Source organism: Bos indicus, chromosome 8, assembly GCF_029378745.1.
Source record: "Bos indicus isolate NIAB-ARS_2022 breed Sahiwal x Tharparkar chromosome 8, NIAB-ARS_B.indTharparkar_mat_pri_1.0, whole genome shotgun sequence".
Taxonomy (NCBI): Eukaryota; Metazoa; Chordata; class Mammalia; order Artiodactyla; family Bovidae; genus Bos; species Bos indicus.
This window is the reverse complement of record NC_091767.1, coordinates 73,365,462-73,437,550: the sequence shown is the minus strand read 5'-3', so window position 1 is coordinate 73,437,550 and position 72,089 is coordinate 73,365,462. Positions and strand designations below refer to the sequence as shown.

General features: G+C 43.8%; 1 long non-coding RNA gene and 1 other non-coding gene across 2 annotated transcripts; both read right to left on the bottom strand.

Moving 5' to 3' along the window:
• Positions 1–40,440: 40,440 nt before the first annotated feature.
• Positions 40,441–45,314, bottom strand: LOC139184592 (uncharacterized). Its single transcript, XR_011568132.1, has 3 exons — positions 44,581–45,314; positions 41,072–41,232; positions 40,441–40,992 (listed from the first exon to the last, which is right to left on the bottom strand). It is a non-coding gene; the product is annotated as an uncharacterized lncRNA (long non-coding RNA).
• A 24-nt stretch (positions 45,315–45,338) lies between these two features.
• Positions 45,339–45,410, bottom strand: TRNAW-CCA (transfer RNA tryptophan (anticodon CCA)). Its single transcript has one exon. It is a non-coding gene; the product is annotated as a tRNA-Trp (tRNA).
• Positions 45,411–72,089: the final 26,679 nt, after the last annotated feature.

The following is a 72,089-nucleotide window of genomic DNA, read 5'->3' as shown; positions in this document are numbered from 1 at the left end:
AAAGCACACAGTGCTTGGGTCAATCCTCGGTGTGACTTTTGACATGTCACTTGCTCTAGGTGAATTGCTTAGGATACCCTGGGGGCTTTTAGTTTGTCTGAGAAAAGAGTGTAAACATGCCTTTGCAGGACTTCAGTGGGCGCTGAGGGAACGAAATCCTGTCTGCCGTGCGTCCTGATTTGCTAGGAAAAGGCACTGCAGACGCCGGAGTTATGGGTGGGAACATGCTGTTCCTGGGGCAGCCTCCTTTAGAGACGAGCAGCCCTTGTTCTAGGGTTTCTCTCCAGCTGACTCATCCTGTGACCTTGAGAAAGCTCCCAGTGTCTCTGCACCTTTGTTTTGCACTGGCTGGAAAGCAGGGCTAATAATACTTTCTACCTTGTTCATAAAAGAGAGGAAATTAACAGACAAGCCCTCACACTACATTCCTGTGGAGTTGGGGCTTGAGTCCTAGCACCTGCTTGAGTCAGATGAGGGGACTAAAGCGTTGCTCTTAGACGAAGAGATCGGAAAAAAACAACCCTGGAAAAAGAGAACACCTTTTAGCCAAAATGTGCTTCTCTAGGGAAAATGAGTGGTTTTTGCTTTTTAAGATTTTTTTTTTCTCAAAAGAAGTTTTTATTGAATGTTACAATATTGCTCTGTTTTATGTTTTAGGTTTTTGTCCTGGAGGCATGTGGGATCATAGCTCCCTGACCAGGCATCTAACAAAGATAATCATATTGTTTCCATTTTATGGAAGGTGAAGTCTTAATCACAGGACTGCCAGGGAAGTCCCGCGTGTTTCTTAGCCTCACTTTTTCGAAAATGTTCGTCTGGTGCCTTTGTTAAAACGCTTTGCGTCTCCTGAAATGTCCTCCCCCGTGTCTTTTTGTGAAATGTTTCTTGTCATTCAGGGTCCTGTCAAAATGCCATGTTTCTGTGAAGCTTGCCTCTATTCTTTAACTAAATGCCATTTCTCTCTTCTCTGGGCTCTTTGAACACTGTCTGTCCTCTCTTAATCTCATATTCTGCCAAGAATTATAGTGATTTTTGAAATACAAATCCTATTCTCCTATTAGATGATAAATATATTGAAGGTAAAAATAGTATCTATTTCTATAACTTGGTGAGGTATTGACACAGCGTCCTACACATGAAAGTCTGAAAGTGAAAGTCGCTCAGTCGTGTCTGACTCTTTGTGACCCCATGGACTATACAGTCCATGGAATTCTCCAGGCCAGAATACTGGAGTGGGTAGTCTTTCCGTTCTCCAGGGGATCTTCCCAACCCAGGGATCGAACACAGGTCTCCCACATTGCAGGCGGATTCTTTACCAGCTGAGCCATAAGGGAAACCCAAGAATACTGGAGCGGCTAGCCTATCCCTTCTCCAGCAGATCTTCCTGACCCAGGAATCGAAGCAGGGTCTCCAACATTGCAGGTGGAGTCTTTACCAACTGAGCTATCAGGGAAGCCCCATTCCTGCACATAGTAGTTGCCTAATAATCAATTCCTGAACAAATAAATGAATGGATGTAATATTCACAGAGGAAAAATATTAATTAGTAGCCAAAGTTTGGTGAAAAAAAAAAAGTCTGGTGAAGACTGACACCACCAAATGTACTGAAGCGTTTCTGCTCATCAGTGTCCACCTGGTAAGTTCCTGCTCACTGATGGACCCACCAATGCATTGATCCCTTGAAAAACACATTATCTGAGCATCTCCTTTTGAAGGATGCTATGCAAAGTCCTTCAGGAAAGAACATTCCAGGTTCCAAGTCTGTGAAGTGAGCCTTTGCTGCTCTCATCCTGGTCATCCCAGGCTTGGGTTTCTGGGCAGAATTAAGGATTTGTGCATGGGCTGATACACCTGGGTTCTGGTCTTGCTTCTGATCCTTGCTAACTTATCACCTTGAGTCAATGGCTTTACAAATCTGTTTCATATCATGTTCAAAGTTAAATTGATAAAGAAGATAACACCATAGCGCTGGTTTACCTGACTCCTAGAAATATGGAGGCAAAGTGCAATAATGAAGTGAAAACATTTTGTCTTCTCTGAGAGCATTTGAAAGACACACACACACATATATATATTTGGGCTTCTCAAGTGGTGCAGGTGGTAAAAAAATCTACCTGCCAGTGCAGGAGACATAAGAGATGCAGGTTTGATCCTGGGTTGGGAAGATCCTCTGGAGAAGGAAATGGCAACCCACTCCAGTATTCTTGCCTGGAGAATCCCATGGACAGAAGAGCCTGGCGGGCTACAGTCCATGGAGTCACAAAAAGTCAGACACGACTGCAACAACTTGACACACACACATTTTTGTACATATATATTTTTAAATTAAAGGAATGCAATGCATCACGTATATCCAACAAATTACAAAACATGCCCTTAGGTACCTTAGAAAAGCTGAATAGTTTCAATTTATGACACACACTTCGGATACAATGCCTCACAATTATTGATTTTTATAGCAAAAGCTGAAAAACATCGAAAAAACAGAATTCTAAGTTTCATTGTAAAACACACACTATTCATTACATTCTATGACACAGCATGTTTTGGTCATTGTCATTGTACATACACAACATTGCATAGTTGTAATCCATGTGTTGATTCTAGCTGGGGTTCTAGTCTTATTTTTAGGATTATTTTGAATAGCCCTTTCCCTATTTATAATTTTAATGGGAATATTATTCATCTAACTACTTACCTGTCTAGCTAATCCCAGAATTTAACTATTTCCTAATTGTTGGTCATTTGAGTAATTTTCAATTCTTATTATTACACATGGTCTATTTTTAATCGCATCGAGATTCCTAGCCGTCACCTAACACGTTCTTGGCTTGGCTCCCTCTACTGTCAGTTGATATATACCCAAGAAATGCCAGCTCATTTTATTATTAGCCTGAGCAAAACAGAATTAGGAAGGAACTACAAATGTTTTATTTTTAAAATCAGATTGTGCTTTTCCAAGATGGTTTGGGAATGATCTTCTTAAGGAGAACAGAGCTCTGGACCATTGCACCACAGCTTTAATCTCATAAAGAAGAGGCGTGACCACCAGGGACTTTATATGCTTATCAAATATTTATTGGGAACCTCCAAGACGCCAATTTCAGGTTGGGGAAGAAAGGCATAATCCTTACCTTCAGTGAGCGTCCATGTTAGTAAAGGATCAAGACCAGTGGGACTTTCCTGGCACTCCAGTGGTTAAGATTCCCAGCTACTTTAGAAAACAGGAAAACAGTTTCACAGTTTCTTAAGAAGTTAAACATAAAGGTAACCATTTGACTCAGCTATTTCTCTCATATCTAGCCAAGAGAAACAAAAGGATACATCCATACAAAGACCAGTATGTGAATGTTCGCAGCAGCATCATTCCTAATGACCCAAGGTAGAAATTACCCAAGGCCTATCACCTTATGAACAGCTAAACAAAATAAAATATTATTTCAGCCTTAAAAGAGGGATGACATTCTGATACCTGCTACGACATGGGTGAAGCTTGAACACATTGTTAAGTGAAAGTAGTCAGTCCTAAAGGACCACATCTTGTATGATTTTATTTATACAAAATGTCAAAACAACAGACAAATTCATAGAGGCAGAAAGTGGACTGTTGATTTCCAAGTCTTGAGGAAAAATGGGAAGTGATTGCCAATGGGTACGGAGTTGCTTTTTAAATATATATTTAATTACTTATTTGGCTGCATTGGGTCTGAGTTGTGGCACTCAGGATATTTATTGCAGTATTTCAACTCTTAGTAAAAGCATGTGGAACCTAGTTCCCTGACCAGCAATTGAACCTGGGCCCCTTGCATTGGGCGCTCAGAGTCTTAGACACTGGACCATGAGGGAAGTCCCTTGAATTTCTTCATGGGTGATGACACTGTTCTAAGATGGATCATATTGATGGTTATACAACTCTGTTAATATACTAAAACCTTGGATCTGTGTCCTTTAAATGGGTATGAGATGTGAATTATATCTCAATGAAGCTGTTAAAAAAAATACTGGGAGCAGGCAATAGGAAGATCATTTGGTTTTAAGAAGAATGCCATGGTTAGATTTACTGTTTGGGTGGGGAGCGGTGGGGAGAGGGGGTGGTTTGCCGGGGGGCCTGCTGCACCACTTGCAGAATCTTAGTTCCCTGACCAGAGGTCAAACCTGGGCCCCTGGAGGGAAAGCACCAAGTCTTAATGACTGGACTGTCAGGGAATTCCCTAGACTTCCTCTTTAGAACTTTTTCTCTGCAATCAATGCACAGGATGGTTAGGACAGGGCAAGGGAAAAAATGTGAGGTTGGTTAGTGGGTGAGTGTAGCAGTGGGAGAGACATAGAGTAGGCAAGGCAGAATGGACATGTCTGAGACATTAAGGAATAAAACTGACATGATCTGGTGAGTGTCAGATGTGGGGAATGGGAAGTTAGGGATCTCACGCCAGTTACTGACTCAGGCCCTTGGGAAGCAGGAAAGGCTATTCACACAGATGGGAAAGTGGCAGGTATTTGCAGGGAAGTGGAGTTCAGTTCTGGGTGGGGTGAGCTGGGGCATCCAAAGGCACTGGTTACGATTCTGGAGCCCAGAGGAGAGAGCTAGTGAAGAGATGATGCACAACATGTCATCTTACTCTCTTACCACCTTATGAGGGAGCTTAAGCCTCTGGATAAGAAAATAGCTATGGATACTGTAGCAGGCAGGCTTCTCTGGTGGTTCAGTTGGTGGCAGGAGATGCAGGTTCGATCCCTGGGTCGGCAAGATTCCCTGGAGAAGGAAATGGCAATTCACTCCAGTATCCTTGCCTGGGAAATCCCACAGACAGAGGAACCTGGTGGGCTACAGTCTGTGGGGTTGCAAGAGTCAGACATGACTTAGCAACTAAACCACCCAATCACCTCCACTACAGCGGGCAAAATATACATAATTGGCTCTCACCCTCCTTCCATCAAACTCTAACATGAGACATAGCAATGCTTTTGACTCAGGGCACAGGTTCAGCTTCTCCTATTGATTTACTGTAGCCAGCATTTGAATAGCTTCAAGGACTATTATTTTTAAATTTTTATTTTCATTTTTTTAAACTTTTAATTTTATATTGCAATGTGACATTGTACAGAAGACAGGGATCAAGACCATCCCCATGGAAAAGAAATGCAAAAAAGCAAAATGGCTGTCTGGGGAGGCCTTACAAATAGCTGTGAAAAGAAGAGAAGTGAAAAGCAAAGGAGAAAAGGAAAGATAAAAACATCTGAATGCACAGTTCCAAAGAATAGCAAGAAGAGATAAGAAAGCCTTCTTCAGCGATCAATGCAAATAAATAGAGGAAAACAACAGAATGGGAAAGACTAGAGATCTCTTCCAGAGAAGGCAATGGCACCCCACTCCAGTACTCTTGCCTGGAAAATCCCATGGATAGAGGACCGTGGTAGGCTGTAGTCCATGGGGTTGCTAAGAGTCAAACACGACTGAGCAAATTCCCTTTCACTTTTCACTTTCATGCATTGGAGAAGGAAATGGCAACCCACTCCAGTGTTCTTGCCTGGAGAATCCCAGGGACAGGGGAGCCTGGTGGGCTTCCGTTTATGGGGTCGCACAGAGTCGGACACAACTGAAGCGACTTGGCAGCAGCAGCACCAGAGATCTCTTCAAGAAAATCAGAGATACCAAAGGAACATTTCATGCAAAGATGGGCTCGATAAAGGACAGAAATGGTATGGACCTAACAGAAGCAGAAGATATTAAGAAGAGGTGGCAAGAATACACAGAAGAACTGTACAAAAAAGATCTTCACAACCCAGATAATCATGATGGTGTGATCACTGACCTAGAGCCAGACATCCTGGAATGTGAAGTCAAGTGGGCCTTAGAAAGCATCACTACAAATAAAGCTAGTGGAGGTGATAGAATTCCAGTTGAGCTATTCCAAATCCTGAAAGATGATGCTACACTCAATATGCCAGCAAATTTGGAAAACTCAGCAGTGGCCACAGGACTGGAAAAGGTCAGTTTTCATTCTAATCCCAAAGAAAGGCAATGTCAAAGAATGCTCAAACTACCGCACAATTGCACTCATCTCACACGCTAGTAAAGTAATGCTCAAAATTCTCCAGGCAGGCTTCAGCAATACGTGAACCGTGAACTTCCTGATGTTCAAGCTGGTTTTAGAAAAGGCAGAGGAACCAGAGATCAAATTGCCAACATCCGCTGGATCATGGAAAAAGCAAGAGAGATCCAGAAAAACATCTATTTCTGCTTTATTGACTATGCCAAAGCCTTTGACTGTGTGGATCACAATAAACCGTGGAAAATTCTGAAAGAGATGGGAATACCAGACCACCTGACCTGCCTCTTGAGAAATTTGTATGCAGGTCAGGAAGCAACAGTTAGAACTGGACATGGAACAACAGACTGGTTCCAAATAGGAAAAGGAGTTCGTCAAGACTGTATATTGTCACCCTGCTTATTTAACTTATATGCAGAGTACATCATGAGAAACGCTGGACTGGAAGATACACAAGCTGGAATCAAGATTGCCAGGAGAAATATCAATAACCTCAGATATGCAGATGACACCACCCTATGGCAGAAAGTGAAGAGGAACTAAAAAGCCTCTTGATGAAAGTGAAAGTGGAGAGTGAAAAAGTTGGCTTAAAGCTCAACATTCAGAAAACTAAGATCATGGCATCTGGTCCCATCACTTCATGGGAAATAGGTGGGGAAACGGTGGAAACAGTGTCAGACTTTATTTTTTGGGGCTCCAAAATCACTGCAGATGGTGACTGCAGCCATGAAATTAAAAGACGCTTACTCCTTGGAAGGAAAGTTATGACCAACCTAGATAGCATATTCAAAAGCAGAGATTACTTTGCCAACAAAGGTCCGTCTAGTCAAGGCTATGGTTTTTCCTGTGGTCATGTATGGATGTGAGAGTTGGACTGTGAAGGAGGCTGAGCGCCGAAGAATTGATGCTTTTGAACTGTGGTGTTGGAGGACTCTTGAGAGTCCCTTGGACTGCAAGAAGATCCAAGTCCATTCTGAAGGAGATCAGTCCTGGGATTTCTTTGGAAGGAATGATGCTAAAGCTGAAACTCCATTACTTTGGCCACCTCTTGCGAAGAGTTGACTCATTGGAAAAGACTCTGATGCTGGGAGGGATTGGGGGCAGGAGGAGAAGGGGACAACAGAGGATGAGATGGCTGGATGGCATCACTGACTCAATGGATGTGAGTCTGAGTGAACTCCGGGAGTTGGTGTTGGACAGGGAGGCCTGGTGTGCTTCGATTCATGGGGTCACAAAGAGTCGGACACGACTGAGCGACTGATCTGATCTGATCTGCAATGTATAGCTTTATTGATTACGCTCAAAGCCTTTGACTGTGTAGATCACAACAAACTGTGGAAAATTCTTCAAAAGATGGAAATACCAGACCACCTTACCTGCCTCCTGAGAAATCTGTATGCAGGTCAAGAAGCAACAGTTAGAACCAGACATGGAACAATGGACTGGTTCCAAATTGGGAAAGGAGTATGTCAAGGCTGTATATTGTCACCCTGCTTATTTAACTTATATGCAGAGTACATCATGTGAAATGCCAGGCTGGATGAAGCACAAGGTGGAATGAAGATTGCTGGGAGAAATATCAATAACCTCAGATATGCAGATGACACCACCCTTATGGCAAAAAGTGAAGAGGAACTAGAGCCTTTTGATGAAAGTGAAAAGAAGAGAGTGAAAAAGCTGGCTTAAAACTGAACTTTCAAAAAACTAAGATCATGGCATCCAGTTCTATCACTTTATGGCAAATAGATGGAGAAACAATGGAAAGAGTGAGAAACTTTCTTTTCTTGGACTCAAAAATCACTGCAGATGGTGACTGCTGCCATGAAATTAAAAGATGCTTGCTCCTTGGAAGAAAAGCTATGACTAATCTAGACAGCATATTAAAAAGCAGAGACCTTACTTTGCTGACAAAGGTCCATCTAGTCAAAGCTACAGATTTTCCAGTAGTCATGTATGGATATGAGAGTTGGACTATGAAGAAAGCTGAGCGCCGAAGAATTGATGCTTTTGAACTGTGGTGTTGGAGAAGACTCTTGAGAGTCCCTTGGACTGCAAGGAGATCCAACCAGTCCATTCTAAAGGAGATCAATCCTGGGTGTTCTTTGGAAGGACTGATGAAGCTGAAGCTCCAATAGTTTGGCCACCTGATGTGAAGAATTAACTCATTCTTGACCCTGATGCTGGGAAAGATTAAAGTCAGGAGGAGAAGGGGACGACAGGATGAGATGGTAGGATGGCATCACTGACTCAATGGACATGAATTTGAGCAAGCTTTGGGAGTTGGTGATGGACAGGGAAGCCTGGTGTGCTGCAGTCCATGAAGCTGCAAAGAGTTGGACACGACTGAGCGACTGAACTGAAGTGAACTGTAGTTCAGTAATGACGTTGTGTTAGTTTCAAGTGTACAGCAAAGTGATTCAGTTATACTGGTACATGTATCTATTCTTTTTCAAATTCTTTTCCCATTTAGGTTGTTAGATAATATTGAGCAGAGTTCGCTGTGCTATACAGTAGAGGACCGTACTTTTTATGGCAGAAATTAGGACCTGTGTTCTGCCAGGGCTTGAAAGTGAAAGTGGTATTCGCTGGGTCGTGTCCAACTTTGTGCGACCCCATTATCTGTAGCCTGCCAGGCTCCTCTGTCCATGGGATTCTCCAAGCAAGAATACTGGAGTGAATTGTCATGCCCTCCTATAGGGGATCTTCCCAACCCAGGGATTGAACCCTGGTCTCCTGCATTGCTGGCAGATTCTTTACCATCTGAACCACCAGAGATTATGCCCAGGCTTGAATAAGGCCACAATTAAAAGAAATATTTGAATCTGAAACTCATTTAGAATGTAGGCTGTTTAACAAAAACAAACAAACAAAAATAGTAAAACAAACAAACAAACAAAAAATAGAATGTAGGCTGTTTGTTTAACCATGACGTGTATCCCTCTAGATAGTACATCCCAGGAGGTAGCCTGGTCTAGTGAACAGGGTGGTCTTCACTGCTTCCTTCTAGTGTATTCTTAGCAAGTTCCCTGATTCTCAGATGTCTCATCTGAAAAAATGAGAATAACTGTATTTCCCATGTGGTAGGACTAAATATAAAAATTTTGCAAAGTTGGCACAGGGTAAGATCTCAATAAATAGCAGTTTATTATTATTACTATGATTTTCTTCCTTACATTTTTAAAAGGGGGATTGATAAAGTGCGGTAAAGGAAATGTTCGGAGTGTCTGGGTTTTGTGCTCTCTTGTAGTTCCTAGATGTGTTCTAACTACCAAAATCCATCCTGCCTCTTGGTGACTGTTATTTTAAACTAAGGATATTTTAAGTTTGTTCTCTTCATAAGTGGCAGGATTTTATAAACTGACAGCTCTTTGATCTAATTTGCTGACAGCTTATGCAAGAAATAAATATTTTATTGAAATGCAAAAGCTAGTCAGTGTTTTGCCTCTCTTTCTCCCCACCCTTCTTCCCCTGCTGTATTTGGGCATGGCGGTGGCTGGCTTCCCAGGTAGCTCGATGGTAAAGAATCCGCCTTCCAATGCAGGAGATGTAAGAGATGGGGGTTCAATCCCTGGGTCAGGAAATGGCAATCCACTCCAGTATTCTTACATGGGAAATCCCGTGGACAGAGGAGCCTGGTGGACTATAGTCCATGGGGTCAAAAAAAGTCAGGCATAACCTAGTGACTAAACAAGAGAGTGAATTTTTGTCTCTGACTCAGACCCACATGGTCTGTGTACTGCTTGACTTTGGTCCCCATGCTCTCTTCCACCTGTTTCTACACTGTCAGCAACTTTGTTTCTTTATAGTGAATCTTGATCTCCTGTATCCTTTTGTTCTCTGGAGTGCCCATCACTATTTGGGGTTTCCAAATGGCCCAAGAGGGCAGACTGAGACCCTTGTGGATAATCGTAAGGGCATAGGAAACAACTAGGGTTTCCTCCAGCCCAAGGCAGGGAGACAGGCATGTGGGAGAGGGCTGTGGGGGACCTGGCTGGCTTGGTGGTTTTGCCTTTGTCCTTTCTCCAAAAGATGCTCCTGGGAGCCAACCAGAGAGCTTTCTGTGTTCATTTTGCATCCTGAGAGCAAATACATCACTTTGGCAAGGGAGCATCAGACCTATAGTAATAACACAGTTCTCTGGCATTAAAGTGCAAAAACATTTTCCATGGCAGCTTAAAATTAATCGCCATCACTTGGTGCTGTAGATCCCTCTCCTTTATGCAGTGCCAGCTGTGGGACAACTGTTAAGGCAGCCACATGGCTTCCAAGAGCAAGAAGTCTGCGGAGACAATCAGCAAAGGCACTTTCCCCTTTTGTTCTGGAGAGGATGTGCTTTCTTGCTAACAGGCTGGAAGATGGGGCTGGTAATTGATCACAAAGAACAAACCGCAACAGACTCTTCTGGGTGGGATTATAAATGCATCTAGATCCCTTAGTGACATTGATAAACCACTGGAAACGCCTATTGTGCAACTGACTGTTCCAGAAAGTTCCTGTGGTCTTTGAACTCACATCAAGGGAAAAGAAAGGCGCTTCAGCACCTCACTTGCTTTATCTCGCTGATGGAAATGAATAATCAAACACATGTTACCCAGACAATCTCACAGTAGAGTTGTCTGGCAAATATTTATTGGTTTACTTTATTATTTAAAAATTTCGGGAATTTCCTGGCAGTCCAGTGGTTAGGACTTGGCGCTTTCACTGCTGGAGCCCAGGTTCAATCCCTGGTCGGGGAGGTAAGATCCTTCAAGCCACATGTCACAGCCAAAACAAACAAACAAACAAACAAACAAATTTCTAAACTTAGTTCCTGCTCATGGTAAAAGTTTAAATTGTTTTGGAAGTTACCAGTAAGCAAGGAAATTCTTCCTCTTTCTTCTGATTCTTTGGCCCCACTCTGTAGAAGTTACCACTAAAAAGAGTTTCTTGTATATCCTTCAAGAAATTGTTCTTGCACATGCAAGCTCATACACTTGTGTATGTGTGTTTGTATCTTTTTTTTTTAAATTTAACAATGTGTATTAGATACCCTTTCACAACAGTACCTAGAGGTCCACTTCACAGTTATTAACGTTACAAAATGTTTCTTGGTGTGCATGCATTTATTTATCTAACTGAACCTCTAATTTTGGATATTTGAGGTATCTCTTGTTTGCTTTTTTTCTTTTAGTTTGCAACTATGAACAATACCACAAACCACATTTTCTTGGACTTCTCTGTTTGTACTTGTGCAACATATCCGTAAGATAAATTCCTAGAAGTGAAATATTCAGGTCAAAGGGTATGTGTAATTTATTTGCAAAAGATTGTGAAATTGTCCTTCAGATAGATAGTAAATATACACTGAAAGTGTTCCCCATGTCAAGCAATGAGCTGGATGCTAAGGACAAAATGTCATGGTCTTTTCCTTAAGAGTGTTATGGTAGAGACACAGCCAGGTGGCTCAGTAGTAAAGAATCTGCCTGCGTAGCAGGAGATGTGGATTCAATTCCTGGTTCCCCAGGAAGAGTCCCTGGAGAAGGAAATGGCAAACAACTCCAGTATTTTTGCTGGGAAAGTCCCATGGATAGAAGACCCTTGCAGGCTACAGTCCCTGGATTCGCAAGAGAGTCCGACACAACTGAGTGACCAAACAACATGGTAAGCGTTATAATAAGGGTTTGTAACACTTGTTATACTTCACTGTGTTAGCTACTAGTTTTATTCCCTCACTGTGATTTCTTTAAAGATTTTTGGGGTGTTTTTCATTCCCAAGTAATTTTTTAGACTATAATATATTTCCAAGGCTAAAAACAAAAGTTGAGCTTTTGGGCTTGGTGGTGACAGCATGAGGCAGTCCAATCAATATCTGAGAAGCTTCCAGGGACTTCCCTGGTGGTCTAGTGGCTAAGACTTCACCCTCCCAATGCAAGGGGCCCTGTGTTCAATCACTGGTCAGGGAACTAGATCCCATATGCCACAACTAAGACTCAGTGCAGCCAAATAAAGGAATATTAAAAAAATACATTTGAGAAGCTTCCAGGTCCAAATGCTCCTGTGCCTGTTATGTCATTTAAGCTTTGTAAAGTTACAATTTCTCCACTGATCTCCAGTAGCATATTGGGTACCTACAGACCCGGGGAGTTCCTCTTTCAGTATCCTATCATTTTGCCTTTTCATACTGTTCATGGGGTTCTCAAGGCAAGAATACTGAAGTGGTTTGCCATTCCCTTCTCCAGTGGACCACATTCTGTCAGACCTCTCCACCATAACCCGCCCGTCCTGGGTGGCCTCACACAGCATGGCTTAGTTTCACTGAGTTAGATCAGGCTGTGGTCTATGTGATCAGATTGGCTAGTTTCCTGTAATTACGGTTTCAGTGTCTGCCCTCTGATGCCCGCTCGCAACACCTACTGTCTTACTCGAGTTTCTCTTACCTTGGACGTGGGGTCTCTCTTACCTTGGACGTGGGGTCTCTCTTCATGGCTGCTCCAGCAAAGTGCAGCCATTGCTCCTTACCTTGGATGAGGTCGCCCCTCCTGACCCTGAACATGGAGTAGCTCCTCCGCCCTTCTGCACCCATGCAGCCACCACTGCTTGGACGTGGGGTTGCTCCTCTCGGCCACCTCCCCTGACCTTGGGCGTGTGGTCAACGCCGGTCTGGAAGAAGCACAAGCTGGAATCAAGATTGCCAGGAGAAATATCAATAACCTCAGATATGCAGATGACACCACTCTATGGCAGAAAGTAAAGCGGAACTAAAAAGCCTCTTGATGAAAGTGAAAGTGGAGAGTGAAAAAGTTGGCTTAGAGCTCAACATTCAGAAAACGAAGATCATGGCATCTGGTCCCATCACTTCATGGGAAATAGATGGGGACACAGTGGAAACAGTGTCAGACTTTATTTTTTAGGGCTCCAAAATCACTGCAGATGGTGATTGAAGCCATGAAATTAAAAGACGCTTACTCTTTGGAACGAAAGTTATGACCAACCTAGATAGTATATTCAAAAGCAGAGACATTACTTTGCCAACAAAGGTTTGTCTAGTCAAAGCTATGGTTTTTCCAGTGGTCATGTATGGATGTGAGAGTTGGACTGTGAAGAGAGCTGAGCGCCGAAGAATTGCTGCTTTTGAAATGTGGTGTTGGAGAAGACTCTGGAGAGTCCCTCGGACTGCAATGAGATCCAACCAGTCTACCCCGAAGGAGATTGGTCCTGGGTGTTCATTGAAAGGACTGATGCTAAGGCTGAAACTCCAACACTTTGGCTACCTCATGAGAAAACTTGACTCATTTGAAAAAACCCTGATGCTGGGATGGATTGGGGGCAGGAGGAGAAGGGGATGACAGAGGATGAGATGGCTGGATGGCATCGCCGACTCGATGGACATGAGTTTGAGTGAACTCCGGGAGTTGGTGATGGACAGGGAGGCCTGGCGTGCTGCGATTCATGGGGTTGCAAAGAGTCGGACACGACTGACTAAACTAAACTGAAAGTTACAATTATTCTGATTTTACTGATGAGGAAACTGAGTATGAAGTACGTTTAGGAATTTGCCCCATTAAAGAATGGTGTCCTTTGGGTTTAAACTTGAGCCTCTTCAATGGCGAACCCAGGGCCCTTTCTCCTGAGCAGTTCGGCTATGCCACAGTGAGTCACACTGTCCCCAAAGATTCTGAATCACAGACTCCACAGTGATCTGAAGTTTCCCAGGCAGAGGCACAGTGCCAGGAATGAAGAAAAACAAGTAAGAGGGATACCCATGACTTGGTTTTGAAAAAAATCACTGCTTCATGGGGAGAAAGGTCTCTATCTAAATATATATGACATGAAAAACATTGACATTCTTCCAGACCAACACTGTAGCCTGAGAAGAGTATGATTTCTCAAGTTAAGAAGATTGGTTGGTTTGAGAGGAGTAGAGGGAAGGGGAATTGGATGAAAGTGGTCAAAAGGTACGAACTTCCTGTTAGAAGATAAAGAAGTCCTAGAGATGTCACGTAGAATATGTTGAATGTAATTAACACCACTGTATGTTACATATGGAAGTTGTTAAAAGAACTCTTAAATCTTGAGTTATTATCACAACATATTTTTTCCCCTTTGTTTTGTATTTGGATGAGATGATAGATGTTCATTGATCTTACTGTGCTCATGATTTTATGATGTTTGTAAATCAAATCATTATGCTGCCTACCTTAAACTTATACAGGGCTGTATGTCAATTATATCTCAATAATATTGGGGGAAAGAAAGAAGATTGGTTGATTTGAAGAATGCAAAGGCAGTTCAGGAGGACAGGGGAGGCTGGAACTGATGGGACAGTGTGGCCAAGACCTGAGGAGGGCCAGGGTGGGTTGGTTTGAAGGATGCAAAGGTGGTTCGGGAGGACAGGGGAGGCTGGAACTGCTGGGACAGCGTGGGCAAGGCCTGAGGAGGGCCAGCGTGGTTAGGTGGCTGGATCTTTGTTTGTTTGTTGTTGTTGTTTAGTTGTTAAGTTGTGTCCCACTCTTTGTTACTTCATGGAGTATAGTCCACCAGGCTCCTTTGTCCTTGGGGATTCTCCAGGCAAGAATACTGGAGTGGGCTGCCATGCCCTCCTCCAGGGGATCTTTCCAACCCAAGGATAGAACCCATGTCTCCTGTGTCTCCTGAATTGGCATGCAGATTTTTAACCACTGAGTGGTTCTTGATGTACCTGGGGGTTTAAGGCAGCAGGGAAGTTAATTGAGGCATATTGTGGAGATCTTCCTCGCTAACTATAAAAGTTTTTTAAACAAACCAAAACAAAAATGACACGAGCTAATCTGTATTGTAGACAAATGAAAGTCAACAGTATGCAAGAAAAATTAGAATGAGGAACTCTGGGAGGCAGGGAAATCAATGAGGGGACCATTGTGAAAGTCCACTGATGGTTTGGACTGGGGAGATGGCCATGGAAACTGGATGGGCGGCGATGTTGTAGGGATGTTGCAGAGTTGGGTTTGACATCATCAGATCTAACAAGTTTGCTGAAGGATGAAAAGTGAAAGTTACTCAGTCCTGTCCGACTCTTTGCGACTATACAGTCCATGGAATTCTCCAGGCCAGAATACTGGAATGGGTAGCCTTTCCTTGTCCAGGGAGGTCTTACCAACCCAGGGATCGAATCTAGGTCTCCCGCATTGCAGGAGGATTCTTTACCAGCTGAACCACAAGGGAAGCCCTTGCTGAAGGATGGAGGGAGAAAATTAGAGCTGTCTAGCCCAAGGTGAGTGATTACGCTCTTAATGGAAAAAGGGGAGCACATGAGGCAGAGCATTTGGTGGGTACAGATCAGGAGTTCAGCTTTGATACGTGGAGTCTGATACCAGGCTGAACATTCCTGTGAGAGACTGGGAGAAGTATCAGAGCCACAGTTGTAGACTGAAGAGTTGTAGTTAAAGCTAAGGGAGGTTGTTTGGAAGAGAAGGACCAACATGACCTAAATTTAAGGCATTATTAGGGAAAGAAACTAGGGAAGAAAACTGAGAAATAGGGAGGTAAATAGGAGAAATAGGATGCAGGCAGTATGGAACGTAAATGAAGAGTTTTAAGAAGGGATGGTATGATTTCCCTGGTGGTCCAGTGGTTGAGTCTCTGTACTTCCATTGCAGAGGGCATGGGTTTGATCCTTGGTTGAGAAAGTTCCACATGCTTTGAAACGTGGCCAAAATAGAAAGAGAGAAAGAAAAATAGAAGGGATGGTGAATTATTTGTAAATTGCAGAATATTTGAGATGCAATGAGTTGAATGTCATTAATTAACATGTTGAGTGTCATGATTAGGAAATTTTTGAGATAATAGGTCTATAAACAGTAGTTGAAAGTATTCCTAAAAGGAGGTAACCAGGTTATAAACCAGTAAGTCAAGTATAATTGAGGGGAGAGTGTTGGGCCCTGGACTTCAAGTGGGTTATGATCATTCTGGATGGACAGGGCTTTCCATAAGAAAGTGAACCTACCACCATGCTAGGGGCCTTCCTAGGTGGCTCTAGTGGTAAAGAACCTGCCTACCAATGCAGGAGACATAAGAGATGTGAGTTCAGTCCTGGGTTGGTTGATCCCCTAGAGGAGGGCATGACAACCCACTCCAGTATTCTTGCTTGGAGAATTTTATGGACAGAGGGGCCTGGTGGGCTACAGTCCATGGGGTTGCAAAGAGTCGGATATGGCTGAAGCGATTTAGCATGCATGCACACACCATGCTAGGGTACACGGTGAGAATGCCAGGTAAAAAATAACTGTCGTAGACAGGGACTTCCCTGGTGGTCCAGTGGCTAAAATTCCACGCTCCCAAAACAGGAGGCCCTGGTTCAATCCTTGATCAGGGAACTAGATCCCACTAAGAGTTCACATGCCACAACTAAAAACCACACATGCTGCAACTAAGAGCTGGGACAGACAAATAGATAAATAAATAAAATAAACATTAAAAAAAAAAGAGTAGAGAGACAACAGAAAAAGCAGGAAATTTGCAGAAATTGGACCAAGGATGTGGGAAAGATAAGGTTGATTAAGAAATTGCCCTCTGTCACAGGTCTGCTCCTGTTGGTGGTGTTGGAATGACCATGGTATTCTTGTGATCCAGTTAAAGGGAAATTGATTTTCAGGTTTAATGGGATCAACCTAGGTTTAGTGGGATATATTTATTTGGCTCACAGTTACTTTCATGTCTACTGAAGTTCCTGATGGTCATCCAGGTATGGTCACATGGAGGTGTGTGGACAGACTTGCGACACAAGTGGGTCTCACCACACCCAGCCCCAAAGCAGGAGGAGGGTGGAAGAGAAACAAGTCTTGAAATGTAGGGTTAAGTCTGGAAAATTCTTCTAAATTCTATCACTTGTATGAAAGAAATGTCATAAAAGACTTTTAAAATTCAATAACAGATTAAGAAACTGGAATGATCAATGATGAAAAAAAATTTTCAAAAACTGATGTTAGGAAAAAAACAGGGGTTTATCTTTCTAGTCTCTCTATAAATTATATTACAAAATCACTGTCAGGTAAAGGTGTGACCAAAGATAATGAAGTAAAAAAATGTAGGGAAAACGTGTTATAGGTAGCAAATTGTTAAAAATACTGTATTACCTTTTCTGGATTTTGGGGGTTTACTTTCCTAGGGGTATCAGCTTTAAAAGATTGCTATTTGTTGTGACTTTTCTTATTTGGATTAAATGTTCATTTTCATACCTAATTTAAATTCTATACTTCTTCTCTATCACATGCATAAATATGTGAGGTTCTGAATGCCCTAAATTATATAAGCTTGAGACTCCATAAAACCCGGTTCTGCCCCTCTTAGATCCTTACATCTTTATGGTAGCAGGGATATTATTGGTTGTGAAAGAACCTTTGTGTGTCTAAACAAAGAAGAAAATCTGGATATTCAAATATGTGGGCTGTATTCTACTGTAACCTCTTTACTCAATACCACAGAGATGCAGATCTATGACTCATCCTGCATAGTAATGAAACATGAGTGAGAATGAATTCCAAATGCTTTAATAGGCAATTTCTTTTTGGAGCAAAGGTACACTTTGCATAAGTGTACAATAAATATTTGCTGATTTGAGCAAAAAAGATGTGTAAATACTTAGTCCCTACTGAAAAAGATAGGAAATTCTTTCATTGAATGGAGGTCAGTAGCTAGTGGATATAATCATTATGGTTCCAAGAGAAGCTCTTCCTTCTCATCGCCCAGCCCCTCTATTCTAATAGCCGGTACCTACTCTAGGGCAGTGGTTCCCAACTTTTTTGGCACCAGGGACTGTGTTCATGGAAGACAATTTTTCCACAGATTGCAGTGGGGGGCGGTGGGGATGGTTTCGGGATGATTCAAGCTCATTATATTAATTGTGCACTTTACTTCTCTTATTATTACATCAGTTCCACCTTAGATCATCCCAGAGACTGGTGACCCCTGCTCTAGGTTAAAAAGTCAATCCAGACAATGAGACAGAAAAGATGACAACATGCATTCATTCGTCCAACTTCCAAGGAATATCTACTGAAGCTAGCATGACCTGGGTCAGCGACTTGGGTGCGCGAACATGATCAACTCTTTTCTATTTTGCCAATTAAGCATTCAAGATCCCACATGCCCAACTTAGCAGGAAATACACCTCCCTCTGGAGGCATCTCTGATTTGTCTGAGAGCATCAGATACCCATTTAGCCCCAAATGCTAGGCTAGTCCTGGTTCTGTCAGGCAGAGAGAACGGCCAATCCTGCTTCCTCCATAGGCTCACTCTTGTTCTAAAAATCGGTCCCATTCACAACTATGGATGCTCTTACATTATGTTGATGCTGTGTTGCTTCTTGAAGCTCCTCATTAGTGGTGGTGGTGCCTCAACATTGGACTCTAACTTTAGAGCTCTTTTAATTCATACCTACATTGTCAGGTACGAATTCAGTTCAGTTCCAATATAGTTGTATCCAACTCTTTGTGACCCCATGGACTGCAGTACGCCAGGCTTCCTTGTTCCTCACCAACTCCCTCACCAACTTGCTCAAACTCATGTCCACTGAGTCGGTGATGCCATCCTACCATCTCATCCTCTATTGTTCCCTTCTCCTCCTGCCTTCAGTCTTTCCCAGCATCAGGGTCTTTTCCAATGAGTCAATTCTTCACATCAGGTGGTCAAACTACTGGAGCTTCAGCTTCAGCATCAGTCTTTCCAATGAATATTCAGGACTGAATCCCTTTAGGATTGACTAGTTTGATCTCCTTGTAGCCCAAGGGACTCTCAGGAATCTTCGTCAACACCACTGTTCAAAAGCATCAATCCTCCAGCACTCACCTTTCTTTATAGTCCAACTCTCACATCCATACATAACTACTGGAAAAACCATAGCTTTGACTAGACTGACTTTTGTCAGCAAAGTAAGGTCTCTGCTTTTTAATATGCTGTCTAGATTGGTCATAGCTTTTCTTCCAAGGAGCAAGCATCTTTTAATTTCAGGCTGCAGTCACCATCTGCAGTAACTTTGGAGCCCAAGAAAAGAAAGTTTCTCACTGTTTCCATTGTTTCCCCATCTATTTGCCACGGAGTGATAGGTCTGGATGCCATAATCTTAGTTCTTTGAAAGTTCAGTTTTAAGCCAGCTTTTTCACTCTCGTCTTTCACTTTCATCAAGAGGCTTTTTAGTTCCTCTTCGCTTTCTGCCATAAGGGTGGTGTTATTTGCATATCTGAGGTTATTGATATTTCTCCCAGCAATCTTCATTCCAGCTTGTGCTTCATCCAGCCTGGTATTTCACATGATGTACTCTGCATATAAGTTAAATAAGCAGGGTGACAATATACAGCCTTGACATACTCCTTTCCCAATTTGGAACCAGTCCATTGTTCCATGTCTGGTTCTAACTGTTGCTTCTTGACCTGCATACAGATTTCTCAGGAGGCAGATCAGGTGCTCCGGTATTCCCATCTCTTGAAGAATTTTACACAGTTTGTTGTGATCCACACAGTCAAAGGCTTTAGCTTAGTCAATGAAACAGAGATAGATGTTTTTCTGGAATTCTCTTGCTTTTTCTATGACCCAACAGATGTTGGCAATTTGATCTCTGGTTCCTCTGCCTTTTCTAAATCCAGCTTGAATATCTGGAAGTTCATGGTTCACATACTGTTGAAGCCTCACTTAGAGAATTTTGAGCATTACTTTGCTAGTGTGTGAGATGAGTGCAATTGTGCAGTAGTTTGAACATTCTTTGGCATTACCTTTCTTTGGGATTGGAATGAAAACTGACCCTTTCCAGTCCTGTGGCCACTGCTGAGTTTTCCAAATTTGCTGATATATTGAGTGCAGCACTTTCACAGCATCATCTTTTAGAATTTGAAATAGCTCAACTGGAATTGTTCCTAGTGATGCTTCCTAAGGCCCACTTGACTTCGCACTCCAGGAGGTCTGGCTCTAGGTGAGTGATCACAGCATCGTGGTTATCTGGGTCATGAAGATCTTTTTTGTATAGTTCTTCTATGTATTCTTGCCGCCTCTTTTTAGTATCTTTTGCTTCTGTTAGGTCCATACCATTTCTGTCCTTTATCGTGCCCATCTTTACATGAAATGTTCCCTTGGTATCTCTAATTTTCTTGAAGAGGTCTCTAGTCTTTCCCATTCTGTTGTTTTCCTCTATTTCTTTGCACTGATCACTGAGGAAGGCTTTCTTATCTCTCCTTGCTATTCTTTGGAACTCTGCATTCAGATGGATATATCTTTCCTTTTCTCTTTTGCCTTTTGCCTCTCCTCTTTTCTGAGCTATTTGTAAGGCCACCTCAGACAATGATTTTGCCTTTTTGCATTTCTTTTTCTTGGGGATGGTTTTGATCACTACCTCCTGTACAATGTCACAAACCTCCATCTATAGTTCTTCAGACACTCTATCAGATATAATCCCTTGAATCTATTTGAAACTTTCACTATATAATCCGTAAGTGATTTGATTTAAGCCATACCTGAAAGGTCTAGTGGTTTTTCCTATTTTCTTCAATTTAAGTCTGAATTTTGCAATTAAGAGTTTATTATCTGAGCCACCGTCAGCTCCCAGTCTTGCTGACTGTATAGAGCTTCTACAAAGCTCTATACAAAAAGCTGCAAAGAATATAATCAGTCTGATTTTGGTATTGACCATCTGGTGAGGCCCATGTGTAGAGTCATCTCTTGTGTTGTTGGAAGAAGGTGTTTGCTATGACCAGTACAATCTCTTGGCAAAACTCTGTTAGCCTTTGCCCTGCTTCATTTTGTACTCCAAGGCCAAACTTGCCTGTTACTCCAGGTATCTCTTGACTTTCTAATTTTGCATTCCAGTCCCCCATGATGAAAAGGACATCTTTCTTGGTGTTAGTTCTAGAAGGTCTTGTAGGTCATCATAGAACTGTTTAACTTCAGCCAAAGCAATCTTGAGAAAGAAGAATGGAACTGGAGGAATCAACCTTCCTGACTTCAGGCTCTACTACAAAGCCATGGTCATCAAGACAGTATGGTACTGGCATAAAGACAGAAATATAGATCAATGGAACAAAATAGGAAGCGCAGAGATAAATCCACACACCTATGGACACCTTATCTTTGACAAAGGAGGCAAGAATATACAATGGAGAAAAGACAATCTCTTTAACAAGTGGTGCTGGGAAAACTGGTCAACCACTTGTAAAAGAATGAAACTAGAACACTTTCTAACACATACACAAAAATAAACTCAAAATGGATTAAAGATCTAAATGTAAGACCAGAAACTATAAAACTCCTAGAGGAGAACATAGGCAAAACACTCTCCGACATAAATCACAGCAGGATCCTCTATGACCCACCTCCCAGAATATTGGAAATAAAAGCAAAAATAAACAAATGGGACCTAATTAAAATTAAAAGCTTCTGCACAACAAAGGAAACTATAAGCAAGGTGAAAAGACAGCCTTCAGAATGGGAGAAAATAATAGCAAATGAAGCAACTGACAAAGAATTAATCTCAAAAATATACAAGCAACTCCTGCAGCTCAATTCCAGAAAAATAAGTGACCCAATGAAAAAATGGGCCAAAGAACTAAACAGACATTTCTCCAAAGACATGCAGATGGCTAACAAACACATGAAAAGATGCTCAACATCACTCATTATCAGAGAAATGCAAATCAAAACCACAATGAGGTACCATTTCATGCCAGTCAGAATGGCTGCTATCCAAAAGTCTACAAGCAATAAATGCGGGTGCGGAGAAAAGGGAACCCTCTTACACTGTTGGTGGGAATGCAAACTAGTTCAGCCACTATGGAGAAAAGTGTGGAGATTCCTTAAAAAACTGGAAATAGAACTGCCATACGACCCAGCAATCTCACTGCTGGGCATACACACCAAGGAAACCAGAAGGGAAAGAGACACATGTACCCCAATGTTCATCGCAGCACTGTTTATAATAGCCAGGACATGGAAGCAACCTAGATGTCCATCAGCAGATGAATGGATAAGAAAGCTGTGGCACATATACACAATGGAGTATTACTCAGCCATTAAAAAGAATACATTTGAATCAGTTCTAATGAGGTGGATGAAACTGGAGCCTATTATACAGAGTGAAGTAAGCCAGAAAGAAAAATACCAATACAGTATACTAATGCATATATATGGAATTTAGAAAGATGGTAATGATAACCCTGTGTATGAGACAGCAAAAGAGACACAGATGTGTACAACAGTCTTTTGGACTCTGTGGGAGAGGGTGAGGGTGGGATGATTTGGGAGAATGGCATTGAAACATGTATAATATCGTATGTGAAATGAATTGCCAGTCCAGGTTCAATGCATGATACAGGAAGCTTGGGGCTGGTGCACTGGGATGACCCAGAGGGATGGTATGGGGAGGGAGGTGGGAGGGGGTTCAGGATGGGGAGCATGTGTACACCCGTGGTGGATTCATGTTGATGTATGGCAAAACCAATACAATATTATAAAGTAAAAAGATAAAATAAAAAATAAAAGGAAAAAAAAAAAAGAACTGTTCAACTTTAGCTTCTTCAGCATTAGTGGTTGGGACATAGACAGATTACTGTGATATTGAATGGTTGCCTTGAAAACAAACAGAGATCGTTCTGTCATTTTTGAGATTGCACCCAAGTACTGCAATTTCAGACTCTTGCTGACTATGAGGGTTACTCCATTTCTTCTAAGGGATTCTTGCCCACAGTAGCAGATATAATGGTCTCTGATTTAAATTCGCCCATTCGGGTCCATTTTAGTTCACTGATTCCTAAAATGTCAGTGTTCATTCTTGTCATATCCTGTTTGACAACTTCCAGTTTACCTTGATTCATGGACCTAACATTCCAGGTTCCTGTGCAATATTGTTCTTAAAGCATTGGACTTTACTTTTATCACCAGTCCCATCCACAACTGGGCATTGTTTTCACTTTGGCTCAGCCTCTTCATTCTTTCTGGAGCTATTAATTACCACCCTCCAAACAAGAACAGTTGAGCTATTTCAAATCCTGAAAGATGATGCTGTGAAAGTGCTGCACTTAATATGCCAGCAAATTTGGAAAACTCAGCAGTGGCCACAGGACTGGAAAAAGGCAGTTTTCATTCCAATCCCAAAGAAAGGCAATGTCAAAGAATGCTCGGACTACCGCACAATTGCGCTCATCTCACACGCTAGTAAAGTAATGCTCAAAATTCTTCAAGCCAGGCTTCAGCAATATGTGAACCGTGAACTTCCTGATGTTCAAGCTAGTTTTAGAAAAGGCAGAGGAACCAGAGATCAAATTGCCAACACCCGCTGGATCATGGAAAAAGCAAGAGAGTTCCAGAAAAACATCTATTTCTGCTTTATTGACTATGCCAAAGCCTTTGACTGTGTGGATCACAATAAACCGTGGAAAATTCTGAAAGAGATGGGAATACCAGACCACCTGACCTGTCTCTTGAGAAATCTGTATGCAGGTCAGGAAGCAACAGTTAGAACTGGACATGGAACAACAGACTGGTTCCAAATAGGAAAAGGAGTACATCGAGGCTGTATATCGTCACCCTGCTTATTTAACTTATATGCAGAGTACATCATGAGAAACGCTGGACTGGAATATACACAAGCTGGAATCAAGATTGCTGGGAGAAATATCAATAACCTCAGATATGCAGATGACACCACCCTTATGGCAGAAAGTGAAGAGGAACTAAAAAGCCTCTTGATGAAAGTGAAAGTGGAGAGTGAAAAAGTTGGCTTAAAGCTCAACATTCAGAAAACGAAGATCATGGCATCCGGTCCCATCACTTGATGGGAAATAGATGGGGAAACAGTGGAAACAGTGTCAGACTTTATTTTTCTGGGCTCCAAAATCACTGCAGATGCTGATTGCAGCCACAAAATTCAAAGATGCTTACTCCTTGGAAGGAAAGTTATGACCAACCTAGATAGCATATTCAAAAGCAGAGACATTACTTTGCCAACAAAGGTCCGTCTAGTTAAGGCTATGGTTTTTCCTGTGGTCATGTATGGATGTGAGAGCTGGACTGTGAAGAAGGCTGAGTGCCGAAGAATTGATGCTTTTGAACTGTGGTGTTGGAGAAGTCTCTTGAGAGTCCCTTGGACTGCAAGAAGATCCAACCAGTCCATTCTGAAGGAGATCAGCCCTGGGATTTCTTTGGAGGAAATGATGCTGAAGCTGAAACTCCAGTACTTTGGCCACCTCATGCGAAGAGTTGACTCTTTGGAAAAGACTCTGATGCTGGGAGGGATTGGGGACAGGAGGAGAAGGGGACGACAGAGGATGAGATGGCTGGATGGCATCACTGACTCGATGGACGTGAGTCTGAGTGAACGCCGGGAGTTGGTGATGGACAGGGAGGCCTGGCGTGCTGCGATTCATGGGGTTGCAGAGAGTCGGACACGACTGAGTGACTGAACTGAACTGAAACAAGAACAACCACCAAACAGCTCTGCAGACTGAGGGGGTAGTCAGTAGAACTCAGTCCATGAGTTGACAGCCCAAAACATGGATAAAAATGTGAAGTTCTGAATTCCCAGGCACCCCAGGCATCTACAATACCTCGGGCACCAGAGTCAAGGATCAGGACACAATCTGGCTTTCACGGAGTGCATAGCCTACAAATAAATGCTGCAATGAAACGTAATGCATGCATATGCAGCTTGCAAACTGTTCATTGGCTGCTGGGGGACCATAAGGGAGGGGTGCTTGAACCAACCTGGTGAAGCAACCATCTAATTGACAGACTCTGTACTGAGTTCAGAATCCTTCCTCCCCTCCAGGGTTGGTCCATTACCTTCAGGCAAAAGGGCACCCCCACTCAGTTCTTGGAGGCTTCTTAGCAGATCTTCGTGATAGTGATAGAAGGGTCCCCCACAGGGCTGGGAGGAGGTTGAGGCAAATTTCAACAGTTCACCAAAAGCTTCAGAAATTGAGATTCATATATTTTTTTAATAAAAAAAAATTTATTTTTGGCTGCAGGATCTTAGTTTTCTGACCAGTAATTGAACCCTCATCCCCTACCATGGAAGCATGGAGTCTTAACCACTGGACTGCCAGGGAAATCTCTGAGATTCATATTTTTTAAAAAAATAATGGCAAATTATGGTCCATAGGTCAGCTGCCTGGTTTTATAAAGTTTTATTGGAAACAACATCAGGATTCGGGTAAGGTGAGTAAGGCAGTGTCGTGAAAGTAAAGGTTTGAATCTTTACTTAAAATTGTGTTGACTTGCCTGGTCATCCTTTGGTTAAGATGCCAAGCTTCCACTGCAGGGAGCACAGGTTTGATCCCTGGTCCGGGGACTAAGATCCCACATGCTTCGAGGTACAACTAAAAAAAAAAATGTTATTTTTTGTTCATCACTTTTTTGGTATTGTTTTTGTCTGTTTAACATATTGTATTAAAACACTGGAGCTTCCTTGATGGCTCAGATAAATAAAGAATCCGCCTGCAATTTGGGAGACTTGGGTTCGATCCCTGGGTTGGGAAGATCCTCTGGAGGAGGGCATGGCAACCCACTCCAGTATTCTTGCCTGGAGAATCCCCATGGACAGAGGAGCCTGGGGGTTACAGTCCATGGGGTCACATGATTTCTTGGTGCCCATGTAAATTCTGTGCCCAAGGAGAGTGATCTTGGACTTCCCAGCCTCTGGAACTGTGAGAAATAGATATTTACTATTTAAGTCATCCACCCTATGATATTTTTTGTTGTAGCAGCCTATATTGACCAAGACAGCTATTAGCTGAGGGTGAAGGGAGATGTGAAGTTACACAGTTGTTTTTGTGGGGAGAAGGATCAATAATCTCATCAGAAAAGCATAGTAGCCTTGTTGAGTGGGCCTTGAATGCCAATCTGATGTTGATGATGAAGAATTTAAAGGTAATCAATCTGTCAAGTGGTGTGGTCTTCTTCTCCCACCATGCCTGAGGCACCAGTATAAGTTGAAACTAAGCAAATTGCTTAGTTTGGGGTCATCTAGGTTGGGGTGTCACAGAAGAGGAATGATGCTAAGTTAGAGAATTTGAGAGAGAATGAATGTCATGCTGAATCACGGTGCCTGAGCAGGGCACCCCCTTCACGCTGTACTGCATAGCCTGATATTCTGAACAGGAGATTGGAGGCCAGTTTAATCACAGCCTGGTGTGGGCATTCTTTTTGCAAATTTAAGGTCTGAAAAGGGAAAGGATGGAATAAAAAGGCTCTTCTGGCAATGAAAACATTTAATAAAGATTTTTCTCCCTTTTTGAGCTTTTCGAGGATGTTTCTATTCATATTTGGAATAAAAAGAAAATGATCCCATTTCTCATAAGCTTGTCACTGTTTATGTCTTTCTTAAAAGAGCTTGGAATATTTCCCAAAGATGATATTGTACATCTTTATCTATCAATGAGTGAGGAATGTGAATTTATAAATTTAAAGTGGGGGAAATCGAGCAGTGAGTTAACTTGCTTGATGTTACTAAGCCAAGAAGTTAGAGAGATGGGAAAAGAACCCAGATATTCAGCTTTCTAGTTTCTATTTACCAGCTCATGTTTCCATGGAGAAAAATTCAGAGTGCCAATCAAACAGATGCTGAGCCCACATTCTATTCCTAAAGATACATGTGGACCCTGTTCATCAAGGTTTGCAAAGCTTTCAGAGAGCTAGGAATGATTTTGGTGGGGGCGTGAGAGACAAGATAATTTTAATTCAGTTTTAGAAAGCATCATCCCACCTTGTTAGAAGCTGAATTCAGTGTCAGTTTGGTGTCTGCTCTTCAGCCCAATTCTCCAGGCAATCTGCTTTTAACCACTGTGTCCTCTCCTTTCCATTAGGCAAATTCTACCTGCTCCTCCTTCAAGAAATGCTCTTCCAAAAGGTTCCCCTGAAACTTAGCTACAGTGTTCTCTCCTTAAAAGTATTACCTTAATTGCCCTCTGTGCTTATTACAAAGGGCAAACATTCACATTCCTTTTGGGTGTGGTTGGAGGGTGAGATCCACTCAAAGGGTATGCTGAGAAATGTCTAACAACCAGTACTGATTTTTTTTTTTTTTAAACCCTGATTTGGACTTTATTGGTGGTCTAGTAGTTAGGAATCTGCATGCTGGTGTGAGGGACACAGGTTCACACCCTGGTCTGGGAATTAAGATCCTACATGCTGGCTGAGCAGCTGCTAAGCCTGAGGGGCAACTAAACCCATGTGCCACAACTACTGCGCCTGTGCACCCTAGAATTTGAGCTCTGCAACAAGAGAAGTCACCATAATGAGAAAGCAGCCCCGGCTTGCCACAACAGCAGCAAAGACCATGCGCAGCCAAAGATAAATAAATAAAATTAAAAAAATTTTTTTTAAATAAATAAAGCCCTGATTTGTAAGCCTTTGCCAACTTCTGTGGTGTAAATATGCTTATCATGGCCGATTGCAAGATACCAACATGACAACACCAAACTGGGAAAGAACATGCTTTATTGGCTCTAGTGAGCTGGTACTGGTTGGCTCCAGCATATCAGTGGTGTATTAGAGATACATTTTGTGCCACTTTAGATTTTCTTGGCTTCTCTCATCTCTTGCGGAGAAGGCAATGGCACCCCACTCCAGTACTCTTGCCTGGAAAATCCCATGGATGGAGGAGCCTGGAAGGCTGCAGTCCTTGGGGTCGCTGACTTCACTTTCACTTTTCACTTTCATGCATTGGAGAAGGCAATGGCAACCCACTCCAGTGTTCTTGCCTGGAGAATCCCAGGGACGGGGGAGCCTTGTTGACTGCCGTCTCTGGGGTCGCACAGAGTCAGACACGACTGAAGTAACTTAGCAGCAGCAGCAGCTCATCTCTTGAACTCACAGCTGCTTTCTTCATCTCAGCTGCTCCACTGACCCAATGTGGGCTGCATGGTTTTAATCAGCTGAGGTTGACAAGATGCCTAATCAAGTCAGGTACCCTATTTGAAACTGATATTTATAGTCTGGGCTTCCTAGGGGATGCTAGTGGTAAAGAATCTGCTTGCCAACGCAGGAGAAGCAAGAGATGCATTTTCGATCCCTGGGTCAGGAAGGTCCCCTGGAGAAGGACATGGCAATTCACTTCAGTATTCTTGCCTGGAGAATCCCATGGACAGAGGAGCCCAGTGGGGTACAGTCCATGGGGTTGCAAAAAGTTAGACATGACTGAACACACACACACATACATTCGTAGTTGATGCCTCATTCTGAACTCCCTTGTTCCACAGTTGTTCCACAACACTTAAAACTTTCTGATTTATATCATATAATTCACTCATTCAATTTATTGTTTTTTCTCTGTCTCTCTCAAATAGAATGCCCCCAGAAAGATAGGATTTTTTTTCTATTTTCTTTATAATGTACCCCAAAACCTTTGAATGGTGCTTTGAACAGAGGTAGGTGGCAACCCACTCCAGTGATCTTGCCTGGAGAATCCCAGGGATGGGAGAGCCTGGTGGGCTGTCGTCTATGGGGTCGAACAGAGTCGGACACGACGGAAGCGACTTAGCAGCAGCAGCAGCAGGGCTCAATACATACTTGTTGAATGAAAGAATGAATGACAAGCAGTGGATTATACCCTCTTACTCCCCACCAGGAACCTAGGATGATACAGATAACGCGGACCAAATAAATTCTTGTTGGTCAGTTGACTTCCGAGAAGTTGGAGAGAGAGTCCTTGATGATTAAAGTGGAAACAGACAGTTTCCATTAGACCCTGAGATTATTCTCTGTTAGCAAATGCACAATTCTTCAGCAGGGGAAAGCCAGTGCCTTCTCAGTATTAGAGAACTTGGCACACAGTTCTTATTCACAGTGTGATTAAAGCATTATGGGAACCCCCCCAGGAATGGGAGAAAGAATTCATTAAGGTCTCATCAATTTAAATTTGTTTTCAGGAAGCAAAAATCAATCTGTCATTCTTAAAACTCACTTGGGCTTGCACACTGAATGGTTCCATCCTGCAGAATCTGCCTGCCGCTGAACTGATTAGATCTAGTAATTGGGCATGCTGGATTTGGTTCACACAACCCCAGCAGAGTATCTGAGGCCATGCCAGGCTTGGAGCAGGAGGGCTGTATTTCTCCAGACAAGAGGCATAGATGATGAAGGATAACCTTGAATGGATAAATCATTTTGGTTTTTAGGTTTTTATACATAGTTATTTATTTATTAGTGGCACATGGGCTTAGTTGCTTTGTGGCACATGGGATCTTAGTTCCCCAACCAGGGACTGAATCCACGTCCCTTGCATTGCAAGGCGGATTCTTAACCACTGGATCATCAGGGTTGCTGCTGCTGCTAAGTCGCTTCAGTCGTGTCCGACTCTGTGCGACCCCATAGACGGGCAGCCCACCAGGCTCCCCCGCCCCTGGGATTCTCCAGACAAGAACACTGGAGTGAGTTGCCATTTCCTTCTCCAGTGCATGAAAGTGAAAAGTGAAAGGGAAGTTGCTCGTCGTGTCTGTCTCTTAGCGACCCCATGGACTGCAGCCCACCAGACTCCGTCCATGGGATTTTCCAGGCAAGAGTACTGGAGTGGGGTGCCATTGCCTTCTCCAGGACCATCAGAGTAGTTTCTTTCATTTATTTTTAAAGATTATCATCTCTAGGGTTTTTGTTTTTGTTTGGGGCGGGGGATGGGGGGCCTGAGCTGCGGCACTGAATATGGGATACAGTTCCCTGACCAGGGATGGAACCAGCGCCCTTGCAGCAAAAGCATGGAGTCTTAACCACTAGACCACCAGAGAAGTTGTGATCTCACTTAAAAAAATTTGTTTTCAATGTTAATTTTTTTTTGAGTAATGAATAATTATCAAAGATTATAATTGTACTATATTGAGAAGTATAGAACAAAATACGATGATTGGAGGACAAGTGCTCTACCATATTGTGTCAGCCTCTGCCACACAGCAACATGAATTGGCCATAGGTATACATATGTCCCCTCCCTCCTGAACTGCCCCCTCCATCTCCCACTCCATTATTTATCTATTTTTATTTCTATTTTTGGCTGTGCTGGGTCTTTGTTGCTTCAAGGGCTTCCCCCCTGTTTCAGTGAGCCGGGGGCCACTCTCTACTTGCATTGCATGAGCTTCTCTTGTCGTGGAGCATGGGCTCTAGGGTGCTCAGCCTTCCGTAGTCATGTCAAGTTGGCTCAGCAGCCATGGCTCCTAGGCTCCAGAGCACAGTCTCAGTAGTTGAGGAGCAATATGCCCAGCTGCCCGAGGCATGTGAGATCTTATCCCCAGACCAGAGATTGAACCTGTGTCTTCCGGCATGGGCAGAGGAACTTCTCCACCACTGAGCCACCAGGGAAGCCTCCAATTCCATTTTTTTTTTAAATGAGGAAACTGATACCCAAGATTGCACAGCTAGTCAATGGCAGAAAGGACATACACTCAAGTCTTCCAACTTCCCACCTGTACTGTCCAATGCATTGCACAGATGCTGTCAGGGAGAGGTTGGAAAAGGGCCACCCACATTGTGGTAAGAGTCATCAACAGTGTCACAGGCCATTCAGGGTGAAGGACAGCTGTTCGTTTGTTGCTCAAAAATGCATTCAACCATTATGTGGTGATCTGTGTGGGCTAAAGGTGGGGAGAAAATAAACAGGCAATTCTAACAGTAGGATCATTGTAACATGAAGAGACTATGGTTCTGAGAGAGCAAATTGGAGCAAATACCTAATCTAGCTTGGGGACAGTTGGATACACTTCCTGGAGGAGGTGTGATCCAAGTTAAGAACTAAAGGACAAGTGTGAGAGGATTGGCCAGGTGAGATGGTTTTAGAGGAATGTACAGGACACAGAGGCTAGAGAAAGCAGAGAAACTAAAAGTCACCAAGCTTGGGAATTGACTCTGTTCATACCCTAAATGACTTTGTAATCTAATTAAGAGTGTTGGACTTTAGCCTGAGGGCAATGCAAAGCCCTCAGGGAAATTACCTGATTGGACGTGCATCTTGGACTGATGGCTCTGGCTGCAGTGTGGAGAATGGATTGGCTAGGGGCAGGGCCAGAGGCCAGAAGACTAGGTGGGGAGGCTTTGCAGTCATCTGGGGAAGAGACACTGATGGGATGGGACAGGGTGGAAGAAGTGCACTGATTAGAGAGCAGTTAGTGAGTAATATGGTGCAACAGATAGAACTTGGTGATTGCTTGGATGGAGGAGAGAGAAATGGAGATTAAGGCCTATTAACCGAAGGAGGAAATGCTAGAGGAGGGGCAGGCTTGTCAGAGTGAGACTGTAAGGGCGGGAGAGAGACATTCAGCTGCTGCTGCTAAGTCGCTTCAGTCATGTCCGACTCTGTGTGACCCCATAGACAGCAGCCCACCAGGTTCCCCCATCCCTGGGATTCTCCAGGCAAGGACACTGGAGTGGGTTGCCATTTCCTTCTCCAATGCATGAAAGTGAAAAGTGAAAGTGAAGTCGCTCAGTCATGTCCAACTCTTCGAGAACCCATGGACTGCAGCCCACCAGGCTCCTCTGTCCATGGGATTTTCCAGGTAAGAGTACTGGAGTGGGGTGCCATCGCCTGTAATAATACCAGGCAGTCTTTCTTTAGCACTTCTGTGAGCCACAGGCTGTACCTGTATTGTCTCATTTAATCGTCACAGTAATAACTCCTATTTTTTTAATTAAAAAAATTAAAATTATTTTCTCTTAATATATATTTATTATTTTGTCAGGGCATAGATACTTAAGTTGGTTGGTCCTAATTTAAAAGAAAAAAATTTTATTGACATATAGTTGATTTACAATGTTTTGTTAGTTTCAGGTACACAGTAAAAAATATATATATTATTTTTTTACACTTTGGTCTATTATAGGTTATTACAACATATTGAGTGCAGTTTCTTGTGCTGTACAGTAGGTCCTTGTGGCGTGTGGGATCTTATTTCTCTGACTAGGGATTGAACACAGGCCCCCTGCAGAGTCTTAACCATGAGACTATGAGGGAAGTCCCAATAACTCCCATTTCTGAGCCCTGGTACCATACACCAGGCACCATGCCAAGGGCTTTGCATGAACTGACTTACTCACAGTTACCTTAACAGTTGGGTTGTTATTATCCCCCCACTTTACCCCTGAGGAGACTGACTTACAGAGAGATTAAATAATATACCCAAATCCCACAGTTCAGCAGCAGCATAGTTAACACTAGAACTATGGCAGAGCCCTTGTTTTGATTCACTGACTAGACTGCCTCCATGTTAAAGATTCAGGACCTACGAGGTCCTAAGACAGTGTGTCTAAGATCGAAGTTCAGGTGAGAAATAGGAGCTGGAAATACAAACACTGATGTCTCAGCTTAGGGATGATATTTAAAGCCACAAAGGTGACTAAGCCATGCAGACTAAGAAAAAAAGAGGGCTGTGGGCAGAACTCTGAGGAAGCCCAAACAGCCACAGACTGGTGGACCAAGAGTCTGGCTGCAGCAGGGCTGGACGTGGAAAGCTGAGGGGAGACTTCTTACGTGTGAGTGGCCTCTGGTGTCCATGCTGGGAGGACCTTGAGGAAGATGAGGAGATGACCAGCAGCGTGGAGGCGACCTTGGCAAGAGGGGAGTCAGCGGTGCTGAGAGGGCTCCGGAAGTGAAGGGGAGTGAGGAGGGGAGGGCAGAGACCTCTGTCACTGGTTCTAGAACTCTCAGTATGAAGAGTGGCAGCTTGTTCACCTGAGGAGGATGTGGGCTGGAAGGGGTGGCTTTTTCTGGGAGAGGAGATTTGAGCCTGTGGGAAAGCTGGTGGGAAGGAGTTAAAGGGAAGCCGAAGACAGGGAAGAAAGATGCTTGAGAGGTGGGCAGGTCTGATCCAGGGTTCAAGTCCTTTTTAATTTTTTATAAAAAGTTTAAGATTTTTAAAAATGTGGACATTTTAAAAGTCTTCATTGAATTTGTTACAATATTGCTTTTGTTTTGGTTTCTGGGCTGACCACCATATGGGATCTTAGCTCTGACCAGGGATCACCTGCTTTGGAAGGTGAAGTCTTCCACTGGACCACTGGATCACCAGGGAAAGTCAGGTCCTTTTTGAAAAGACATATTCCTTGAGTGTCTACTCCATGGAGAGTTGTGTGTGTGTTTAGTCACTCAGTCATGTCCGACTCTTTGTGACCCCATGGACTGTAGCCTGTCAGTCTCCTCTCTCCATGGGATTCACCAGGCCAGAATACTGGAGTGGGTTGCCATTTCCTTCTCCAGGGGATCTTCCCAACCCAGGGATTGAATCCAGGTCTCCTGCGTTGCAGGTGGATTCTTTAATGTCTGAGCCACCAGGGAAGCCCCCATGGAGGGCTGGGTCTTGGATAACATACCTCTTCACTTCTTCCACTGTGACTGCGTGGGGAGGTTTCAGATGAATGGGGAGGAGGATGAAGGCACCATGCAAGGCGTGGGAAGGGAGGAACTGAGAATGACTGATCCCTAGTGTTGAAGGAGGTGTGAGGGACCCGGATAAGGGTTGAAACAGCCTCTGTGGTGACTGGAAAGCAGAAGGAACGCTGGATGTGCCGAGGGGCCATGTCAGAACACCAGGTTGCTCCTGTTTGGTGGTAATCGTCAGCAGCACTCGGCTGCCTGAGTGATGGTCAGGTGGATGGTTGCTGCTGCTAAGTTGCTTCAGTCGTGTCCGACTCTGTGCAACACCATAGACGGCAGCCCACCAGGCTCCCCCGTCCTTGGGATTCTCCAGGCAAGAACACTGGAGTGAGTTGCCATTTCCTTCTCCAATGCATGAAAGTGAAAAGGGAAAGTGAAGCTGGTCAGTCGTGTCCGACTCTTAGCGACCCCAGGGACTGCAGCCTACCAGGCTCCTCCATCCATGGGATTTTCCAGGCAAGAGTAGTCATGTCCGACTCTTTGCAACCCCATGGACTATAGCCCACCAGGCTCCTCCATCCATGGAATTTTCTAGGCAAGAGCACTGGAGTGGGTTGCCATTTCCTTCTCCAGGGGATCTTCCCAACCCAGGGATCGAACCCGGGTCTCCCGCATTGTGGGCAGAGGCTTTACTGTCTGAACCACCAGGGAATCCTTTCCTTGAGCATGGACTGGACCTAATGTTTCTCTTCTAACAGATAGAAAAAAAGCAGAAGATACTAAATTGCAAAAGGTGCTGTATCTTTCTTGTGTTTTGCCCTCTCTTGGCAAGCTTGCTTTGTGCAACTGAGTTGCCATGTCTTAAGGACACTCAAGAATCCTACTGAAAAACAAAAACAAAAAGAGGGACTTCCCTTGGAGGTCTGGTGGTTAACACTCGGAGCTTCCACTGCAGGGTTGTGGGTTCCATCCCTGGTTGGAGAACTAAGATCCCACATGCCGCTTGGCAGACCAAAATATTTTAAAAAAGGAAAAAGAATAAAGAATTCCCATGGAGAGGGCCATGTGGTTAGGAACAGAGGTCCCTGCCAACCACCCACATGAATGAGCCTGCCTGGTAAGGAAGTGATTTACCTAGGAGGTAGATGCCTCCACTTCTGCTGAGCACCTTGGCTGTAGCCTCCAGAGAGACTTTAAGCCAGGACCACCCCGCTAAGCTGCTCCTGGGTTCCTGACTCTTAGAAACTGGTACAGTAATAAATTTGTGTTGTTTTAAGCTACTCACTTTCGGGTAATTGGTTTTGCTGCCATAGATATAGTCACTCACAACTAGGAGGATAATAAGGATAATAGTATGCTTGCGTGTCAGACTTCAGAGATGGCACAGTTGGGGGTTCATGGCAATGGATATCTGAGGGGATGAGAAGGGTGGACACTGAGGCTGAGAATTCCAAGAAACTGAGGTGTTGGCCAGGTTATCTAATTAGGCACTGAAATTATCCAAATAAAGGCTGAACTCAATTTAAAGACAAGGACTATGGGACTAACCTGGTGTGTCTAGTGGTTAAGACGTCATGCTTCCACTGCAGGGAGCACAGGTTCGATCCCTGGTCGGGGAACTAAGGTCCCACATGCTGTGGGGTATGTTCCCCCCCCAAAAAAAACAAGAGAGAGAGAGACGGAGAGAAAGAAAAATTAATAAAAAATAACCATGTAGCACCGGATAGCTCTTGAACGAGCAAGGGATGAGGGAAGTTGTTGTCAGTGAGTGGGGGCAGATGGCATGAGCAGGAATCTTTACACAAAAGTGGGGGATTCATGATCTGAAAGCAACACAAGCTAGTGAGGAGAATTCTAGACTTTCTCTGGATTTCAGGTCCTCGTGGTGTACAGTGTGAGCCCTGCACTTAGGAAAGATTCAGAGATAGCTAGGTGATATTGGGTTGGCCAAAAAGTTCATTTGAGTTTTCTGTAAGCTCTTATGGAAAGCCCTGATGAACTTTTTAGCCAACCCAATACCTAAAGCCAAGAAGAATTGGGGATCAACTCAAGCAAGAAGCTAAGGGATAAATGTAGGAAAGTATGTTAACCATGGCGTGTGGATGCTGAGAGGTACAGTAAATGCTTTGGAAAGAAAGGGAGTAGAGGGGTGTGTGCTAGCATGAGTGTGTGCATGCATGCTGGAGGACCGGGGAGGAAGTGTGGTGAATTAAACCTGAAGCACACGGAGGAGGATTCAGGCAAGGTTAACTGCCTGGCTCATGAGTTTTCCAGGCTGTCCCTCTAGAGCTTGTCACAGCACTAATTCAATTTATCACTAGTTCATGCCTATCATATGCACGTAGCTGCAGTCTCACAAACACAGAGACTCTGTATGTTAAACATGGCATTTGGGTCACACTCATTGAAGACCCTAAGATTATTTTCTGAGTTAAAATTAAGCTTGAAGTTTCTTTATTTTTCACACATAAAATATTGTTCCTGCAAAAGTGCAATTGATTCCTCATGTTGTTGGAAAGAATATAGCTAGAAAACAGATCTCTAAAGACAATGCTCCAATTTTGTACAGATAGATAATAAACATTTGTGGCTGTGTGGTTGGGTTTTTTTTTGGTTGGAGAGGTTATTGTATTTCTTTTTGTAAAAGTTTTTTAAAAATGCACTTTCTATTCCTGAAGATTTCCTATAGAAAATAATTCAGTGGGACTTATTTAGGTTTTGTAAAACAAGTGAAAGCTGCCTAAATATATGCTGATGTAACAGGAAAGTTCTTCTAAGTTGGAATTATAAAGATGGTAATTTAAAATCCTACAAAGAATGGTTATATCCTTACAATATATGAAAATGGATATTATTTTAAGGGTAGGAAAATACATAAACTTACAGAAGTTTCTCTAGGCCCCAGATGACAGTTCTGAAAATGAATAAAAGAAGATAGGAGATAAGGAAGGGAGGTTACTTGGTGTTCACTTAACATGTGAAAACAGCTAGAACTAAAGAATCCATTGAGCGTTTTCTGAAACCAGAACAATGTAGCATTCTAGATGCTATGACATCATTTTTTAAAAATAGCTGCTTTCACCAACAGATAGCAGTTTATAATGAAAACGTTTTTTCATTTCTTTGGGGAAGAGGGAGGGGAAATCTGGGAGAAAGGGTGACTAGTGATGAAGTGAGATAAATGTCCTAATTGTCCCCAGTCTCCACGTAAATAGAAATGTAACTGGCACCAAGCTCAAGGTCACGTGCACATTCTCTCATGAAAATATTAAGCAAAGAGACCGTTCGATTGTTTGCTGTTAGGACTGGTAAGTCATTAACATGGTGAATTTTATTATCAGCCTGCTTCTAACAGATTAGAAGCAGTGAACGAAAAAGAAGACAAAAATCTCCCTGAATGCTTCCATGATGACTTTGATAAAAGGTGGTAAAGATGTGTCTCCAGAGGCATCCTGGGGCCAGGGCTGCGATGCTGAGCATGTGCAGATGGGTGGTACTCACCCAGGACTGGCCTGAACCTGGTAGGTTGACCGTGGCTCCGCTTCCAGAGTCCCTCTGCACCCCACACAGTCTTCTGTCCCTCGGGATATAAAACTTCATTGCTTTCAGTCACAGAGAAATCTTGTTGCCCATGGTGTGCTGGGAAAGTTGGCTCTTGAGAAAGTTTCAGCAGCATAAATGGAAGATTTTCAAGTTTCCCAAAGGGAAATGAGTTGGGAAGAGTTGTGTACAATGGCCTCTTGGGAGCCAGACTGTGGACAGGCTCCAGGACACGCCACCTGCTGCGCCCACTCCACCCCCAGATACCCCTTCCTGCCAGATGCAGCTCTGAGTCCATGATCAGGGTCTTATTTATAAGACTAGAACTCCCTTCAAAATATAAGTCTCTCTGAAAAAGCTGGGAGTATGTTCTCCTCTTCTTCCTCCCCTTCTTCCTTCTCCTTCTTCCCCTCTTCTTCTTTCCCCTTCTATTCCTCTTTCTTCTCTTTCAGAAACTTTCCACAACAACCCTCCTGCACATTGTACCAGATCCTAGGATACAAAGACTAACCAGGATTCACCAGTGACAGTAGGAACCTGTGGTTTAGCTGATGGAGAGTGATGGAAGAAAGCTTTCAACCTTTACCTCTTCAGTGATAGAAGGTGGCACAGGGCACAGTTGGACGCAGAGGACAGTGGTTGATTCTATGCAATACAGGAGTGAATATATAAGGAAAGGCCCGGGAAGATGCTGGCATTGGACTGCAGTCATCAGAATTGTCCACGTTTGAATCTGTGTTTAAGATTGAATTCAGGTCAAGTAAAGGCCAAACAGGTTTCCCCGGTGGCGCAAGTGGTAAAGAATCTGCCTGCAATGCAGGAGACACAGGTTTGATCCCTGGTCTGGAGAGATTTCACCAGCCAAGGAGCAACTAAGCCCGTGCACAGCAACTGTTGAGCCTGTGCTCTAGAGCCCACGTGCTACAGTGACTGAAACCCACACATCAGGAGCCTGTGCTCTGCAACAAGAGAAGCCACCATAATGAGAAGCCTGAGCACCACAACTGGAGAGTAGACCCTGCTCACCACAGCTAGAAAAAAGCCCTTGCAGCAACGAAGACCAGCACAGCCAAAAATAAATACATATAAAGAAAGCAGATGTTTAAAAAATAAATAAATAAAATCTGTAAAATGAAAACGCAGGTACTGTGTTTAGTAGAAGAAACTCCTGAATCAGTGGACTTGTGCAGTTCAGACCTGTGTTGTTCAATGCTCTCTGGACTGCCTCAACTAATGTCACAGTATAGGACATAACTGAACATCTTTGGGGAGTTCAGTCAGGGAAAGTGAGTAGCCTAAACCATCACCTGTGCCCTCCACAAGCCAGGGGCTTGGATATCAGTCGTGTATCGGCAGAGTGGTCACATGTTCTGTGTGCGGCCTGTGTCAGGCAGGCCATGCCAGCTTGGTGAGAGATCATTGGCTATATGTGTAATTGTAAATGCACCATGAAGAAATTTTCTGTAACCAATTCCAGTCATAATTGGATTAGATACTTATTTAGTGCATATTTCAATAAAGTCACAATGTTAACTTCCCGTTCAAAGGGACAAAATTGCTTTGTAGCCTTCAAATGACACTACATTAAACTGGCAGTGAAAGTGGCCCACTGGCAACTTTTGAGTGTGAAGCCATGGAGTCAGATTCTCTTGAAACAAAGCTTGGAAATTATTAATGCCATTTCATGCAACCTATTACACAAATAGATGTTCTCTGCCTCACCAAAGACAAAATACAGAATATTTGAAATACAGAGCAGGACCTGAGGCTACGGGGCCTTAATATTAACAAGTGTGAGTTAATCTTGTAAAACACGATCTAGCATATTAAAATGATGGTGTTAATTTAAGTACTAAAACCTAGACAGCATATTAAAAAGCAGAGACATCACTTTGCAGACCAAGGTCTGTACAGTCAAAACTATGGTTTTTCCAGTAGGCATGTATGGATGTGAGAGTTTGACCCCAAAGAAGGCTGAGCGCCAAAGACTTGATGCATTTTGAATTATGGTGCTGGAGAAGACTCTCGAGAGTCCCTTGGACAACAAGGAGATCAAACCAGTCAATCCTAAAGGAAATTAGTCCTGAATATTCATTGCAAGGACTGTTGCTCTAACTGAAGCTCCAATACTTTGGCAACCTGATTCGAAGAGCTGACTCATTAGAAAAGACCCTGATTCTGAGAAAGATGGAAGGCAGGAGGAAAATGGGAACAGAGGATGAGATGGTTGGATGGCATTACCTACTCAATGGGCATGAACTTGGGCAAACTCTGGGAGATGGTGAAGGACAGGGAAGACTGTTGTGTTGCAGTCCATGGGGTTGCAGAGTCAGACATGACTGAGCCACTGAATACATTGGTTTTGTATTTTGGTTTGGACTCAATGTATACATTTGCCTTGGCTATATAATAGTATGAGGCATAAAACATTTATTTCCCTTAGTTTAATATTGCAAATTCCAACTTCTATCTCACCCTTTATATAAAGGTTTTGTTTTTTTTTTAATTTGAAGTCAGCTGTTTTTTAAGTCTTTATTGAATTTGTTACAACTTTGCTTTTGTTTTATGCTTTGGTTTTTTTGGCCTTGAGGCAATGTTGGATCTTAGCTTCTCAACCAGGAGTTGAACCCACATATCCTTCACTGGAAGGCAAAATCTTAACCAATGGATCACCAGGGAAATCCCATATTTCTGGTTTTTACAGTTTTTCTGATTCCTGAAAACTGAGGTTTTAACAGTTAAGATGACTTGTGGGCATCCAGGTTCACTTCTTTGTGAATGTTTTCTCCTTCCCTAGTGCTTATCTGCTATCCCCAGAGGCAGTGGCTTTCAGTTTCCCGTAGTGATTGTTTAGATAAAGCACTTAGAAATGCCTCTAGGCTGCAAGCAGCAGAGAACCCAACTCCCAGGTACCAGGGAGTGTGGGAAGGCAAGTGTTTTTAGTTGAGGGTGATGTTAAAAAAGTGAAAATGGAAGTGATAGTCACTCAGTCCTGTCCAGCTGTTTGTGACCCCATGGACTGTAGCCCGCCAGGCTCCTCTGTCCATGGGATTTTCCAGGCAAGAATATAGGAGTGGGTTGCCATTCCCTTCTCCAGGGGATCTTCCTGACCCAGGGATCAAACCTGAGTTTCCTGCATTGCAGGCAGATTCTTTACTGTTTGAGACACCAGTGAAGCTCCAGGGGAATGTGGACATAGAGGAAAGCCCACATGAGGACATAGTGGGAAGGCAGCTTTCCGGAAGCCAAGGAGAGCCAACCCTGCCAGCACCTTGATCATGAACTTCCAGCCTCCAGAACTGTGAGAATATAGCTCTCTGCTGTTCAGCCCACTGAGTCTATGGTATTTTGTTACAGCAGCCAAAGTAGACTAACCCTGAGCCCTGGGCCCCTGAGTAAGTAGGGGCTGGTTAGACCACTGGGTTGCTGGAGGGCATTGTAAACAGAGGGAAAAAATAAATAAATAGAGGAAAGAGCACCTGGTTGAATCCTCATAGCAACAGATAAAAGTTTCATAATCTAATCTACAATAATGATTAGAAGTGTGGGCCCTGGAGTCAAAACGGTGGGACTCAATCTTGGGAAAGGTACTTGACTCGGTTTTCTTTTTTAAAAATATAGTTTTATTTATTTATTTATGGCTGTGCTGGGTCTTCGTTGCTGCAAGCAGGCTTTTCTCTAGTCGCAGCGAGCAGGGCGGTTACTCTGTAGTTGCAGTGCTCAGGCTTCTCATTTCAATGGCTTTTCTCGTGGTAGGGCGGTTACTCTCTGGTTGCAGTGCTCAGGCTTCTCATCTCAGTGGCTTTTCTTGTGGCACACAGGCTCTAGCGCCTGCGGGCTCAGCAGTTGTGGCTTGCTGGCTCCAGAGCTCAGGCTCAGTAGCCGTAGCACACTGGCTTAGCTGTCCCATGGCATGTGGGATCTTCCTGGACCAGGGATTGAACCCGTGTCTCCTGCATTAGCAGGTGGATTCTTTACCACTGAGCCCCCAGAAAGCCCACGTGACTGTTTTCAAATCTATCAAGTGCAGTTAATAGTAGATTCCATGGTAGGGTTGTTGGAGGGAGGGTTCAAGTGCTTCACTGTAAAGTATGTGACTGGCACATAGTGCTGGAATTGCTAAAAATAAAAATGTTAGAAGTTGCTTCTTATCTGAGAATAACTCATAGCCTCAAAGTTTTGTTGGAATGTTACCTACAGTGGCAAGTCTTCTCTGGTTCCACTCCAACCTGCGTAAAATCATTTTTTTCCCCCTTATTGGGAAGTAAGACCATCTGTTTCTCAAATCTGTATTTTCCGTGTCGTGTTACTGAGGGTTTGGATTCTGTCCTAACATCTTCTGCTATAGGCCATGGAAACCTATCATTTGAAAAACAGAAGTAAAATTAGGCTTTTGGGGAGTGAGGACTGGCTGTTGTTATTCAGTCGCTCAGTCGTGTCTGACTCTTTATGATCTGATGGACTGCAACATGCCAGGCTTCCCTGACTGTCACTATCTCCCAGAGTTTCCTCGAACTCATGTCCATTGAGTTGGTGATGCCATCCAACCGTCTCATGCATAGAACCCATGATAGTTTGCGGGAGCTGGACAAGAAAAGGGGACTCTAGCTCTGAGCAGGAGTTGGATCCCCTCTTCCTGAGCTCTCATGGTCTAGGAAGTGCCAGGGACCTGGAAAGGAGCCACTCTGGGGATACCACTAACTTTCAAGAGCAGGAGGGCACTTGGAGAAGGTACCGCCCTGTGACACCAGGAGATTCAGAAGCTGATAGATGAACAGAAATCCAACAGGAAGGTGGTGCTGATGGGTGGTGATCCAGGCTGGAGTGCTTTCACGTCTCCAAATCAGGGACTCCAGGGACTGGATAGCACGCTATACATTCACCATACCACTGTACGTATTAAATCGCTTCAGAGGTGTCTGACTCTGAGATCCCATGCACTTTAGCCTGCCAGGCCCATCTGACCATGGGATTCTCCAGGCAAAAATACTGGAGTGGGTTGCCATTTCCTTCTCCAGGGCATCTTCCTGACCCAGGGATTGGGATGCCACCCACAGTCATTCTCATTCAGGCATTCAAAGATACATTAGGAAGGAGGATGTTATTCATCAGAATTTTTTTTTACATCTGTCTTTTACATCTATGCTCAGCAAGGTAATGAATAAATCATGGGCTTTCATTCATTCTTTCAACATGAATTTGTGGAGCAGGATCCCAAGTATTCACTGTCTAAGGGTCAGCAGGTCCATCTCTGTGCATTTCAGTTTACACATGTATCAACAGAGGACAATAATACCTATTACCAGGTTGACATAAAGTTAAAAGAGGGTGAGGACATGAAAACTTGGCACAAACTAATGTCACTTAACATGCTCCCCCACCCCCCAATCAGCGCTGTGACAGTTGATTATTTTACTTCTCTGTTGCATTGCTGGGGAGGCAATGGGGGAGCTTCTCAAATGTTGATACCACAACTTGGTTCATTCAGTTACTGTGAAACAGGAAGAGGAAGACTTCCCTGGGTGGGGTCTTTTCCAGGCCTGGCACATTATCAGTTGCTCTGGTCTCTGGAATGAATGTGACATTTTAATAATGCAGGAAAGGTTAGATACATCCTAGAACTTTTTTAGTTCTGGCCATGGTCTCTTGCTGTACATTGAGAAAAGAAAGTTCCCAGCAAAATAGGATTATGTTGTTTTGACATAAATTATCTTATCAGTTAGGATTAGGTTCACTTGCATAAAGTAGAAAGACTCCTCACCCCCCTCCTCTAATTTAGTCTTCAATAAGATAACATTTCTTTTTCATGTAAAAGAATAGAGTTAGGCATTCTAGGACTTCTGGGACAGCTTCACAAAACCATCAGAGACCCATGCCCCTTCCATCTCTACCTGTAGGGTGGCCTCTTGCTCTACAGTGGCTGCTAATGCTCCAGTCATCACATCCATATTTCAGGCAGCAAGATGGAAGAATAGGGAGAAGATAAGAACATCCTCTCCCTTTTAAAAAGTCCCACATTTCTTCAGTGGGAAATTAGACACACAGCCACACCTCTGTAAGACAATCTGGAAAATGAAGCCTCTAGGGTGGGCAGTATGTACTCAGCTAAAAACTAGAATTCTAACACAAAGGTGGAAAGGGAGGTGTGAGGTTTAACGGGGGCAAATTGCCATTGCTCTCATCTCTTTCATTCTGGAGAAGACACATAGCTGTTTTTCCCTTCTGTGTTTCTCCCACCCTACACAGAAACTGTCATTAATAACTGATGGAAACAGAAGTGATGATGCTACTGTGCTTCATCCTGGGCCAAAAGGAAAGAAGAAATGGGATCATTCTTCCACCTACACGCTCATGCTCTTCTCACATGTTTCATTTTCTTTCTTTCTTCCACCATCTATATGCACAGAACTCATGTTAAAACTGCTCTTTGGGCATAAGGCTAAGTGAAATAAAGTCAGACAGAGGAAGACAAGTACTGTTTGATATCACTTATATGTGGAATCTAACAAATACAACAAACTAGTGAATAAAACAAACAAGAAGCAGACTCATAGATATGGAGAACAAATTAGTGGTTGTCAGTGGGGAGAGGGTAGGAGGAGGCACAACCTTGGGGCAGGGGCCAAAAAAAAAAGGGTTACTATGGGATTAGATGATATCACGTGTGTGCAACTACTGAGAATTGTAAAGCACTATAAACTTTAAAGAATTTTTCATTCAATTAAAATAAATAAAAAACAAATAAAAATCACCCTCTGAGGGGACCTCCCTGGTGGTCTAGTGCCTAAGACTCTGAGCGCCCAATGCAGATGGTTTGGGTTTGATCCCTGGTCAGGGAACTAGATCTTACATACTATACAGAGTGGCCAAAAAGATCTTTAAAAAAAAAAGGGGTGGGGTGGGGGTGGTGCATAAAGAAAAAATATCAAGATTTTAAATAAAAACAAGATATCCGTGTTAGTGATTTTTTTCTTTGGTTTGGGTCTGGCACTGCTATCCTCTCATTATACCCCTGGGGAAGGGCCACATTGCAGACTGTAACTCAAAAGAGCACAGCATTTATTCTGGTAAATGGTAGAGAGGGAACTTGAGCCCAGAACCCCAACTCTCTGTGCTTCTTTTCATAAGACTTCAGGCAACAGCTTGGTTTTGTGGAACCAGTGTCTAACTGAGGAGCAGGACACTCTACCTTCTTCAAAGGCAGCTGGGACCCTAAGCCTCTGAACTAACTCCTTTTCAGAAGGGCCAGGCAGCAAGGAGATCAAACCAGTCAATCCCAAAGGAAATCAACCCTGAATATTCATTGGAACGGGACTGATGCTGAAGCTCCAATACTTTGGCCACCTGATGCAAAGCGCTGACTCATCAGAAAAGACCCTGACGCTGGGAAAGATTGAAGGCAGGAGGAGGGGGTGACAAAGTATGAGATGGGTGGATGGCATCACCAATTTAATGGAGATGAGTTTGAACAAACTCCCGATGATAGTGAAGGACAGGGAAGCCTGGCGTGCTGCAGTCTATGGGGTCTCAAAGAGTGGGACATGACTGAGAGACTGAACAACTGGAGATAACTCATGGAGTGACCCTGAGGGCACAAGTCACCACTAAGCCTCAAATCATCTGGTTGGGGGGATGGGGTCAGGTGGCATGAGCCAAAAAGAGACTTCAGCTTGAATGACAAACATGCTGAGGAAGAATTAGCCTGACCTGGAGTCCTTAAGGTTCAATGGACAGGAGTCCGAGCAAGCTCCGGGAGATGGTGAAGGACAGGGAGGCTTGGCGTGCTTCAGTCCGTGGAGCAGCTGAATTGAGTTCTTAAAGGCGCAGAACCTTTCCTTTAAATCTCTCAGCAGCAGAGCGGTTTGCGCAGGACTAAAGGCTGAAATCAGTTAAAGTAAAAACAAACCAAAGAATCCATTCAGAGAGCTAGGGCTTTGTACGAACTCGGTGGAGGCTTTTCCACGCTGTATTTTTTTTTTTTTTTTGCAAACGGGCCTCTAGGTTTGCAGGCTGACTGAAGGAGGAGAGGCCGGTGGATGGGCGGCTGGAAAGCGTACGAGATGGTTGCAGAGATCCGTTTTCTCCTGGAGCGCGGACGGGGGTAGATCTGGTCTCGGCTGGAGCAAGGCGCCGGGGTGGCCACGCCTGCATCCCGCCTCAAGGATGCAAGCGCACTGCCACCTACAGAGCTAGGGAGGGAACTCAGCCTCCCGCCCTGCCCTTTCTTATGGCCGGGGTGCCCAGCGTCGGGTGGAGTTCGGATTCCTGCAGAGGACTCCCCGTTCATTACCATAACAAAGGCTTCGTCTTCCCTTGGGCAGTTAAAGTGAAAGTGAAAGTGAAGTCGCTCAGTTGTGTCCGACTCTTTGTGACCCCGTGGACTGTAGCCTACCAGGCTCCTCCGTCCATGGGATTCTCCAGGCAAGAATACTGGAGTGGGTTGCCATTTCCTCCTCCAGGGGATCTTCCCGACCCAGGGATCGAACCTGGGCCTCCTGCATTGGAGGCAGACGCTTTAACCTCTGAGCCACCAAGGAACCCTTTGGGCAGTTAGCTCAGTTCAGTTCAGTCGCTCATTCGTGTCCGACTCTTTGCGACCTCATGAATCGCAGCACACCAGGCCTCCCTGTCCATCACCAACTCCCAGAGTTCACTCAGACTCACGTCCATCAAGTCAGTGATGCCATCCAGCCATCTCATCCTCTGTCATCCCCTTCTCCTCCTGCCCCCAATCCCTCCCAGCATCAGAGTCTTTTCCAATGAGTCAACTCTTCGCATGAGGTGGCCAAAGTACTGGACTTTCAGCTTTAGCATCATTCCTTCCAAAGAAATCTCAGGGCTGATCTCCTTCAGAATGGACTGGTTGGATCTCCTTGCAGTCCAAGGGACTCTCAAGAGTCTTCTCCAACACCACAGTTCAAAAGCATCAATTCTTCAGTGCTCAGCTTTCGTCACAGTCCAACTCTCACATCCATACATGACCACTGGAAAAACCATAGCCTTGACAAGCTAAAAGCCAGGTCTCACTTTGGCAATCTTACCGAGCTAACCTTATCTCCCATCTCAGCAGAGGCACTGCACTTTGCTGTTGTTGTTTTAATTTATTATTATTATTAATTTATTTTTTAAAATTTTATTGGAGTAGAGTTGCTTTACAATGTTGTGTTAGTTTCAGGTGTGCAGCTAAGTGAATCAGTTATATATTTACATGCATACATGCTATATCGCTTCAGTTGTTTCCGACTCTTTGTAACCCCATGAACTGTAGCCCGCCAGGCCCCTCTGTCCATGAGATTCTCAAGGCAAGAATATTGGAATGGGTTGACATGCCCTCTTCCAGGGGATCTTCCCAATCTGGGATCGAAGCACTGGCAAACCGGTTCTTTACCACTAGCACCACCTGGGAAGCCCATACATTTACATATATCCACTCTTTTTTATATTCTTTTCCCACATAGGTCACTATAGGGTATTGGGTAGAGAATTTTCTGTGCTATATAGTAGGCCCTTATTAATTTTTATTTCATATACAGTACTCTTGCCTGGAAAATCCCATGGACGGAGGAGGCTGGTAGGCTGCAGTCCATGGGGTCACGAAGAGTCGGACACGACCGAGCGACTTCACTTTCACTTTTCACTTTCCTGCATTCGAGAAGGAAATGGCAACCCACTCCAGTGTTCTTGCCTGGAGAATCCCAGGGACGGGGGAGCCTGGTGGGCTGCCATCTATGGGGTCGCACAGAGTCGGACACGACTGAAGCGACTTAGCAGCAGCAGCAGCAGTGTATATATGACATGCTTCCTAGGTGGCGCAGTGGTAAAGTATCCGCCTGCCACTGCAGGTGACTTGTAGGAGACTCCGGTTCGATCCCTGGGTTGGGAAGTTCCCCTAAAGTAGCAAATGGCAACCCACTCTAGTATTCTTGCCTGGAAAATCCCATGACAGAGGAGCCTGGCAGAGCTGCAGTTCATGGCGTCGAAAAGAGTAGGACATGTCTGAGAGACTGAGCACACAATGTGTGTATGTCAATCCCAATCTTCCTCCTCCTCACCCCCCTGACACCTTGGTAACCATAAGCTTGTTTGTTATATCTGTAACTCTATTTCTGTTTAGTGTATAAGTTCATTTGTATCCTGTTTTTAGATTCCACATATAACTCAGTTCTGGCATCACTTCCTCAGGGCATCCTGGTCTTGCTTTTGTTGCTCTCGTGTCTGATTGTAAGGTTTTTGGTTTGGTCATTTAAAAAATGATTTTTAATTGTGCCAAAATATACATAACATACAATTGACTGTCTGAACCAGTTTCAAGTGCAGGATTCAGTAGTGTTAGTACATTCACGTGGTTGTGCAACCGTCACCTCCATCCAGCTCCAGAATTCTTTTCATCTCAAATCTTTCATTCACAAAGCAGATCTCCACTTCATCTCCCCTCAGCTCTTGGCAACTACCATTCTACATTGTCTTTGTGAGTTTGACAACTGTTGTTCTGTCGCTCAGTCGTGTCTGACTCTTTGTGACCCCATGGACTGAAGCACGACAGACTTCCCTGTCCATCACCAACTCCCAGAGCTTGCTCAAACTCATGTCCATTGAGTCAGTGATGCCATCCAACCATCTCATCCTCTGTCATCCCCTTCTCCTCCTGCCCTCAATCTTTCCCAGCATCGGGGTCTTTTCCAATAAGTCAGGTCTTTGTATCAGATAGACAAAGTATTGGAGTTTCAGCTTCACCATCAGTCCTTCCAATGAATATTCAGGGCTGATTTCCTTTAGGATGGACTGGTTGGATCTCCTTGCAGTCCAAGGGACTCTCAAGAGTCTTCTCCAACACCTCAGTTCAAAAGCATCAATTCTTCAATGCTCAGCTTTCTTTATGGTCCAACCAGCTCATTTCACTTAGTACAATGTCCTCAGGATTCATCCATGTTGTTGCATGTGTCAGAATTTCCTTCCGTTTTGAGGTTGGATAACGATATTGCATTGTATAGACAGACCACATTTTGTTTATGCATTCGTCTGTTGACAGACACCTGGATCGTTTCCACCTTTGGGTCACTGTGAGTAATGCTGCTGTGAACATGGGTGTACCAATATGTTTTTGAGCCCCGCTTTCAGTTCTTCTGACAAAGCACCCAGAGGTGCAATTGCTGGGTCATCTGATAATTCGCTTATTAATATTTTGAGGAACTGCCATACTGTTTTTCACAGTGGCTCTCTGGCGTAATTTTACATTGATTTGTGTAAGTATTTGGTTGTCTGTCTTTTCATCCTGAGAGCAGGAATCCTGTATATTTTGCCACCTTGCCTCCTGCATCTCAGTATCTAGAACGACAGTGCCTGAGACCGAGTAACTCCTAAGATATCTGATGAATTAATGAATAAGTCAGCCTAATAGGAACGAGACAGAGAGGCTTGGTCTCTGCACTTAATGCGTTTACAAATTAGTTGGTGAGAGGTGACACACACAAGGCAGGGAGCAAATAAAGGAAGGACATAATTATGTACTAAACTGTAGTTCTGCTTTTCAGCATAGGAGGACTTGAGGGAAGGAGAGATTTTCATGGTAGGGGACAGTCAAGGGAAGATGGGTAGGTTTGGACTAGAAGGGAGGAAAGCAATTAGAACAAGAAAATTGTATTTTCCCCCTGGCTTTATTGAGGTACAATTGATAAAAATTGTATATATTTAAGGCATATAATTGGATTTTTTTTTTTTTCTGCATTGTGCAGCTTGTGGGACTTTAGTTTCCCAACCAGGGATGGAATCCAGGCTCTTGGCAGTGAGGGTATGGAGTCCTAACCACTGGGTTGCTGGGTAATTCCCTGGATGTTTTGAAATACCTATACATTGTAAAATAATTGCCACACTTAAGTTAATTAACATATCCATCACTTCACATAGTTATTTACGTGTGAGTGATGAGAAAACTTCCTGTCTACCCTCTAGTTCATGCAGTATTTTTCTTAATTTTGTTTAATTAACATACGTCCCCCAGGATCCATGTTGTCACAAATGGTAGGATTTCCATCTTTTTAAAGGCAGAACAATATTCTATTGTGTGTATGTGCTGCATGCTCAGTTGTGTCGGACTCTTTGCAACCCTATGGACTGTAGCCAACCAGGCTTCTCTGCCCATGGGATTTCCCAGGCAAGAATACTGGAGTGGGTTGCCATTTCCTTCTCCAGGGGATCTTCCTGACCCAGGATTGGACTTGCATCTCCTGCATTGGCAGGCTGATCCTTTACCACTGAGCCATCAGGGAAGCTTTTTATGTCTAGACCACATTTTCTTTGTCCATTCACCCAGTGATGAACACTCAGGTTGTTTGTATGCCTCGGCTATTGTAAACAATATTGCCATGAACATGAGAGTTCAGATATCTCTTTGAGATAGTGACATAGTTTCTTTTGAATATATCCCCAGAAGTGAGATTGTTGAATCAGAAAGTAGTTCTATGTTTAATTTTGGGAGGAACCTCCATATTGTTTTCTGTATGGCTGCACTATTTTACATTCCCACCAAGGGAAGGACACAGTCTTTTTACTTTATTTTTTTAATAGTTATTTACTTGACTGCCTTGGGTCTTAGTTGTGGCACCTGGCATCTTCTGTTGTGAACTGCCCGGACTCCAGCTGTGGTTTCCCCACAGCATGCAGAATCTTAGTTCCCCAACCTAGGATTGAACCCACATCCTCTGCATTGCAAGGCAGATTCTTAACCACTGGACCACCAGGGAAATCCTGGGGAGGGAACAGTCTTCATTTGTGATTCTTTGGGGGCCCATGTTGGAAGGCTTGGCAGAGGGTTAGATAAGGAACCTGAGGACGTCTGTCCAGGGACAGGAGTAGGCAGTGTGGCCCGGCAGTGGACATAGGAAGTCCCAAGAAAGCTGTTTCAAGCTGCCCTGGGGGATTCAGGAAGCAGACTCCACTTGAAAATTAAGCAGGTGGGCAGTACAGGGGGATCTAGCACGTCTCCCTCCAGGACGCTCAGCAAGAGTCCACGCCCTGGCTGGAGACCTGGAGCAGCAAAGCGTTGCTTGATCTAATAGGTCTGGGTGCTTAGGTAGGAACCAGGGGTGGAAGTGGGGAGCACAGCATCATGAGAATTCAGATGCAGGATGAAAACCATCACCACAAGGTATGATTTGGATCTTCCTTAGCCGGGGCTTTATATTCTGGCCTGGCGAATTCCATGCACTGTGTAGTCCACAGGGTGTGCAAAGAGTCAAACATAACTGATCGATTTTCACTTTCACTTTTCCTTAGCCCTGAAACACTACCAACCCACACAATAGGAGGTATTCTTTGTGCTGCTGCAGCCACAAAAGTCTTCTTTGCCCCTTTTGGCTCTGTCAGGATGGGCTCTGGAGCTGTAGTGGCACGGGAGTTGGGGACTGGAGCAGCATGGAAACAGACGTAAACGAGGTGTGTGGGGAGGGAAGGCAGGAGAGGAAACTGACAGGCTGAGAGGCGGGATCAGATGTCATGGGGCCAAAGCTTGATATAGGCTGCTATCTGGGCAAGTTTGGGGGGGATGCTGGCAGGCAAGTGGAGGCTTCTATTTCACTTTCCTCCTCCTCAAATGAGGAGGAAAAACAAACCATTGCTTTACTATTTGAGCAGTACTTTTGACTTTTATTTATTTTTTTTTAAGTTATTTATTTATTTTATTTTTGGCTGCACTGAGTCTTTGTTGCTGCACGCAGGCTTTCTCTAGTTGCAGTGAGTGGGGGCAACTCTTTTTTGTGTTGTGTGGGCTTCTCATTGTGGTGGCTTCTCTGGTTGCAGAGCACAGGCTCTCTAGGGTGCGTGGGCTCAGTAGTTGTGGCCGGTGGGCTTAGTTGCCCTGTGACATATGGGATCTTCCCGGACCAGGGATCGAATCCATGTCCCCTGCCTTGGCAGGCAGACTCTCAACCACTGGCCCACCATGGAAGTCCTGGACTTCTAAATTAAAAATTTAAAAAACAAGCACAGACAAATACAATAGATACTCCAGTATATTTGCAACAGAATTAGTAAAGGTGCTATAAACTTTGTGCAGCGAGACTGTAACTTATGAGAGATTACCATGCCAATTGTGCGTCATGATTGATGTTTAGATCAACTGAACCACAAACAGATTCAACCAATGAAAAAGTCCAAGTTGGTCAAACACACCATAGTCACTAAACTATAGTTGCTGCAGATGACAGGCTGTCAATGGTGGAACAATAGGGAAAAAAAAAAGAATTATCCATGGCTAGTAATTTCTAATAAATTAATAACATCACAAAAGTTCTCAAAATGTCTGTGAATAAGGAGGATAAAAATGCAGAAAATAGGAATCAAGTTACGTCAAGGGACCTAAGTAGATTATCTTGGAGAAACAAAACTTGGGACCTCCAACCGAGACTTCCTCCCTGTGGTCTATGGACAGTCGAAACCCCTGAGCTCTCTGAGAGTTAACAACTCTTTCCAAATTCCCAGTGGTACTCTTGATGTTTCAGATGTTTGTGGACTGTGTGCTGTGGTCAGTTGCTTCAGTCAGGTCCGACTCTGTGACCCCATGGATGGTAGCCCACCAGGCTCCTCTGTCCATGGAATTTTCTAGACAAGAATACTGGAGTGGCTTGCCATGCCCTCCTCCAGGGGATCTTTCCAACCCAGGGATTGAACCTTCGTCTCCTGGGTCTCCTGCACTGCAGGCAGATTCTTTACCACTGAGCCACGAGGAAAGCCCTTTCAGAAGTCTAACCACCCCAGTTTGCCACAGACTGAAACTAACTTCCTTGGAAAATACTGCTCTGAGCTGCACCAGTGATGCACCTCCTCTGACCTAATTTCCCAGGGAGGACGCAGGATCTTCTTCTTTTTAAAAGTTTTCATTTACTTGGCTGTGCTGGCATGCAGGGTCTAGCACCCTGACCAGGGATGGACCCTCCCTGCATTGGGAGGGCCTTAACCACTGAATCACTGGGAAAGTCTCTACATTTTTCTCTTCCCCTTTGTACAAGAACCTTAATACTTACGCGTGGTGATGTGACCTCTGACCTCTAAGTCCCTTTTCAGTTTCTTCTAAGGGACACTTTAGAGAAGAGACATCCCAGCATCCTAAAATGGGAATGAATGTCACACTAACTCCTGTTGCTAGGTTAGAATTATTTTAAGGGAAAGAGGCCTCTTTTATTGTTTTCTCCCTCAGGCTCCTTTCCAAAGCATTGTTTGTAGCTATTGTGTCTTTAAAAAAAAAAAAGGGAAATGACTGATTTTAAGTCTGACCCTTGTAAGAGTCAGACTTTGTCCTGGGAACTGGGGTTACAAGAGAGAACAAGCCCAGGCAAGAAATTTATAATCTCACAGGTTCCAAAGACGAGTAAATGTTCAGCCTAACACAGATTCCAACAAAGCATTTTTTTTTCCCTTAAAAAGCTTCCAGGGGCCCTCAGGATAAAGTTTCCAGCACAGTGTACGAAACTTTTCTTTTTCTTTCTTTTCTTTTGCTTTGTTTTAGCTACACTACATGGCTTGTTGGATATTAGTTCTCTGACCAGGGATCAAACCCTGCAGTGGAAGCTTGGAGTCCTAACCAATGGACCGCTGGGGAAGTCCCTGTACGGCTTTTCAAGACCTGATCCACCCAGCTTTCCAAAAGCATCTCCTCCATCTGCAAGTAAGCTGTCTCCACATCTTATGATGTTTTTGTGTTACTGTCTTTGCTTTGTGCAATGGTTTATTTTAGGTACCAATTTGACCAGGCTAAGGGATGCCTCGAAAGGTGGTAAAATATTATTTCTGGGCATGTCTGTGAGATGTTTCTGGAAGAGACTAGTATCTGAATTAGGAGACTAAGTGAAGCAGGTGCCCTCCCCAAGGTGGGTGGCAGCCTCTAATCTGCTGAGAGCTCGAACAGAGCAAAATGAGGCGAATTCACTCTCCCTGATGAGCTGGGACCTCCATGTCCTCCTGTACCTGTTCTGGAGCTTCAGGACTTGGCCTGAATTACACCCCTGGCTCTCCTGGGCCTCCAGCTTGCAGAGGGCAGATGGTGGGACTTCTGGGCTTCCATAACCACATGAGCCAATTCCTAGAATCAGTTTCCTTTTCCATGTATCTCTATGGGCTTTCCAGGTGGCTCACTGGTAAAGAAGCCTTCTGTCGATGCAGGAGATATGGGTTCAATCCCCAGATTGGGAAGATCCCCTGGAGGAGGAGATGGCAACCTACTCCAGTATTCTTGCCTGGGAAATCCCAAGGACAGAGGAGCCTGGTGGGCTACAGTCATGGGGTCATAAAGAGTCAGACATGACTGAGCATGCACACACCTATCTCTCTACATCCTACTGGTTCAGATTCTGGAGAACCTAGCTCATACACCGTGAGTACCTTTCTCCTTTGACTCCACCTGAAGGCTCCGTATCCTTCATAAGGCAGGATAAATGTCACTGGCCTGGTGACACTCTTCCAGATCCTCCCATAGAGAGTTAGTTATTCCCTCTCTTCTGCTGGCACTTTGTCCATACCATATGAACTTAATTCGTATCTGTGTTGCCGGCACAGAATAGACAATCAATGTTTGTTCAATAACATGGATGAAGTTTTGATTGGCAGGGTACTTCTGAGGGCTCAGGTGTAGCATGGGTTCATTAGTGGCAGAGAGGAGGGAATAGGAGTAGCCCAAGATGTATGCTGAACAGGAAGATGGGGGAACACTGAGGGGAACTCAATTTCCTTAATAATTTTGCTTCAGATTTGCTCTGCCTAGGGGCAGTGTTGCCTGTGGAAAAGAATGCTGTTAGAAGCAACCTTTGATCATTGGCTTTTTATGGGCATTTCTCAGGAAGCTCATTCTCCATGTGAGCCAAACCTTAAGGTAGGTAGTGATCATATTTGGGTTTTCAAATTTACGGAGTCTTTTATTTAATTTTAATACAGTAATAATACCTTACAATTATCTGGTATCTTTCATCTTTAAGCTTCAAAGTATTTTCTAAATATTAACAGGCGTGAATTGCCCCAGGGGGTTAATGTTACTGGGTCCATTTCTCTGCTGGGTGATGGTATGATGGAGAGTTAGCTAACATGGCAAGGGGATGTAGAGATGATTACTTTTTTTCAAAAACATTTTTATTATAGAATATTTTGAACAGAGAAATAAGGAGAATACTACAATGAATGTCAATGTACTTACTATTTAACCATGAATTGATGGCCAACCTTACCCATTTCTACTTTCCCATGTCATATTGATGCAAACCTCAGGTACCATACATTTTCATCATAAATATTTCATCTCCAAAAGATAAGGACTGTGCAAAAAAAACAAACCCATAACCATGATAACAGTATTACACCATAGACAATAAACAATAATTTCCTACTACCAAGTATTTAATCAATTTTTTAAAATTTTATTTTTTATTATATTTTTGGCCTTACCACATGGCATGTGGGATCTTAGTTCCCTGACCAGGGATTGAACTCACGCCCCCTGCAGTGGAAGTGCGGACTCCTAACCTCTGGACCACCAGGGAATTCCCAATCCATTTTTAATTTTCAATTGTTCTATAAATTTCATAAATTTTGTGACTTTGAGTTCAGATCTAAAAATGGCTCACATACTATGTTGGGTGATATGCCTCTATTTTGTTGTTAATTTATTTGCTTTTTGCCGTACCACTTGACATGTGGCATGTGGGACCTTAGTTCTCCCACCAGGGACTGAACTCATACCCACTGCCCTGGAAGCACAGAGACTTAACCACTGGAAGACCAGAGGAGTCCCTGGTATGTCTTTTACATTTCTTTTAAATGTACAGGTTCTTCTCTCTTGTAATTTATTTGGTAAAGAAATCAGACTTTGGAGCTTCCCTGGTGGCTCAATGGTGTAGAATCCATCTGCCAATGCAGGAGATATGGGTTTGATCACTGATCTGGGAAGACCCCATATGCCTCGAAGCAACTGAGCCCATAAGCCACAACTATTGAGCCCGTGCTCTGGAGCCCAGGAGCGCAACTGCTGAAGCCCCCAACCCCTAGAGCCTGTGCTCCACAACAAGAGCGCTCACTGCAGTGAGAAGTCTGTGCACTGCAACTGCAGAGTAGCCCCGCTTGCCACAACTAGAGAAAAGCCTGCACATCAAGGAAGATCCAGCACAGCCAAAAATAAATATAAAAGATAAATAGATAAGATTATAAATACGTATAAAGAAATCAGGCTTTGTCCTGTGGAATTCCCACTGTCTCTTCTGTTTTCTTCTGTCCTTCCTATAAATTGATAGTTCGACCTAGAGGCCTACATCAGAACTGGATTTGATTTGAGAAGTTTAAAGGTGATGATGTTTTCACCCATCAAAAGACAGATAGTGTCTGGTTGTCTTTTGTGATGTTAGCAGTTGTTGATGATTTATGTCTACAGTCATTAGTGTATTAGGGATCCCTTCATTATTTATTAATGGGAAGGTATAGGGAGGAACTTCATCCACTATTTGGTTATTCTCAGTACAGTTTGCATTGGAAAGAAAAATGCTGATTTTCTCCCTTTGTTTACTAATTTTCAAAATAATGAGTTGGTTTTTAGCATCATCCAACAGTATACAATTTGATTATTTAATATATTAATATTGAGGTGTAAGGAGCCCACATGCAATGCAGGAGATGTGGGTTTGCTACCTGGATCAGGAAGATCCCCTGGAGAAGGAAATGGCAACTCACTCTAGTATTCTTGTCTGGGAAATCCCATGGACAGAGGAGACTGGTGGGCTACAGTCCATGGGGTCACCAAAGAGCAGACACAACTTGGTGACTAAATAACAGCAACAAACAAAATAATTGACATAAACTACATATATTAAAGTGTTTACCTTGATGGGTTTTCACAAATGTATATACCTGGGAAACTGTCAGAATTATGAAAATGAACATATTACTCATGAATCAGGCTTTTAAAGTATTTTATAAGCTGATAAATTTAAATGTTGATATTTTTGACTGTTTTCATTAATATTCTTTTTGAAGCTAAGACGGTCCCATTTTTTAACAATGGGAGCTTATTTGAAGCTCCCGTGGTCCTTTTGAAATGTCCTTATTGTCTTTGTTAATTTCTTTGCTGTCTTTTAAAAGAATATTTATATTTTTATTTATTCACTTATTTGGTTTTACCAGGTCTTAGTTTTGGCCTGTGAGATCTAGTTCCCCAACCAGGGATGGAACCCGGGCCTCCTGCATTGGGAACGCGGAGTCTCAGCCGCTGGACCACCAGGGAAGCCCCAGATAGGACATCAGACTTCTCCAAGGAGTTCGAGGTCCTTTCAGTGGGAAACCGGATGTATCATATATTAAGTGGTGGTGAAACAAAGCGGGAAAATCCAATAAAATTTGTCGTCTGGGTTCACGGTAGTCAGAAGGCAAGAGCTGTTTCACCAAGCAGCTCTGTAATTATGTCGTTTTGTCTGTGCAGCTCTTTCCACTTTGGTGTTCAAAGTAGATTTTTATAGGATTAAAATTCATCTTTGGGGCAATCTAAGAATGGAAGAAAGGGTTTACCGAGATTATTATCCCATTTTATAGCTGGGAGAACAGACCAAATTGTTGTGACTTGTCCATTAGGGGCAAATTTGAATAGAATCTAGCCTCCTAAGCCTGAAAACAGGATTCTCATTTTGCTGCCAGGACCTCCTGGCCTCACAACTTCAATCCCCCCACCTCCATCTTTTTTTTTTTTTTTAATGAATAAGGGATAGGAAGTAGTGAGGAATGAGAAAGAAGAAAAATCAGAGGTTTCTTTTTTTTTTTTCCTTTTTCTTCCTTTTCCTCCCTCCCTCTTCCTCTCTCCCTCCCTCCCTCTCTTTCTTTCTTTCTTAGTATTCTTGCCTGGAGAATTCCACGGACAGGCTAGAGTCCATAGGGTTACAAAGAGTCAGACACAACTGAGCGACTAAGCACAGACATTCTATTCTCTGTGCCTTTGAGGGCTTTCCAGGTGGCGCACGCAGGACCCTCAGGTTCAATTCTTGGGTGGAGGAGATCCCCTGGAGGATGAAATGGCAACCCACTCCAGTATTCTTGCCTGGGAAATCCAATGGACAGAGGAGCCTGGTGGACTATGGTCTGTGGGGTCGTAAAGAGTCAGACACAACTGAGCAACTGAACACATAGGTCTCTGAACGCGTTGGAAATACATGAGGAATGGGATGTAAAATTAGAGAAAGGAATCACAGAATTCTGGGCTTTGAAGAGCCTCCTTAAACTCTGCAGCCCAACCCCCTCCACTCAGAGAGTACTGCACTTAGGCTCAATCAAGATAAATGGGCACTCTCCTTTTAGAAAGATGCAGCCAAGTGTAGTCCACTGCGAACTGCATCCATTTGGACTAACAAAAGCAAGTCCCCCAAATGGCAGCTTTAAGTTTACGAAAATGAATCCAAGTCGAAGTGCTCAGGGAGAAATAAATGACCAGGAATAAACAGCGATGTGAACTCAACGACAGCCATGTGGGAAAAAGAAGGGTCTGTGCAAATAGCGCTTTGCAGCTCCGGCTTTGATTTTGCCTAGTCCTCACTGAGGAAATGCAAAGTTAGTTCAGTTTGTACTGACTAAAGTGATTCAGTTAACTAGCTTTACAGGTTCTCTCTGCTGTGTCAGTGTAGGCCACAAAGAAACATCGAGGATTCATTTTCCGTAAAGGTCTTTAAAAATGTATAGACTTAGTGTGTGCATGTGCATGCAGTCGTGTCTGACTCTTTGCAACCCCACAGACTATAGCCCTCAAGGCTCCTCTGTTCATGGCATTTCCCAGGCAAGAATACTGGAGTGGGTTGCCATTTCCTCTGCCAGGGGATCTTCCAGACCCAAGGATCAAACCCATATCTCATGTCTCCTGCATTGGCAGGCAGGTTCTTTACCACCTGCGCCACCTGAGAAGCTATATGGTCTTTCTGGAGTGTTAGAATATATTTTACGTTGGATGAGGATGTTGCAGTGTGATCTGCCTTAAAGCAAGCTACCTGTCATATTTACAAAACGAGTTTTCCTTTCTCCACATGCTTCATTCTGCTCCTCTTGGCCCATCCCCCACACATAACAGGACACTTCCAGGGTCAGCATCCTTCCTATGAGCTCCCATGGCTCCTCTGTGCATGCTTTCCCACTTTTTTAAAATAGGCAATGACTACTTATATATCCGATTTTCAGAATTGTATTTTGTGAACTTTTCTTATAATGCTGTGAAATTAAGGAATAATGATGATGCAACTTCTTTCTTATAAACTTAAAAATATCTATTAGACAAGTGATTAAAAGTCTTAGTGATGACTGTAAACAGAATTTCAATAGTAAATATTTGTGCCAAAACATATCTTATTTTACTTTTAATCTTTCAATAAACTTTCCTATGCCTATGCTTGGTCATCTTTTAGCATCTGTTTTTTTTTTTTACTCTATTTATTGAAGTAGAGTTGGTGTACAATATTATATAAGTTAGAGGCATACAACATAGTGGCTTACAATGTTAAAGGTTATATTCTATTTATAGTTATCATATAATATTGGCTATATTCCCTGTTTTGTATGACAAAGACTTGTAGTTTATTTTATATATAATAGCTTGTAACTCCTAATCCCCTACCTCTGCGTCCCCCTCCCCACTGGCAACCACTAGTTTGTTCTCTATGTCTGTGAGTCTTCTTTTTGTTATATTCACTAGTTTGTTGTAGTTTTTAGATTCCATGTATAAGTGATATCATACAATATTTGCCTTTCTCTGTTTGACTTATTTCAGTTAGCATAATACTCTACAAGCCCATCCATGTTGCTGCAAATGGCCAAATTTCATTCCTTTTTATGGCTGAGTAATATGCCATTGTATATGAATACCTCATCTTCTTATTCCAGTCACCTGTTAATGAATATTTAGGTTTCTTTCCACATCTTGTAAATTGTTTTGGTTACCCTAAACTTCAAATTAAATCCTGTATAACCCAGAATGACTTCCCCATACCTCAGTATGTGAAATTTTCTTCCATCATTTTCCCCTCTTAATTGAAAATCTTTCCATAGGAAACACTGATAATCAATATATTTTTCTAATGTTGCAAGAGTGGCTCAGTTGCCTGCTCTTAGGTCCATTCATATATTGTTAAAAAAAAAAGATCTTTCTTTTTCTTTGGTCATACATTCATAGCTAAAATGTTTCTTATGAATTGAACCTGAATTTCCCTCTTTCTCTTCCTTTCTTCCTTTTGTTTTTAAAAAATAGCCTACATTGCTTTTTCCCTAACTTTACTGAGATATAATTGGTACATAGCAGTGTATAAATTTAAGGTGTACACCTGATGATATGATACGCCTATATATTGTGAAATGATGACTGCAATAAGATTAGTTATCACCTCCATCATCTCACATAATTACTGTTTTCCCCCTGCAAATCATTGTTCTTTTTCTACAGATAGGCTCATCATCACGGATAAAGGCGAGGAACCTGCCCTTTAAATAAACCTGCCAGATTTGATGTGTCTGAATGAGCATCCTCTTGTGGCATCAGCGTGGCACTCTCCAGGCTCATTCCAAAGGCAACTGTTTGCGGGTGTCAGTGTCAGAGGCGCGTTCCTTGTACATCCTCAGTGGTCATAACACTGTCATTTTAGAGCAGATTTCAGTTTTTTTTTTTTTTTTTTAATTATTTATTTGGCTGTGTCAGGTCTTAGCTGTGGCTTGCAGGATCTTCTTGTGTTGCTATGGCTCATGGACATTCTAGCTGTGGCGCGGAAGCTCAGGCGTTGTGGTGTACCGCCTTATTGGCCTTGAGGCCTGTGGGATCTTAGTTCCCCGAACAGGACTTGAGCCTGAGTCCTCTGCATTGCAGGGTGGATTCTTCACTGGACCACCAGGGGAATCCCCAGATTTCATTTTTGAAACCAGCTCCAAATCATGTGGAGTGAAGTCTGATAAAAGGAAGTAAGTGACCCAACTTGAGAATGCCATTTTAGATTCAAAAGCAAGTCTTAAATGACTCAAATCAGAGGCAATTCCCAGGGAGAAATTCCAAATACATTATCAACAAAGACAACGTCAGGGAAATAAGCCTATGGATCTCAGGGAGCAGAGTGTTAGTCACTCAGTTGTGTCTGATGGACTGTAGCCCACCAGTCTCCTCTGTCCATGGAATTCTCCAGGCAAGAATAGAATACTGGAGTGGGTAGTCATTCGCTTCTCCAGGAAATCTTCCGAACCCAGGGATCGAACCCCGGTCTTCTGCACTGTGGGCAGATTCCTTATTATCTGTGCTATAGCGGGGGAGAGGGCTCATTTGGATTTGTAAATTCTACTGTATGGATTTGAAAATCTCTTCAGTACAGAAACAAACCTTTCAGAGCTGGATTCAAATGACAAATAAGAATGATACAGTCAGTCCTCCGAACTGTGCTTTCTTTTCTGGTCAGGCCCCAGCTCAGGCTCCCAAGTTGGTCCCCCTGCTGCCACTGATAACATCACGGGCACCTCCAGAGTCCTTCCTGCCTTTGTTCTGGGTGTCACTGATGTTAATCAAATGGGAAGGAAACACAATTCAGAGCTCACAAAGCAAAGGGGAACTGATTTTCAAGTTCATGACTTTCAAATCCAGGGCACAAAGGCAGAGGCATTTTAACTAGGTATGTGAGGCTGGAGCTACTACTCTTAAATCTGTGCTTTCCTTTTAATGGGAAGTGCTTTTTAATTCACACTTTGGGGACTTATTTTACTGCACAAAGAGGTTTGTTCCCATGCATTTTTGGTTTGATGCCTTCCTACATGGAGTGTGAAGAGAATGTGTAAATAGGCCCCTGGAAAATCAAAAGTCTCATTAACTCTGTGTCTATTTAATCCAGCAAATGTTTGTTAAAGGGGTGTGATCCAGGCAGTGTAGTAGAAGTCAGAAATGGAAGAGGAGAAAGAGGTGTCTGCCCTAAAGGAGTTTGCAATCTGCTTATGTAATCTGACAAATACATAGATAAATGCCAGAATCAGGTGCCGATAGAGGAGAGAAGAAAGGAGGTTAACCTGGGAGGATGGCAGAGGACTTCATAGATCCAATTACATTTTAGTTGGATTTTAAAGGGCAGATAAAAATCTTAGCTGAATTGGGGATTGTGAGCAGGATGGAAATCCAGATGGACAAAAGAGAATACGTTCAGACCTGGAAAACACAGAGGATCCTGGTGAAATGGTGCCTAATCCCACCTCCCTGACTATTGGTGTGAGGGAGACCATAGCCACTGAGAGAACAGGAAAGAATGGACACCTGAACCAGTCTCTGCTCTTATTAAACGGGATTCCTCTTCCCTTCCATTTTCTCTCAGACTTAATTGATTTCAGGCAACTCCCCTGCAGACTTCAGAGAAAGTCTTAATTCACTGCTCTTCCTGAAATACACTGGTCCCTCGGTTCATGAGAGGTTGGTTCCAGGACCTCCCTCGGATACCAAAATCAGAGAATGCTCCACTCTCTTGTAGTAAAGGGTGTGGTACAGCCAACTTTCTGTATCCTCGGGTTCTGTATCCTTGGGTTCTGCATCCTTGGATTCAACCAACCACAGATCAAAGTAAGTTTGGCTGAGACTTCTCCCAGTGAATAGGAATCTGCCTGCCAATACAGGGGACACAGGTTCGATCCCTGGGCCAGGAGGATTCCACATGCCATGGAGCAGCTAAGCCCGTGCCTGCACGCTGCAATTACTGAGCCCATGCAATACAGCTATTGAAGCGCCTGTGCGCTGTAATAGAGAAGGCACCGCAGTGAGAAGCCCTAGCACCATAGCAAAGAGTAGCCGCCGCGCCCCGCCCCCCGCCCCGCTCCCCTCGACTAGAGAATCCAGCTCGCAGCAACGAGGACCCAGCGCGGCCAAAAATGAATACATAACTTAAAAAAAAAATTAGTTTGTTTGAACCTGCGTTGTGGAGCCCACAGACCTGGAGGGCCGAATGTGTAGCTACATCTTGAAAGGAAAAACTTTAAAAACCCAATGATTTACTTATTGGGATTGCTTTTTTACGGTTTATCTGAGCAAGGTGCTTATAAGGAACATGCTTTTGACCAAGGAACCTTGTTGGAGCACAGAATCACAGCGGGTAAGTGAGCACTGAAGAGGATTTCTGTCTAGGGATGTGTGTTTGGGGAGCAGGGATGAGAGGCTGCAGACCAAGGCCTGGGGAGCGATTGATGGCTCTACATCTTTCTCTTTTGTCTTTATTGAATTTGCTGTATTACTGCTTCTATTTTTTTCTGTTTTGGGGTTTGGGAGCTACAAGGCTTGTGGAATATTAACTCCCCGACTAGGGAATTGAACTCACACCCCCTGCATTGGAATGTGAAGTCTTAACCACTGTACCATCAGAGAAATCCCAACTCTACATCCTATCCTGGTTTCCCCCATGGGCTGCATTTCTCCCTGATTGCTTTTTGTGCCAGTCTTCCATTTGTGTCCTCTCCCACCTTCTTCCTTTAAGTCCACCTGCTTTTTCCAGATCCAGTACCATCACACACGCACCATATGGCATGATGTTATAATTTGGCAAAAGCCAGTTAAAATGAAATTAAACTCTCCTTTACCCTGCCCCATCTCTTCCCTTTCCTTCTGTTCCTAGTTAATAGTCTTTGCGGTTCTGTGGGAGGCTCACACAGCTGGTAGCCTGTGGAAGGAGCCATAAAATGATGTAAGAAGCCACTCCAGAAATAAACACATTGATCCTGCAAAATGCCTGAGCTTAACTCTGTAAAAGAGATCCAGCAGAGACCCGAAACAGACGTGTCCATTGTGACTGTGTTGTTTGGCATTAATGTAGATCTGTTTTACCATATGTCACATATCCGGTGTCTCCAAGGCATGAAGTTTTCCAGTGAAGCACATTTTCAAAATAACTGAAGGTTATCATGTCAGGGATAAAATTAACATTTTTCTTTTATTAGAATCTTTATAAAACATGGTCACTCTCTTATCTTCATTTTGTGTTAGACTGTTGGTGCAGAATAAAGTAAAGAATCCACCTGCCAGTGCAGAAGACATGGGTTCGATCCCTGGGTCGGGAAGATCTCCTGGAGGAGAAAATGGCACCCCACTCCAGTCTTCTTGACTGGAAAATTCCTTGGGCAGAGAAACCTGGTGGGCTACAGTCCATAGGGTTGTAAAGAGTCAGACATGACTGAGAAGCTGAGCACACCCACATCCTGGGTTCTGCTAAAAATATGTTGTCATATAAAATATTATAGAAAGAATATAAGAACAGCCTTTAGGTACATTTCTTTCCCCTTTATTTTAAACAAAAACAAGTTTACAGAAGAGTTGGAAATACAGAGAACTTATTTTCCCTGAACCATCTGAGAGTACATTGCTCACGTAATGCCCCATCATTCCCCCGATACTTGTTCCAGGCTGAATCATGTCCTCCCAAAATTCATATGTTGAAATCCTAATTCCTGGGATTCATGATGGGACTGCATTTGGAAATAGGATCTTTAAGGAGGCAATTAGGGTGAAACGAGGTCCAGTGTGACTGGTGTCTTCAGAGGAGGACATTTGGACACAGACATGGTACATAGGGAAGGCGATGAGAAGACACAGGAAGAAGATGACCATGTACCAACCAGGGAAAGAGGTCTGGAGCAGATCCTTCCTTCATGGTCCTCAGAAGAAAATAACCCTGCTGACACCTTGACCTTGGACTTCCAGTCTCTTAGTACTGTGGGATTTCTTGTGTGTGTATGTGTGTTTTGTTTTAAATTAATTAATTTATTTTTGGCTGCACTGGATCTTCCTTCACTGTAAGTTAGAATAAATAAATAAAGCCCTTAAAAAAAAAGATTCCAAAAAAAAAAAAAAAGATTCCAAATCAGGTCTGTTCAACTCCAAAGCCCATGTCATTTCTAATCTTCCAGGCTGTCTCACATAAAGAACACTAAACACATTTGAAATTAATCCACCAGGGTCAATGAGGTTTATCTAACTTTATTGATCATTGTCCAGCAGAGAAATATTTAGAACACCCCAAAACACAAGGACTGATATCCCTGGTGACACAGTGGATAAAAATCATCCTGCTAATGCAAGGGACACAGGTTCTATCCCTGGTCCAAGAAGATCCCACATGCCAAGGAGCATCTAGACCCATGGGCTGCAACTACTAAAGCCTGGATGCCCTATAGCCCATGCTCCGCAACAAGAGAAGCCACCAAATGAGAAGCCCCTACTTACCGCAACTAGAGAAAACCTGGGTCTCCTAGGTTGCAGGCAGCTTCTTTACCCTCTAGCCACCAGCATGCTCCCCCCAATCTGATTTTGAGTGATTAGGTGAGGAGCCTACAAGTCCAGGAAGTTAGAAAAAAAAAAAACAAAAAACAAACTCACAGCATCAGAATCCAGCCCGAGGAATCCTCAGTGCCCCGTGAATTTCCTGGATGACTCTACCCAACCTCCAAGTCTGACAAGTTCGTTATAGGTTGTTGTTGTTCATCCGTTCAGTGACTCTTTGAGACCCCATGCACTGCAGCCCGCCAGGCTTCCCTGTCCTTCACTGTCTCCCAGAGTTTGCTCAAATTCATGGCTGTTGAGTCGGTGATGAGTTATAGGTAACCAGTCTCTGATTCACAAGGAGGAAAGTACTGCTGCTTGGCTACTTGATCCCTTAGCTGGCAATCCATTTATGTGTGGAAGTAACCAGTGAACTGATACAAAGCCTGTTTGTTTTTTTAAAGCTTTAAAGATTCTCTCTGGGTATCTCTCCACTGTCCTTTCACCCAAGTTCAGATGCAGGGAGGAAGGACTCAGTTTCCCAGGCTGCTGCAGGCTTGGGGGCTGGTCTTTCCAAGGACAGTGCAGATTTGAGGTCTTTAAACCATATACTCAGGGACAGAACTATAAATACCCAGAATGCCTCTGGCTCAGACAGTAAAGAATCCTCCTGCAATGCTGGAGACTTGGGTTCAATCCCTGGGTTGGAAAGATCCCCTGGAAGAGGGCATGGCAACCTACTCCAGTATTCTTGCCTGGAGAATCCGCATGGACAGAGGAGCCTGGTGGGCTACCGTCCATGGTGTTGCAGAGAGTCGGCTATGACTGAGTGACTAAGCACAGCATAGCATGAAACAAACAAAATCAGAAACAGAGAAAAGACTGGTGGTTGCCAAGGGGGGTGCCGTGTGGGATAGGGTGGGAGTGGGAGTTTGAGTTTAGCAAACAAGGTCCTTCTGTAATAGCACAGGGAACTATATTCAATATTCTGTGATTAACCATAATGGAAAAGAATATGAAAAAGAATGGATATATGTGTAAAACTGAATCACTGTTGTATAGCAAAATTAACACATCATAAATCAACTCTACTTCAATAAAATAAACCAAAAAAAAAGAGTATCTGATGTCTTAAATAGATATCTAGTAATTAACAAAGAATCAAGGATTATAAGTGAGAATTTATGACTATCCAAACAAGTTTTTATACCCTTTGGCCTGTTTGAATGTCTTGGTTGTTCCCTTATCATATTCTTCCATTAGACGCTTTTTCTTTTTTAAAGATTTTTTTTTAATTATTTTTATTTATTTATCTGGCTCTGCCGGGTCCTAGTTGTGCTATGAGAGCTCTTATCTGTGGCATGTGGCATCTCGTTCCTCCACCAGGGATCAAACTGGGGCCTTCTGCATTGGGAGGGTGAAGTCTTAGCCACTGGGCCAACAGGAAGTCCCTACAAATTTTTTTGATGTGGACCATTTTTTTTTTAAAGTCTTTATTGAATTTGTTACAATATTGCTTCTACTTTATTTTATTTTTGGCCACGAGGCATATGGGATCTTTGACCAGGGATCAAACCTGCACCCCCTGGGTTGGAAGGCAAAGTCTCAACTACAGGACCACTAGGGAAGTCCCTAGATGAAAATGAGATGGCCCCAGGAGTTTGTCTTCAGAGGCAATGAGAAAGGAGGAAGATGTATGTGGGGGGTGTGGGGGTTGGGGGAGGTCTTGGACGAGGAGCAGCTCCATGGGGTAGAGTGGAGTAGGGGCACGAAGCAAAAATGAGTCCCTGAGTCCTTGGGACTGAGGCGGGATGGAAAAGAAGAACATGGCAGCTGGGTCTGGGAACTGGCTCTGGGAATCCCACAGGGAAAAAAGCTTTGGTGCCCTTTGACCCAGTCATCCTACTTCTAGAAAGCTCTCCTAGGAAAATAATCCAAAAGAAAAAATATCTAAACCCCTTGACTTTTCCCAGCCTCTCAGGCCTGTGGGTACAGACAGGGATCCATTCATAGCGATGTCTGTGGTCCTTGGCATCCTGGCCCACATGCAGAACTGGGTGACCTTAAGTCTTTGGCTTAGAGCCGGCGAATCAGGTCTCAGAGTCCCCTGCAAGGGGCTCGAGCATGCTAAGGACCACATGTGCTTCTGTTCTGCTCATGCTTGTTGTGGAAGTCCTCAGCCTGCAGACCATGGGAGGGTGGCCCTTTGCTTTAGGCCCAGTGCAGCCAATTAAATAAACATTAAAAAATTAATAAGACAGTTTTCTCTTCACCTCCTCTTTTCAAAAGAGGAAAATAAACATTCATTTTCCATTTTCTTGACTCTCCATCTCTCCCCTCTAGGTCAATGCAGGCCTGCTCTGCATTGCATGTCATCTCTTACTAAGAGTTGCCTGAAAATTTCCCTGCACCTCACCCACAATCTTCCCTTAGGCTCTGAGTAACACACTTACATGTTCATTGTAATATTAGGTATTGGGCTTTCCAGGCAGCACTAGTGGTAAAGAATCCTGCTGCCAGTGCAGGACATGTGGGAAACACAGCTTCCATCCCTGGGTCGGGAAGATCCCCTGGAGGAAGAAATGGCAACCCACTCCAGTATTCTTGCCTTAAAAAAATCCCATGGACAGAGGAGCCTGGTGTGTTACAGTCCATGGGGTTGCAAAGAGTCTGACACGACTGAGCACACACACAATATTAGGCATAATAGTGAAAAGCTGAGAGTAATCTGAAAAAACAGTAGTAGAGGGATAATTGGATAAGTGATAGAGTGTAACCTCTTGTGAGTTATACAGAGCCAATAACAATTATGAAGACTCTGTAACAACATAAAAAATGTGCTTATGATTTAATTTTAAGTGATAAAAAGAATACCCACTACTATGATTTCAGCTCCATAAAAATGATACATGCCCATGAAATGAATAGAAAAGAAACTTGAACAAATGAAAACCAATTCAACTTGGAGTGTGAATAGGGTAGGTGCGTTTTTTTTTTTTTTTTCTGTACTTAGTGTTCCATTAATTTATCACTAATGTCATTTATTTGATAAAGAATAACCGTTGTGGGGACTTCCCTGGTGGTCCAGTGGTTAAGACTCTGTGCTTGAAATGCAGAGGACATGGGTTCAGTCCCTGGTTGGAACTAAGATCCCATATGCCTCAAGGTGCAGCCTAAAAAGATAAGTTATTAGAAAAAATGAATACAATGCTGGATCCCACTTTGAGATATGCTTTGTACATACCTCAATTTTCATATAAGCTTCAGAAGAGTAGCTCAACTTTACCAATCTCCTCCCTGGGGGCATTTCCTGCTTGAAATTCTAGAAGCTGTCTGAAAAGCTTTCTTATCTATACTGGCAAGGTGTAATCCCGTGATTTCAGGAGGAACAATAATAACATTTCAAGAGGAAACACTAGAGACCAATCAGAACATGAACATTCTGATAGTTGCCTCCCTCACAATCCTCTGGGTCTTCTGGGACTTCCCTGGTGGTCCAGTGGTTAAGAATCCACCTTCCAATGCAAGGGATTCTTTGTGACCCATGGACTGTAGCCTACCAGGCTCCTCTGTCCATGGAATTCTCCAGGCAAGAATACTGGAGCAGGTTGCCATTTCCTCTTCTAGGGAGGAACTTCCTCCTCCCTCCCCAAACCAGGGATTGGATCCAGGGATTGAACCCAGGTTTCCCGCATTGCAGGCAGACCCTTTACCAACTGAGCCACCAGGGAAATAGCCAATGCAGGGGACCCTGGTTCAATTTCTGAGCAACTAAGCCCACAAGCAACAAAGATGTCACATGACACAAGAAAGACCAGACACAGTCAAATAAATAAATATTAAAAAAAGGTCCTCTGACTGCAACTGGAGGGGGTCTAATAGAGACGAGCAATCTGGCTGGTTGTCAAGAAATTAGAGCTCTTCTGTGGGTGCTCACGGCTATTTGTGGTGTGTCGTGCTCCAGTCTGTCAGCTACAAAAACTACTGACCCACAAGGCTGGTTATCAAGGCCTTACCCCATGAAGAATTGACTCTGCTTCCCCTTTGGTTGGCCTTCATTTGGATTTTTTTGCCTACCTGCCCCTGTGGATTCATGATTCATTGTAACCTTTCTCCCAGCTAGGTACATTGCTCTCAGGGATGAAGCTGATGGTCTTGTCCCTCTATTTTGACACAACAAGACCTGAATAGCAGGATGGGGAGCCAAGCTGGCTTGGATCCTGAGAACACTGAATTCCGTCCACCTGGAGCCTAACTCCTAAATTGAGGCCCCGACTCGAGGAAGTCCTATAGATATAAATATATATGTTACTCATTCTGTGTCTGACTCTTTGCAACCTCTGGTCTGTAGCCCGCTAGGCTCCTCTCACCATGGGATTCTCCAGGCAAGAATACTGGAGTGGGTTGCCATGCCCTCCTCCAGGGGATCTTCCAGACCCAGGGATCAAACCTGAGTCTCTTATGTCTCCTGCATTGGCAGGTGGATTCTTTACCACTAGTGCCACCTGGAAACCTGGCTTCCTCCTTGGGCTTGATTACTACAAGCCCAAGTTTTGCTACAGAAGCTCGAAGAACTCGGGAAACCCTTTGACTCCTGAGCTCACTGGTTTATTATGAAAGAGCATCACACAGGAACAGCCCAGGGCAAGGTATGTGAGAAAGGATGTGAACTTCCATGCTCTTTCTGAGGCCATTCTTCCCACAATGCCAGATGTTCACCAGCGTGGATGCTCTTTGAACCCTGTTATTTTGGTTTTTTTGTTTGTTTGTTTGTTTTTGAGGATTCATTATATAGACATGATTGATTACATCAGCGGTCATTGGTAACTGACTCAACCTCCAGTCCCTCTTTCCTCCTTGGAAATCAGAGGGTGGGACCAAAGTTTCCAACCCTCTAATCCTCTAATCATGTGGCTGGCTCCCCTGTCGACCAGTCCCCACCCTTAGGTTAGGTTACGTGTGTATGTTCTGTCGCTTCAGTAGGAAGCCAAGGCTCTCTAAAAGCCACCTCATTAATATAATGAAAGAAACTTTTAGGGCTTGCATTACTAGGAGCTTGGTGCTAGAAATGGGTCAAAGGTCAAATATATATATTGCTTGTTATAACCACGATATCACTGACTTGTGGATAATGATGGTCCTCTCTGCTTTTGCCTCAGGAAACAGAGAACATCATACCCGCTCTGTGAGTCTTACGGAAATTCTAGAGCCTCCAACAGGTTCATGGCGGTGAAGTTAGTTAAACAGTTTCAAAGAAAGAACAAGTCCTGCTACTTTATGGAGGAGCTGCTGAAGAACTTTGGCCACTGTGCTCTCAAGCAGAATGACTTCTCCAGAGACTCACTGAGAGGACCTGCCAGCAGGTGCATGAACCCTTGTTGAGGGCACTGGCTTTACCATGAGAGGACTTGACTCAAGACCAGTTCTGCCACATTCCAGGCGAGTGACTTGGGCCTCACATTTCCTCATCTGTAGAATGGGAATAACAACAACACCTCCTAAAAAGGTTTGTTGTGAGGATCAAATCAGGTGTGTGAAAATGTTAAAAAAAAAAAAAAAGAGACAGTTGCCCGAATTATTAGTGCTGTGTAACTAATGATTTTATGAATTACAATGGAGCATGGGTTAGGGTTAAAAGAACACAGAAGGGCTTCCCTGGTGGTTCAGTGGTAAAGAATCTGCCTGCCAATGCAGGCGACACGGGTTCCATCCCTGACTTGGGAAGATCCCACGTGCCTGGGGGCAACTCAACCCCTGCACCACAACTATTGAGCCTGTGCTTTAGAGCTCAGGAGATGCAGCTACTGAGCCCATATGTCCTAGAGCCCCCTGCTCTGCAACAAGAGGAGCCATTGAAATGGAAGCCCTGTGCACCGCAACTAGAGAAAAGCCCGTGCAGGAATAAAGACCCAGCACAACCAAAAATAAATAAACAGATAAATTTAAAAAAAATCTATCTTAAAGAACAAAACATGGAAGACTGGCCCTACTGGACAGGCCAGTCCCATTTGCTAAGTGCTGGGGTCAGGGAAGATGGCAGAGAGAGGGCTGAAGTTAAGGGTTCACATCAAAGGATCCTCTGTGGATGAGCAACTGACATTAGAGGGCTCTTCTGGCTCCCTGTAGAGGGGTGGTGGTAGGGGTAACAATAGGGACATTCAGTCCTTCGTCTGTGTCCCAGATCCCAAACTGGACCGTGGGGAGGAGCCTTTGCTGGCAAACAGGCTGGCATCCATTCCGGGAAAGAAGCTGGCTCCATACGCAGCTTGTCCATCAACCACAATCTTTTCAGCGCTAGGATCTCCGTACGTCTTGGGAGAAGGCACTGCTTCCCAGGTCTTTACACCCTGGAGATGGCATCACACTTGGTGGCAGGTGGGCTAAGCGCCCCTCCGTCACTCAGATCACCTGCTTAGAGAAATCGGGGAGAAGAGGGCACTGTGGTCCTCTGCCCTCTGGGAACAAGTCCCAGCCAGGCGAAAGGAGGGGAGATGGAGTTTGGCAGCAGCCTGGCTTGGAGGTCTGCCTAGGAGACTCGGAACAAGCAGGTTTGGGTCTGCCCGGTAGTAATCTCCGAGACAGTGTCTCTGCCCCGTTTCAACAACTCTCGACTTCCTGAGCGCCTTGCGGCTGTGGAAGCTTGTTTTCTCGTCTTAACAAAGAGATTGTTACAGTCACCTGAAAAGTATAGTCACGAACTTGCTAACTATTCAATAAATAGTAGCTGTCACCGCCGCGTTCGCAGTCAGCAGCTCTGCGCATCATCCGAGGATGGCTGATTCAGCCCTGCGCGACCCCGCGCCCACCTTAACCCTGGACCTTGACGCTCCAGGTTCTTTCTCTACCTGGTCTGGGAGGGAACTGCAATCTTTCTGCTGCCGGAGCAACCGGGAGCCGGTGTGCAGAACCCTGAGGAGAACAGCAGAACGTTCCCGCCTCCTTCTTCCCCTCGCTCCCGGTGCTCCAGGTTGGTCCACCAAACAACTGGATTTCTGTTGGCTTCTAGTGCCCACGAGGACTGCAGTTGCCAGCTGAGCCCCAACCCAGACCAACTACCTGGATTTCACTGCCCAAATCTCAGTGGTTCTCATGAGGGGCTATTGCAATGTGGTGGGAGCATTTAGGGGAGCCCTGCTGGCATTTAGTGGGTTTGCCAGTGATGCCAGATGCCCTTCAAAGTGTGGAACAGTCCTGAACAACAAAGAACTGTGTGGCATGACTTTCAGATGTCCCACAGGACATACATGTTAGGAAAGGCCATTTATTCTTAATTAGCTGAACCAGCATCTAGCCCAGTTTGTGTATAAACAAAATGCTCTTGTTTGTAAGACCGAAAAAAAAATTATTGTGGTAAGATAGACACAACATAAAATTTACCATTTTAACCATTTTTAAAGGACACAATTCTAGTACATTTGCAATGTCATGCAAGGTGGCTACAGTATAATTCCAAACCTTTTTCAAAACCCTAAATGGAAGCTCTCTTACCATTAACCAATTGTTCCCTCTTTTCCCTGCCCCCAGACCTTTTTGTTGTTGTTTAGTCGCTAAATAAATTGTGTCTGACTGTTTGTGACCCCATGGACTATAGCCCACCAGGCTCTTCTGTCCATGGGATTTCCCCAGACAAGGACACTGGAGTGGCTTGCCATCTCCTTCTCCAGGGGATCTTCCTGACCCACGGATTGAACCCACATCTCCTGCATTTAGCAGGCAGATTCTTTACCACTGAGCCACCTGGGAAGCCCATGCCCCAGCCCTTAATAACCTCTAATCTACTTTCTGTCTCAGTGAATTCACCTGTTCTAGTTACTTCATCAGAGAAGGCAATGGCACCCCACTCCAGTACTCTTGCCTGGAAAATCCCATGGATGGAGGAGCCTGGTGGGCTGCAGTCCATGGGATCCCTAAGAGTTGGACACAACTGAGTGACTTCATTACCATCACCGGAGATGAGGCCATGCATGGT